The sequence below is a fragment of the Salmo trutta genome, chromosome 36 (assembly GCF_901001165.1).
Source record: "Salmo trutta chromosome 36, fSalTru1.1, whole genome shotgun sequence".
In the NCBI taxonomy this organism is placed as follows: Eukaryota; Metazoa; Chordata; class Actinopteri; order Salmoniformes; family Salmonidae; genus Salmo; species Salmo trutta.
Genome location: NC_042992.1, coordinates 34838930 through 34899877, shown reverse-complemented (window position 1 = coordinate 34899877; position 60948 = coordinate 34838930). Strand labels below are relative to the sequence as shown.

The 60948-nt window shown below is 43.8% G+C and overlaps 4 protein-coding genes across 11 annotated transcripts in view; 2 read left to right on the top strand and 2 right to left on the bottom strand.

Annotated features, from left to right (window-relative positions):
- Nucleotides 1-1132: 1132 nt before the first annotated feature.
- Nucleotides 1133-28889, top strand: LOC115176157 (zinc finger MYM-type protein 4). 2 transcript variants are annotated; one of them, XM_029735988.1, is made up of 29 exons: nucleotides 1133-1707; nucleotides 2025-3777; nucleotides 4013-4159; nucleotides 4384-4445; nucleotides 4693-4854; nucleotides 5022-5073; nucleotides 7769-8039; nucleotides 8307-8493; nucleotides 8732-8935; nucleotides 9034-9184; nucleotides 9270-9385; nucleotides 9617-9784; nucleotides 9963-10113; nucleotides 10222-10394; nucleotides 13268-13418; nucleotides 16964-17095; nucleotides 17382-17419; nucleotides 18184-18319; nucleotides 19524-19636; nucleotides 19874-20072; nucleotides 20437-20496; nucleotides 22971-23180; nucleotides 24352-24476; nucleotides 24710-24887; nucleotides 25072-25223; nucleotides 25318-25432; nucleotides 25685-25942; nucleotides 27304-27436; nucleotides 27619-28889. In XM_029735988.1, the coding sequence occupies exons 1-29, from the start codon at nucleotides 1675-1677 to the stop codon at nucleotides 27851-27853; spliced, it is 5865 nt and encodes a 1954-aa protein (XP_029591848.1). In that variant the 5' UTR covers nucleotides 1133-1674; the 3' UTR covers nucleotides 27854-28889. The 2 variants fall into 2 exon arrangements, with proteins under 2 accessions (XP_029591848.1, XP_029591849.1); XM_029735989.1 differs by lacking the exon at nucleotides 20437-20496.
- Nucleotides 28890-43434: 14545 nt separating this feature from the next.
- LOC115176172 (bone morphogenetic protein 8B) lies at nucleotides 43435-55481 on the bottom strand. 2 transcript variants are annotated; one of them, XM_029736024.1, is made up of 7 exons: nucleotides 53775-55481; nucleotides 50123-50315; nucleotides 49556-49704; nucleotides 49101-49295; nucleotides 48838-48917; nucleotides 48519-48629; nucleotides 43435-43767 (listed from the first exon to the last, which is right to left on the bottom strand). In XM_029736024.1, exons 1-7 carry the CDS (start codon nucleotides 54343-54345, stop codon nucleotides 43618-43620), a joined length of 1449 nt encoding a protein of 482 aa, XP_029591884.1. In that variant the 5' UTR covers nucleotides 54346-55481; the 3' UTR covers nucleotides 43435-43617. The 2 variants fall into 2 exon arrangements, with proteins under 2 accessions (XP_029591884.1, XP_029591885.1); XM_029736025.1 differs by having other exon boundaries at nucleotides 49116-49295.
- LOC115176171 (uncharacterized) lies at nucleotides 44213-47893 on the top strand. 3 transcript variants are annotated; one of them, XM_029736021.1, is made up of 14 exons: nucleotides 44213-44573; nucleotides 44785-44870; nucleotides 44954-45025; nucleotides 45115-45198; nucleotides 45310-45456; nucleotides 45546-45626; nucleotides 45752-45901; nucleotides 46022-46071; nucleotides 46192-46261; nucleotides 46361-46447; nucleotides 46546-46644; nucleotides 46767-46847; nucleotides 46938-47042; nucleotides 47676-47893. In XM_029736021.1, the coding sequence occupies exons 1-14, from the start codon at nucleotides 44414-44416 to the stop codon at nucleotides 47859-47861; spliced, it is 1458 nt and encodes a 485-aa protein (XP_029591881.1). In that variant the 5' UTR covers nucleotides 44213-44413; the 3' UTR covers nucleotides 47862-47893. The 3 variants fall into 3 exon arrangements, with proteins under 3 accessions (XP_029591881.1, XP_029591882.1, XP_029591883.1); XM_029736022.1 differs by lacking the exon at nucleotides 47676-47893 and adding an exon at nucleotides 47200-47409; XM_029736023.1 differs by lacking the exon at nucleotides 46361-46447.
- A 4139-nt stretch (nucleotides 55482-59620) lies between the features above and the next one.
- Nucleotides 59621-60948, bottom strand: part of LOC115176156 (microtubule-actin cross-linking factor 1) — a 144662-nt gene continuing 143334 nt past the window's right edge. For all 4 annotated transcript variants that reach the window (XM_029735983.1, XM_029735984.1, XM_029735985.1 and 1 more), the window contains one exon: nucleotides 59621-60948. This exon is cut by the window's right edge and continues 1047 nt beyond it. The gene's annotated coding sequence lies outside the window, so the exon portion shown is untranslated.

Here is a 60948-nt window from a genome sequence, read left to right as displayed (position 1 = left end):
CTAGAAAAAAATAACACGATAAATAAGAAGAAATATGAAGAACACAATAAGTAAAAAAGCATACTATATACAGGGTCAGTTCCAATACCATATTTATAATCTGCAGTTATACTGGAGTAATGGAGGTAGATATGTATAAGGGTAAGTGACTAGGCATCAGGATAACAGAGTAGCAGCAGCTTGTATGTGAGTGGGTGTGCGTGTGTGTAGAGTCAGTATACATGCATGCATGTTATGTGTGAGTGAGCAGATGATGGAGTCGGTGTGTGTAGGACCCTGTGAGTGTGTATAGAGACGTAAATGAGGATACAAGGTTAACTCACTTTTTGCCGGATATCTAGCCCGCATTTTCCAAACTTGATGCACATCTGCTTCACAAGGCTGCAGAACGGTTTGCAGCCTGGTTCGACCAAAGCTAATAATTAGACTAGATTCAAGTTATTCTCCTATGACCTGCTCGTTTCATAGGCTGCACACAAGGGCGCTTTACAACAATTAATCTAGTTTGTTTATATTCTTCTGTCACATTCATCTCTAGCAACATGTTCCCATTTAGCAAGGATCACAACTAGATTCAGCCGCTGGCCAATTTTTTCTTGAGCAGATGGTCGGCTGGAACGTAATTACAAATAATTTGTAGGTTGCAAATTGACCGCAAGAAGCCTTTTAATTATTCTTTGTATGATAATTAGTATAGAATATCGATAATTGGGCCAAAAATTTGCAAAGTATACAGGATTGGACTTTTATTCTGAAGAATTCAGAAAAAATCCGTGACCCAGAAGTAGTTAGTTATTCTTGACAAATTAGGACATCTGTGAAGCAGGCAAGAATAACTAAGTACTTCTGGGTCACGGATTTTGGAATCCTTCAGAATAAAAGTCACGTTCAGACATTGGATTGACCATGTACAGCCTTTTAAAGGTTATAAATTGTTAATCCGATAAATACAGCCTTTACTGTGATATGGCCTCTGCAGAAGTCAGGTATTTCATACTTCTTGAGCTTCACATAGCGAAGCTGTTGTCAAGGAAGTAAGTTTGTGTTTATATGACCTCCCGCCCCCACCTACCATCAGCCAATCATGTCAATGCGGAGCTTTACAGGCATGTATAGAGCCCTTTACATTGTTACAACATTTAGGAGGCGCACAGAGATGTGGTGTGGAGCCACATCCTCTATACAGAGCCTCCGGAATCGCATTGCCAGATCAAGCATAAATTGGCTTTTATTATTCTCGTTGGCGGAACTGAGGTGTAGAAATGTAGACGTGAATCAGGAAATGACATAGCCAGGTCTTTCATGTTTACGCAGATGTATGCTTCGCTAGTTTCTTCGAGGAGCTGTGCAGAGTGAAAATGCAAAGGACTTGACTTCTGTAAAGTTATAACTCGCCGACATTGATATATCCGAAGTTAACGTCATATGCATGGAAAAGCTTAAGAACCTTATTCGGAAAATTCAAATTAAGACTCGTTTTAGCTGGCTACATATCGTTGCTACTAGCTGGCTAACGTTACCTAGCTAGCTTTCACCACAACAAGGAGGCGGCAGAAGTAGCTAATGCATGTTGGCTAGGCAAGCCTCTGTTCCGTTTTTAGTATATTTTGGTGGACCTATATTGTGAGTGAGTGACAATAAGAGCTAGTCGTCTTTTGCCGCTGGAAGCAAGTCATGGCTGAATCCCAGAAAGCGGACCAGTCAGAGGTAATTGGACGTTTTTGAATTAATGCTAGCTAGTTAGGTCTTCTGCAAGCGAGGTAGTTAGTTATATCGACCCTCCCCTTCATTTCCCGCGCAAGAAAATCAACAAACTTAAACACTGCACTCAAACTTGGTTCTATTTGGTTCTCACTAAGTTGGTATTTGATTGTAAGCATGAGTTCGACATTACCCTCAGTAGCCATAACACTTGATCTGTCTGTTAACTGTTCTTGACTTTGACCTGGTCAGGTCATGTGGTAATGAAAAACTCAGGACACTACTTATAGGACCATTATTAATAGAATATTGTCTTAACTCAGCATACAGGCGAGCCAAACGAGGAGATGGAGAAGCCATCTCAGGCTGGAGCATCAGTGGATTCTGTGGACCCAGGAGCATCACGCAGCAATGCACCACCAGCCTCGGCAGATGGAAACAGTGGGGATGATGCTACCAATGCAGTCAGTGCAAGTACCTCAACTATAGACGGGGCAGGGGATGCTGGTAATTCAGAAACTGTGAAGGAATCCTATGCAGAGAATTCAAAGACAGTGGAAGAAATGATAACAGATGCCTTGCTGACTGTGGGAGAAATGGCCAGTGAAGAGGATTCACAGAGAGAAAGAGAAACAGCCAGTGTCGATGGTTCACAGACGGAAAGAGAAACGGCCAGTGTGGATGCTTCACAGACGGAAGGAGAAACGGCCAGTGTGGATGCTTCACAGACGGAAGGAGAAACGGCCAGTGTGGATGCTTCACAGACGGAAGGAGAAACGGCCAGTGTGGATGCTTCACAGACGGAAGGAGAAACGGCCAGTGTGGATGCTTCACAGACGGAAGGAGAAACGGCCAGTGTGGATGCTTCACAGACGGAAGGAGAAACGGCCAGTGTGGATGCTTCACAGACGGAAGGAGAAACGGCCAGTGTGGATGCTTCACAGACGGAAGGAGAAACGGCCAGAGTGGATGCTTCACAGACGGAAGGAGAAACGGCCAGCGTGGATGCTTCACAGACGGAAGGAGAAACGGCCAGCGTGGATGCTTCACAGACGGAAGGAGAAACGGCCAGCGTGGATGCTTCACAGACGGAAGGAGAAACGGCCAGCGTGGATGCTTCACAGACGGAAGGAGAAACGGCCAGCGTGGCTGCTTCACAGACGGAAGGAGAAACGGCCAGCGTGGCTGCTTCACAGAAGGAAGGAGAAACGGCCAGCGTGGCTGCTTCACAGAAGGAAGGAGAAACGGCCAGCGTGGCTGCTTCACAGAAGGAAGGAGAAACGGCCAGCGTGGCTGCTTCACAGGCGGAAAGAGAAACGGCCAGCGTGGCTGCTTCACAGGCGGAAAGAGAAACGGCCAGCGTGGCTGCTTCACAGGCGGAAAGAGAAACGGCCAGCGTGGCTGCTTCACAGGCGGAAAGAGAAACGGCCAGCGTGGCTGCTTCACAGGCGGAAAGAGAAACGGCCAGCGTGGCTCCTTTACAGAAGGAAAGAGAAACGGCCACCGTGGATGCTTCAGAAACAGCCAGTGCAGACGGTTCACTGACGGAAAGAGAAACGGCCAGTGCAGACGCTTCACAGACGGAAAGAGAAACGGCCAGTGCAGACGCTTCACAGACGGAAAGAGAAACGGCCAGTGCAGACGCTTCACAGACGGAAAGAGAAACGGCCAGTCCTGATGCTTCACAGACAGTCGGAGAAACAGTTGGTACAGATGCACCCCAGACTGTGGAAGAAACAGGCAATACAAATGCTTCACAGACTAATGGTGAAACAGACAGCACAGACATACCTCTGGACATGGGAGTAGTGGATGCTGATGAGATGGAGGTCAGTGCTATCAAAGTGGAGGATGAACAGATGCAGGAGGAACACAACTTGGAGGGGATGCCTGTGATAACTGCTGTGGAGGAGGGAAGCGACATGGACGCGTTTAGCAGCAACTCCCTGGATCATGGGGATGAAGTGGAGAAGATGGACACCGGGACGGATGCACTGACAGAGAAGCAAATAGAGCAGCCCAGTAAGACCGGGCAAGTGGACAACACTGATTCCATGCCTTCTATTGTGGATACAGGTAATACAACTTGGCTATACAAGTTTAGGATCAGGATTATCAATTGTTTCCGTAGTTTGCTTAATTCATTTCTTCAGGTTGTTTGTTTTTATGGGTGGGATGCTACCTTAAACACTTCGCTATCTTGCTTGACTCTTCATTGCTGCTGGAATGCCCCAGTGTCGAAAGTCCTCAGACTTCAAACACGTCACCTTACTCACACTATCCCATCTCTCAAACATTGTCTCCACGACAGAGGACACAGAGCAACCTGCTGAGCAGACCAACTTTGAGGAGGCTAGCGGCTCGTCTCCACCTATGGAGGAGGACCATTCTGAAGATGTCAAGCCATTTCACCCCAGTCCCACCTCTAGCGAAGCTCTTCTCCCACAGAACAGTAAAGGTGAGAGGCCACAAGAGTCAGTCTTTGGAATATACAGTCTTAGGCTGCATGATGTTCAGACATGACCCGAATACTTGAATGTTAGTGTGGTCCCTCACAATATTCAGATGCTAATGAGTACCCTTCTGTTTCTCAGTAATGGCTTTACTGTTAAAAAAAATGAATAATAATAATAATAATAATACATTCTCAAGCTGAATGACCGGTTGCTTGTTTTTCTGCAGGCTCTGACAGTCCTGCAGGGCTGGAGAATGGAGTGACAGGACAGCCGGTCAAAGTTGTGGATGTGAGTATCCTCTCTCCATCACAACCGATAGAATAGGGTGAAGGAATTTCCGCCCGAGTGACTACACAAGCTTAAGTTTGGCAGAAATGTGGCCACTGCTTATGTGTATTGAAGATTTGGAGGTGTTGCGAAGGCTTTGTCAGAATACCCGTGTAATAGATGGCCTGTAACCATTCACATTAACTTGCATGATTCCATCTAAAATTCCTACTGAATGTTACATGCTGCTGTTGAATGTTCTCTGCAGTCAACCCAGTGTGCCCAGGTGACAGCAGAGCCGGTGTCCACCAGCGTTGACACCCTCTCCATGGTGAATGTGAAGGATGAGCCAGTAGATGAGGAGTATGATCAGGCCCTGGCTCCAGTTGTCCTCACAGAGGGCGTCAAGGATGAACCAGACGCAGCAGAGGTACGACATCTCTAAACTCACTGGCCTAGTTCAAACTGGGCATTTCTGTTGTCTGAGTTACATGAAGGTTGTCTATTGACATCAATGCATATAGTTCAAGCCGTGTGAGCATTTAATCCCAAATCCTGTGTGCGTGTTAAATGTATGTCACCTTTTGTTATTTACAGGAGTTGAAAATCAGTAACGTCTTCTCTGTGGGCGGCGCCCCTACCCCAATCGGTGAGCAGGGCATTTTGATATTTGTACACATCAGGACGGTCAAAGTGTTTCCTAATCATGGTCCTGGGGACCCAAATGGGTGCATATTTTTGGGGTTGTTGCCCTAGCACTACACACCTGATTCCACTAATTAAATCATCAGCAAACCTGATTAGTCGAATCAGTGTAGTGCTAAGGGCTAAGGCAAAAAAAAAATGTGTCCCCAGGATTAAGAGAAACTGCCTTAATGTCTAAACCTGCCTGCAGGTTTTTTTCTGGATCAAAAAGGGCCTTAGGGGGTGGCAGGGTGGCAGTTGAATTTTACAGAGAACTTTAACGGTCCTTATTTTGGCAGGGTAGAGAGAGTGTTAAATTTGTAAGCCAATTTCCTGCAATTCTAAAATGTTCTAGATAGAGCGGAGATACATTTGTGCTGTTTTAATGCAAGTTTCCTTTGATTATACATATTCTGCCATGGAGCTGAGAGAAACATTTGCGGTTTTAAAGCTAATTTCCTGTAATTCTATGCATTTTGCCATGGCTTATGCTGGGTTCTTTTGCTCAAACATACTAACAAAATGAATACTGCTAAATGAATTGTTTTGGAAATTTTCAATTCTCACTGAATGTCTAGCTTTTTTTGGGGGGTGATTGATAGTTCTCAAAGATTGTGTTATTTAAAAAAAAATATACAGTGCCATCGGAAGTATTCAGACCCCTTACCTTTTTCCACATTTTGTTACGTTACAGCCTTATTCTAAAATGTATTAAATAGTTTTTTTCTCCATCATCAATCTACACACAATACCCCATAATGCCAAAAAAACTGGTTTTTAGACTTTTGCTAATATATATATTTTTTGAAATCACATTTACATAAGTTTTCAGATGCTTTACTCAATGCTTTGAAGCACCTTTGGCAGCATTCTTCTCTGTAGATCCTCTCAAGCTCTGTCAGGTTGGATGGGGAGCGTTGCTGCACAGCTATTTTCAGGTCTCTCCAAAGATGTTCGATCAGGTTCTAATCTGGGCTCTGGCTGGGCCACTCAAGGACATTCAGAGACTTGTCCCAAAGCCACTCTGCGTTGTCTTGGCTGTGTGTTTAGGGTCATTGTCCTGTTGGAAGGTGAACCTTCGTCCCCATCTGAGGTCTTGAGCGCTTTGGAGCAGGTTTTCAACAAGAATCTCTCTGTACTTTGCTCTGTTCATCTTTCCCTCGATTCTGACTAGTCTCCAAGTCCCAGCCGCTGGAAAAACATCCCCACAGCATGATGCTGCCACCACCATGCTTCACCGTAGGGATAGTGCCAGGTTTCCTCCAGACGTGAAGCTTAGTATACATGCCAAAGAGTTCAATCTTGGTTTCATCAGATCAGAGAATCTTGTTTCTCGTGGTCAGAGTCCTTTAGGTGCCTTTTGGCAAACTCCAAGCAGGCTGCCATGTGCCTTTTACTGAGTGGTTTCCGTCTGGCCACTCTACCATAAAGGCCTGATAGGTGGAGTGCTGCAGAGATGATTGTCTGTCTGGAAGGTTTGCCCATCTCCACAGAGGAGCTCTGTCAGAGTGACCATCAGGTTCTTGGTCACCTGACCAAGGCTCTTCACCCCCGATTGCTCAGTTTGGCCGGGCGGCCAGCTCTAACGAGTCTTGGTGGTTCCAAACTCCTTCCGTTTAAAAATGGCGGAGGCCACTGTGTTCTTGGTGACCTTCAATGAGGCAGATGTTTTTTGGTACGCTCCTCAGATCGGTGCCTTTTTGCTCTGACATGCACTGTCAACTGTGGGACCTTATATAGGTAGGTGTGCCTTTCCAAATCATGTCCAATCAATTGAATTTACTACAGGTCGACTCCAATCAAGTTGTAGAAACATCTCCAGGATGATCAATGGAAACAGGATGGGGTTCTGAATACTTATGTAAACAAGGTATTTTCTGTTTAGTATGTTTAATAAATTTGCAACAATTTCAAAAAACCTATTTTCACTTTGTCATTACGGGGTATTGTGTTTATGTTGCTGAGTATTTAAAAAAAAATCATTTTTAGGGCTGCTGTAACGTAACAAAATGTGGAAAAGGTCAAGGGGTCTGAATGCTTTCCGAAGGCACTGTAGGTACATTATCTTTTCTACGTACTTTATATCTGGTTTTAGGTGTTAGTTCACACGGAAAGCGTTGTTTTTATTTTTGTGTACTTTTTCTCCCCAATTTCGTAATATCATATTGGTAGTTAGTTTTGTCCCGTACGGACTCGGGAGAGTCAAAGGTCGAGAGCCATGCGTCCTCCAAAACACGACCCCGCCAAGCTGCACTGCTTTTTGACACACTGCTCGCTTAACCCGGAAGCTAGTTGCACCAATGTGTCGGAGGAAACAAACCCTCCCCTAACACGAACGACGTTGGGCCAATTGTGCGCTGCCTCATGGCTCTCCCGGTCGCGGCAGCCTGCGACACAGCCCGGGATCGAACACGGATCTGTAGTGACGCCTCTATCACTGCGGTGCAGTGCCTTAGACCGCTGCGCCACTCGGGAGGCCGTAAAGAGTTTTTTAACATCTCAAAAATTTGATTGACATCCCAAAATGAGTGGTTCTTTATAGTCTACCGCAGGCTCTGTAGGAGCAAAATGTGACTGATTACCACCTTACAGGTTATATATTTCTCTCTTTCCTCAACCTCCACCTGTCCTCTCCATCCCTCTCTCTCTATTATTCACAGCCACATCCACTCCAGTGACCGCCCTCTCCAAGACTGCAATGCCTCCCTTGACCCCGGCCGCCTCCTCCATCCCTCCGCTTATGCCCATGGCTATGCGGGTGGCCTGCTCGGCCTGTAACAAGGTGTTGCTGAAGGGCCAAACAGCCTACCAGAGGAAGGGCTCCTCGGACCTCTTCTGCTCCACGTCCTGCCTCACCACCTACAGCCCCCCGTCCGTCGTCAAGACGACTGCCCCCTGCCCGGCCAAGAAACCCTGCCACTACTGCCTCAAGTGAGTCCTGCTGTTGTCATACAAATGGAGTAGCTATGTAGATAATTATTTAAGGAAGATAAAGGAATGGACCAAACTCCCAAGGTGACGACCAGTAAAAATCATTTGATTTACCTTTTGTACTTATTAGCCTTACACTATGATTCACATTTTACTTCCACTGTGCTACATCTTTCCACATGCATTTTAATGTAAGGCACTGTGAGCTACCTGAACGTAAACAAAAATACGTTCATAGATCAATGATGAACTTATCACCCCCCTCAGGGAGGTTGCTAACCCCAAGGACGTGATCACAGCTCCTGTGGACACCATGGGCACGGTGAAGGACTTCTGCAGCCAGACCTGCCTCTCCTCCTTCAACTTCAAGAGGAACTCTGCTGTCTCCACCCTCTCCTCCCTCACCACTATGACTGTGGCCGTCAAGTGCAGCATGTGCAAAAAGGCCTGCATTGTAAGGGACTTATCGTCTCTGAGCGTGTCAGTGTGGTCGTTGCTAGGAGTAACAAAATTGGCAATATGAAAGTGGTAATGTCAGAGTTGACAGGGAAGTGAACAATTTTGGATTGACAGACTTTTTTTATAGTAGGTTTTAGTGGGTTAAAGTATAAAACTGGACTCCTTTTGAAATATTTATTCCTGCCCCTCCATTGTCTCATCTCAACATCAGCTCCTTGTTCTCTCCCACACAGAGTAAACACGAGGTGATCTTCCAGGGCAGCATGCACAGGCTGTGCAGCGAGGTGTGCTTCACGCGCTTCCGCTCCACCAACAAGCTGTCCATGAACAGCTGCCAGAGCTGCAACAACTACTGCTACGGCAAGGTCACCGTGCTGGTCGTGCAGGGGGTCAATAAGACCTTCTGCAGCGCCGGCTGTGTCACCACCTTCAAACAGGTAAGAATCTGATCCCTGAGATGCAGGTCACGCAGTCAGAAGAAGCTGGTGCAAAAGCACTCACTCTCTCTCCTTTTGTGGTCGGTCTGGTTTTTCAGAAAGCTAAGAAGTCTGTGGCATGTACTATGTGCCGCAACTTCCGCGCGCCGGCGGAGATGGTCGACAGCGCCGACTCTGACGGCAAGCTGGAGATGTTCTGCTCTACTGGCTGTGTTACAGCCCACAAAGTACAGACTGTCAGCTCCTCAGGTATAGCTAGGCTAACCCCCTCAGCAACTCACTCGTATGCATTTACATTCATAACACTCCCTCTCCTCCTTTCGTGTCATCCTAGGTGCTCAGGTAGAGTGCAACACCTGTGGTCAGAAGACGGTGCCCTCCTTCCACCTGGCCATGTCGGACGGCTCCATCCGGAACTTCTGCACCATGAACTGTGTCGTCACCTTTCAGGTAACACCACCTCTGGGTTAATCAATTAGCTCAGTTGAAACGTTAATTAGAGTAGAAATATTTAAAGGACGGCAACTTAATGACCTTCAATGATGTTAATTGAGGCTCTAATAACGCTTACTTTTGATATTTTACGCTTTGTTTATAAAACATAGCCATGTACGCTGTACAAAGTACTGTTTGCTGTCCTGCACTGACACTACAATGTTATAATATTTCTGTGGCCTGTAGGATCAGTTCAATAAGAGCAACTCCCAGAGCCAGATGAACGTGGCCCCGAGCACAGGGACCACAGCGGCCCCAGGCCAGAACAGGGACAGGGGATCCCAAGGGACCAGGCTGCCCTGCTTCCAGTGCCACCGCCTCTTCTCCTCCAAGCCCGAGCTCATTCAGTTCAAGGTATTGTATTTCATTTCTCTCTCTATCCCCCTCATTTCTCTTCTCTTTGCTTTTCCATTTTCCTCCATTTTGTTGAACTCTCTCGCCCTCTCACAAACACACCACCCCTCTATTTATGTTGACAGCCTCTATTAATGCTGCTATAGAGTTGATTGAATGTATGTCTGCAACCCTACAGGATAAGATGGTATTCCTCTGTTCAGTAAATTGCTCCGAGGAGTACAGAAAGATCAACTATGAGATGGCGCGCTGCGAGTACTGCAAGATTGAGAAGCCAGCCAAGGAGGTCAAGAGAATCAACAATAGGGACTACACCTTCTGCAGTGAAGGTGAGGATGGAGATCATGCGTGTTTTAATAGGCCTGCTACTTCCAGGAGTTCGCACCTTGCTGTATAAAGACACATTTCCCTGTCTCTCTTCTCTCCTCCATATCCAGGCTGTAAGCTGCTCTACAAGCACGACCTGACCAAGCGCTGGGGGAAACACTGCAGAAACTGTGCCTACTGCGCCTCTACCGCGCAGGAGGCCATCACAGGCCAGTACGGAGGCAAGATGGAGGAGTTCTGCTCGGATGAGTGCAAGTCCCACTACACCCTGCTCTTCTGTCAGGTATAGAAAGGAACCACGCTAAAGAACTGAACAAAACACCTAGGGTTCAATGAGGCTCAATACTTAGAAAGCAGTCTTCTGTTGGCATATATCTCCTTTTTCTTTCAGTTTAAATGGATCTGAAATGACTCAAATACAAACTTTTGTACACTTGTCTGAAAACTTGAAGACTTGTTCTCTCATATTAGTTCAGGTGGAAGGAAGAAGTTGGGGATAAGAAACCCCATGTGAATTAATTGAACTTTCCAAATGGATGGAAAGAGGATGGAAAGAGAGGAAGGCTCCACACCACTCTCTCACTTAAATATCTTACCTAGTTATTTTCAGATCTCATTTTGCTCTTTGGCGTGTGTGTGTGTGTGTGTGTGTGTGTGTGTGTGTGTGTGTTTTCTGTACCCATTTGCTCCTCTCGCTGTAGGCTTTAAAGACGCTCCCCACCCATTGGCTGCAACCCTTCTAGTTTAGTTTACAGTGCGTGCACAACCTATGTGGAATTCCTGGTCTCTGGCAGTGTTTGGACCAATGCAGAGTTCATCTCAGCCTATGCTACCCTTAAGTCCTTTGACTTTTTGGCTCTGACGGAGACATGGATCACCCCAGAGAACACTGCTACTCCAGCTGCTCTCTGTTCATCTTAACTACATTTCCCCTCACAGCCCGAGAGCATCTGTTCGTTGCGGTGATGGCACAGGGCAGCTAATGTCTCCTGAGGGGAGATGTTCTCTTTTCTCCCTCACCTTTCCTCCCGGCCGGCACGGGCCTCCGTGGCTGAGTGACTCATTGCAATCTTACGGAACTGGGCTGCGGGCAGCTGAGTGAAAATGGAGGAAAACTACACTTGTGGACGGCCTATCATCCTTTCACTCCCTCCTCTTTACCTTCTCTTTCTCTGTATCCTCTGCTTAAGCCACTTTCTGTCACTTTAAATGTCAAGTTTCTGTCTCTAACCCTTAGGAAACTATTTTCCACCTTCTCCTCCCTCCTTAATCCTCCACCCCCTCCCTCGTCCCTCTCTGCGGACGACTTTGTCAACCACTTTGAAACGAAAGCTGAAGACATCTGCTCTTCATTCACTCAGCCTATAAATCCTGCAACTATTGAGGTCCAGCCACCCGACAACCTGCCCGCTCGACCACATACCATCTCTGGAGACCTCCCGTTCCTCACTTCCCATATGTACTCATTCCTGATCATTGGCTGCGTCCCATCAGTCATCAAAATGGCCCGATTCACTCCCTCAAAAAGCAAACGCTCGTCAACTCTGACGTCAACAAATGCAGACCGTTATCCCTCCTTTTCTTTCCAAAACACTTGAGCGTGCTCTCTCTGACCAACTATCTCATTATCTCTCTCAGAATGATCTTCTGGACCCTATCCAGTCAGGCTTCAAGACTGGTCACTCAACCGAGACTGCTCTTCTCTGTGTCACGGAGGCTCTCCGCACTGCCAAAGCTGACTCTCTCTCCTCTGTTCTCATCCTCCTAGATCTATCTGCTGCCTTGGACACTGTGAATCATCAGATGTTTCTTCCACCCTCTCAGGGCTGGGTGTCTCAGGCTCTGCACACTCTTGGATTGCATCCTACCTGGCAGACCGCTCCTGCCAGGTGACATGGAGAGGATCTGTGTCTGCACCACGTACTCTCACTACTGGTGTGCATTATTACGATTCACATATAGCTAGCAGATAATTCTGAAGTAAAACAGTTGCTTTGTGTTTCTTGTTTAGTTTCTGCTGCCATTGTTGTCCTGGCTGAGAGATAGTTCAGTGAATGGGTAAGTCGATAGGGCTAGCTAGCTAACTAGCCATGAAGAATTGGTAGCTACCCACGAAAAAGGTACATCTACCTCGCATAACATTCATTTTAGGTCATTTTTGCATGTTTAACTAGCTGGCTAGCTTGATTATTACGATTCACATATCTAGCTGATAATTAAGTAAAACATTTGTTTTGTGTATATCTTGGAAGAAGGTTCAGTGAATGGGGAGGTGAAGAGTGAGGTAATACAGTAGGAGTGAGAGTGATCCTCAATGTATTGTTTTATGCTTTCTCCACACTCTCGTCCTCCCGAACGTACTCAAGAGAATTCACTCGGAGCACGAGTGTGGATCACAGCGGTATGCATATTGAGGAAAACACCTCGTGTCTTTACCTGCAAACATCAAAGCAGTGACTCGTTCATGCTCTACAACATCCGTAGAATACGACCCTACCTCACACAGGAAGTAGCGCAGGTCCTAGTCCATCTCCCGTCTGGACTACTGCAACTCGCTGTTGGCTGGGCTCCCCGCTTGTGCCGTCAAACTCCTGCAATTGATTCAGAACACTGCAGCCCACCTGGTGATCAACCTTCCCATGTTCTTCTATGCCACCCTGCTCCTCTGCACACCATACTGGCTTCTTGTTTACGGAGCAGCAAGAGGAACTGCCCCTCTTTACCTTCAGGCTATGCTCAAACCCTTCACCCCAACCCGGGCACTGCATTCTGCCACCTCTGGTGTCTTGGCCCTCCCACCCCCTACGGGAGGGCAGCTCCCACTCAGCCCATTCCAAGCACTCCTCTGTCCTGGCATCCAAATGGTGGAACCAGCTTCCCTGTGAAGCTAGGACAGCGGAGTCCCTGCCCATCTTCTGAAAACATCTGAAACCCTACCTCTTCAGATTATCTTAAATAATCCCAAATCACCCCCCCCCCCCCCCTCCAATGACTAGCTCTGACTTTGCTGATAGCTACTTTATTGAGGAAACATTTACTTACTGTGATATGTGGATGTCCCACCTGGCTATCTTAAATGAACGGACTAACTCTTAAGAAATTCTTACTCTGAGGTACTCTCTAACTGCTATTTCTACATCTTGATTTTTACCTCAGGTGGCCAAGTGTGACGCGTGCGAGCGCCAGGGGAAGCTGATTGAGACCCTGCCGATGCTGGGCGAGGTGAAGCACTTCTGCAACCTCCAGTGTCTGCTCGACTTCTGCAGCCTGCAGACCCAGAACCAGGGCAAGCCCCAGGGCCAAAAGGGTAGGACTTACATTATAGCAAATTGTAATGTTTCATTATAGGGCATTACATGTCATTGTGTTGCCTGTCACAGCTCATGATTTGAAAAGAGAGGAACACATAAAATCATACAAACTTGGAGTCCCCCAGTGTAGATGAAGGGGAAGAGATGGGTTAAAGAATGTTTAAGCATTGCAACAATTCAGACCTTGTGTATGTGTGCCATTCAGAGGGTGAATGTGCAAGCCAAAATATGTAAGTGCCTTTGAACGGGGTATGGTAGGTGCCAAGAACTGCAACGCTGCTGGGTTTTCACGCTCAACAGTTTCCCATGTGTATCAAGAATGGTCCACCACACAAAGGACATCCAGCCAACTTGACACAACTGTGGGAAGCATTGGAGTCAACATGGGCCAGCATCCCTGTGGAAAGCTTTCGATACCTTGTATGCCCCGGCGAATTGAGTCTGTTCTGAGGACAATATTAGGAAGGTGTTCTGAATGTTTGGTATACTCCTTGCCTATAGAAAGTCTACACGTCCTTGAATCTTTTTCACATTTTGTTTCTTTACAAAGTGCGATTGAAATAGTTGTAATTTTTTGTCATTGATCTACACAAAATAGTCCATAATGTCAAAGTGGAAAATAAAATGAGAGATTCTTTTACAAATTAATAAAAATGTAATAACTAAAATTGTCATTGCATAAGTATTCACCGCCTTTGTTTATGCAAGTGTAAAATTAGACGTGAAGTAACATTTGGCTTAACAAATCACTTAAATGATATGGATTCACTCAGTGTGAAATAATAGGGGTTGACATGATTTTTGAATGTGACTACCACTCCCTCTGTCCCCCATACATACATCTGTAAGGTCCCTCAGTGAAGTATTGAATTTCAAGCACAACTACAAAGACCATGGAGCTTTCCGAAAGCCTCATAAAGAAGGGCAGTGATTGGTAGATGGGTAACAATAACAAATCAGACATTGAATATATCTTTAAGCATGGTCAAGTTAATACTTATGCCGTTTGATGACAAGATGCAGTCGTCCTTCTGAGCTGCTGGACAGGAAATACAACTCCTTAGAGATGTTGCCGTGAGGCCATTGGCTATTTTAAAACCGCTACAGAGTTCAATGGCTGTGATGGGAGAGAACTGAGGATGAATCAACAACATTGTAGTGGCTCCACAATAATGACCTAAATTACAGTGAAAAGAACAATTTAAAATATCCCAAAACATACATACAGTGCATTCGGAAAGTATTCAGACCCCTAGACTTTTTCCACATTTTGTTAAGTTACAGCCTTATTCTAAAATTGATGAGAGGAAAAATAATAATTTAATCAATCTACACAATACCCCATAATGACAACGCAAAAACATTCTTAAATGGAAGAATTTTGGAACCATTAAGACTCTTCCTAGAGCTGGCCGCCCAGCCAAACTGAACAATCGGGGGAGAAGGGCCTTGGTCAGGGAGGTGACCAGGAACCCGATGGTCACTGACAAAGCTCCTCTGTGGAGATGAGAGAACCTTCCAAAAGGACAACCATCTCTGCAGCCCTCCACCAATCAGGCCTTTATGGTAGAGTGGCCAGATGGAAGCCGCTTCTTAGTAAAAGGCACATGACAGCCCATTTGGAGTTTGCCAAAAGGCACCTAAAGGACTCAGACCATGAGAAACAAGATTCTCTGGTCTGATGAAAACAAGATTTAACTCTTTGGCCTGAATGCCAAGCGTCACGTCTGGAGGAAACCTGTCACCATCCCTAAGGTGAAGCATGGTGGTGGCAGCATCATGCTGTGGGGATGTTTTTCAGCGGAAGGGACTGGGAAACTAGTCAGGATCGAGGGAAAGATGAACGGAGCAAAAAGTAGAGAGAGATCCTTGATGAAAACCTACTCCAGAGCGCTTAAGACCTCAGACGGGGGCGAAGGTTCACCTTCCAACAGGACAACGACCCTAAGCACACAGCCAAGACAACGCAGGAGTGGCTTAGGGACAAGTCTATGAATGTCCTTGAGTGGCCCAGCCAGAGCCCGGACTTGAACATCTCTGGAGAGACCAGAAAAAAGCTGTGCAGCGACGCTCCCCATCCAACCTGACAGAACTTGAGGATCTGCAGAGAAGAATGGTAGAAACTCCCCAAATACAGGTGTGCAAAGCGTAGCGTCAACCCAAGAAGACTCGAGGCTGTAATTGCTGCCAAAAGGTTCTTCAACAAAATACTGAGTAAAGGGTCTGAATACTTACATAAATGTGATATTTCATTTTTGTGGTCATTACATTTGTGGTCTTGGGGACCTTTTTTTTTTGGTACCCTGCCCCAGATCTGTCCCTCGACACAATCCTGTCTCTGAGCTCTACTGACAATTTCTTCAAGTTCATGGCTTGGTTTTTACTCTGACATGGGCTGTCAACTGTGGGAACTTTATATAGACAGGTGTGTGCCTTTCCAAATCATGTCCAATCAATTTGAATTTACCACAGGTGAACTCCAGTCAAGTTGTAGAAACATCTCGAGGATGATCAATGGAAACAGGATACACCCGAGCTCAATTTCTAGACTCATAGCAAAGGGTCTGAATACTTATGTAAACAAGGTATTTCTGTTATTTTTAAATGTTCTAAAAACCTGATTTTGCTTTGTCATTATGGGGTATTGTGTGTAGATTGCTGAGGATTTTTTTTCATCAATTTTAGAATAATGTGGAAAAAGTCAAGGGGTCTGAATACTTTCCGAATGCACTGTATCTATGCAACAAGGCACTAAAGTAATACTGTAGAAGAAAAAATAAGACTACAAAGGAATACACTTTTTGGCCTAAATGCAAAGCATCTTTTGGGGCAAATCGAACACATCCCTGAGTAGCTGCCTCATTTTCAAGGATGGTGGTGGCTGCATCATGTTATGGGTATGCTTGACAGGATGAAAAGAAACGGGGTGGAGCTAAACACAGGCAAAATCCTAGAGGATATTCTGCTTTACACCAGACACTGGGAGAGGAATTAACCTTTCAGCAGGACAACAACCTACAACACAAAGCCAAATATATATACTGGAGTTGCTTACTTACTAAGAAGACAGTGAATGTTCCTGAGTGGCCAAGTTAAAGTTTTGACTTAAATCTGCTTGAAAATGTATGGAAAGACATGACAATTGCCGTATAGCCATGATCCCCAACACCTTGATAGAGCTTGAAGAATTTTGAAAAGAATAATGGTCAAATATTGCACAAATATTGGTCAAAGAATAATGGTCAAATATTGCAAGGCTCTTATGAGACTTACCCATGAAGAATCACAGCTGTAATCGCTGCCAAAGGTGTTTCTACCATGTATTGACTCAGGGAGGTGAATACTTTTCTATCAAGGTATATTAGTGTTCTTTTTCTTTTTTCAATCATGAAAAATAAGTGTTTTTCTTCCCATTTTGAAATGAGTATTTTTGTGTAGATCGTTGCCAAAAAAAGACCAATCCATTTAAATCACACGTTCCATAAGCACTGCAACATTTTATCTCACGCTCTCATTCTTTCTCTTCCACCCATCCTTCCAGTGGCCATCTCAATCGCTCAATCCCCCTCCAATACTACCACTGCTACGAGCGCGTCTGATCCAGTCATCGCCAACGTAGTCTCACTAGCCAGCTCCCCCATTGGCCAGCCCAACTACACCACTGCTCTGCAAGGTATACACACACACCGACTCAGTTAGTCGGTTACCAGTTAAATACAATTTACTGTATACACACAAGGTGTTGTACACTATTAAGTGTAACTGGAGAGTGTTCACCCAGTGTGTTCATTCATCAGTAAATGTCTTTGAATAGGGTTGAGTTGTTGCTAATAGCGTAGCCTTTTGACACCCATTAAGGTGCAGGTTTAATTACAGATGAAATTAGGTTGATAAATGATCTCATTAGCAGGCCTGACTGGTGTTTTAATACTAACTCATGTTCTGTTGTGTCATTACAGGGACTGTTCCAAGAAGACATGTGAAGTATGTTGGAAATGTAAGTTGTGCATAGGTGTTCTTTTTACGTCAAGAATTGCAACACTGCTGGGGTTTTCACGCTCAACAGTTTCCTGTGTGTTTCAATAATTTTTATTAGAATTTGTATTTATTTGACCTTTTATTTAACTAGGCAAGTCAGTTAAGAACAAATTCTTATTTACAATGACGGCCTAGGAACAGTGGGTTAACTGCCTTGTTCAGGGGCAGAACGACAGATTTTTTTTTTTACCATGTCAGCTCGGGGATTCGATCTTGCAACTTTTCGGTTACTAGTCCAACACTCTAACCTCTAGGCTACCTGCCCACCACCAAAAGGACATCCAGCAAACTTGACACATTCTTGGGAAGCATTGGACTCGACATGGGCCAGTATCCCTGTCCCTGCCCCGACGAATTGAGGCTGTTCAGAGGGCAAAAGTGTGGGGGGGGTGCAACTCAATATTAGGAAGGTGTTCCTAATGTTTGGTATACCCAGTGTATGTTTGTGTTATGCACATGGGGGCGAATTGGAACTTGCACTTAAGTTGATTTTTCACTTAGACTGCGTTTACACAGGCAGCCTAATTCATATATATTTTTTCACTAATTGGGCTTTCGACCAATCAGGTCAGATATTTTGCAAATAATTGGGCAAAAGATCAGAATTTGGCTTACTGTGTAAACTCAGCCTAAGTCCTGCATTCATGTCAATTGGAAACTAAGTGAAATTCAAGTGGAATTAGGTTTGTCCCATGGTTACTAACTCTATTCATTGTGTGGCAGGCCAGCACGCAGACGCAGGCCCCTCGGGCCCCTCCACCCAAGGTTCAGAAGAACAAGGCACTACTCTGTAAACCCATGGTCCAGAACAAGGGCATCATGTGTAAACCCAACTTCACCACCTCAGGGTGCCAGACAGGTACAACACCACACACAGCATATATACCACATGCACTATTTGTACTCAAGGAAATACAAAACAATATGAAGGTTTAAAAGCTAACATGCGCAGGAGAGGTAAAAAACAAAAAATGAGGCTTTTAAGGCCCCTCCCCCTTTAAAATGAAAACATGGTGAATTAGGGGGTAAAACACATAATTCAAGTAAATGCATAAACAAAAAATAAATGCCTATGATAGGCCATTGAATACACACTATACATACAAAAGTATATGTGGACACCCCTTCAAATGAGCAATTTCAGCTAAACCCATTGCTGACAGGTGTATAACAGCCATGTAATCTCCATAGACAAACATTGGCAGTAAAATGGCCTTACTGAAGAGCTCAGTGACTTTCAACGTGGCACCATTCCAATGAGTCAGTTCGTAAAATGTCTGCCCTGCTGCCCCGGTCAACTGTAAGTGCTGTTGTGAAATTGAAACATCTAAGAGGGTCAACGGCTCAGCCGCGAAGTGGTAGGCCTCAAGCTCACAGAACGGGAGTGCTGAAGCGCGTAAAAATTGTCTGTCCTCGCTTGCAACACTCGCTACCGAGTTCCAAACTGCCTCTGGATGCGACGTTAGCACAAGAACTGTTCGTCGGGAGCTTCATGAAATGGGTTTCCATGGCCGAGGAGATGACCATGTGCAATGCCGAGCATCGGCTAGAGGGGTGTAAAGCTCGCCGCCAACGGACTCTGGAGCAGTGGAAACGCTTTCTCTGGAGTGATGAATCACGTTTCACCATCTAGCAGTCCGACGGACGAAATCTGGGTTTGGCGGATGCCAGGAGAACACTACCTGCCTGAATGCATATTGCCAACTGTAAGGTATGGTGCAGGAGGAATAATGGTCTGGGGTTGTTTTTCATGGTTTCTGGCTAGGCCCCTTAGTTCCAGTGAAGGAACTAATGAGAGCCAGGACTAATCGCCCAACAGTACCCGACTTCCACTAATGCGAGTCCCCGCAGCAATGTTCCATCTAGTGGAAAGCCTTCCCAGAGGAGTGGAGGCTGTTATAGCAGCTAAGGGGGGACCAACTCCATGTTAATGCCCATGATTTAGGAATGAGATGTTCGACGAGCAGGTGTCCACATACCTTTTGGTCATGTAGTGTACATATTCAAAGGCGAACACGTCTACATTTTGTATTTCTATTTACCTTGACATTGTTGGTCCACAGATGATAATTTCCCCAAGGTGATCGTAGTGCCTGTCCCAGTACCGGTGTATGTCCCAGTCCCCATGAACCTGTACACCCAGTACGCCCCCCAGCCTGTTGGACTCCCCATACCGGTATGTTAACACCAAACACGACCTAGACTTCACCTCAGTCTGTCACACAGGCACACAATTTCTCCTCAAATTCTCTGTAAGAGCTGTGTGCTCTGGACTCATTTGAAACCAACTAACATTGAATAGCAGTTGGAGGTTGGCTGATACATGCTCTTGCAGAACAGAAGTGCTACATGAACAAAGAATTGCAGCCCTCGTAGCCTCCACATCTAACCTTTTTATCCGCCCCATTTCCAGCTGCCCGTGCCCATGTTCCTGCCGGTGACTCTGGACAACGCTGAGCGCATCGTGGAGACCATCCAGGACATCAAGGAGAAGATCCCCTCTGACCCGTTCGAGGCAGACCTCATCCTCATGGCCGAGATGGTAGCCGAGGAGGGGAGGGAGAAGTCCCCGCCGCGACCCCCTGAAAGGCCAGCCCCAGCAGTACAAGATGGTAACCAGGGGAGGGAGTCAGGGATTGGGATGAGACCTGGGTCATGTTCATTATGCACCAAATGGAAGAAAACGGACTGCAACATGGAGAGATTACATGGACTTGCACAACATTTTCTGTTGCGTGGCCTAATGAACATGAGCCAGTTGAAACTTGTGAGACCCTCTCCTCTCTATGGCTTCATAGGCCAAGCTACAGCTGTGAATGTGTGTTATACCTGGGGTTTCTTGGCGCTTCCACCAAGTCTCTCTCTTAAAAGCAATTCACAGTTGAATGGGAGTCTAAAAAGCTATTGGTAATTTGAAATCCGCGTTATTTTTCAGGTAATGTATTGGTTCATTGAGCTTATTTTCCCCCTTTTCAGATATGAGAAGTTTGCCTCGCCTCTCTACTATAGATTCCTCTTTTTTAACCCTTATTGTAGGTAAGTTCACTGAGGATATATTCTCCTTTGCAGCAACCACCTAGGGGAGAGGTGAGGGGATGAATGAGCCAATTGGACGGCTAGGGGTGGTATGTGGTCCAGGCTGGGACTTTAAGGACTGTCTAGAACAACCAAACTCTGAGGGACGTGGGAGATGATAGGGAACGCTTTATTTTACGGCCCAGTTTAAGATCAGACTTACCTTGTGTTTACAGTGCATTCGGAAAGTATTCAGACCCCTTCACTTTTTCCACATTTTGTTACGTTACAGCCTTATAATATATAATTGCCCCCTCCCCTCAATCTACACACACTACCCCATAATGACAAAGCAAAAACAGGTGTTTTAGAGTTTTTTTGCTAATTTATAAAAAATAAAAACTGATATCACATTTAAGTATTCAGACCCTTTACTCAGTACTTTGAAACACCTTTGGTAGCTATTACAGCCTCGAGTCTTCTTGGGTATGGCGCTACAATCTTGGCACACCTGTATTTGGGGAGTTTCTCTCATTCTTCTCTGCAGATCCTCTCAAGCTCTGAGGTTGGATGGGGAGTATCACTGCACAGCTATATTCAGGTCTCACTCGAATCTGACTAGTCTCCCAGTCCCTGCTGCTGAAAATCATCCCCACAGCGTGATGCTGCCACCACCATGCTTCATCGTAGGGATGGTATTGGCCAGGTTATGAGCGGTGCCTGTTTTTCCTCCAGACGTGACGCTTGCCATTCAGGCCAAATAGTTAAATCTTGGTTTCATCAGACCAGAGAATCTAGTTTCTCATGGTGTGAGAGTCCTTTAGGTGCCTTTTGGCAAATTCCAAGCAGACTGTAATTCCTTTTACTGAGGAGTGGCTTCCACCTGGCCACTCTAACAGAAAGGCTTGATTGGTGCTGCAGAGATAGTTGTCCTTCTGGAAGGTTCTCCCATCTCCACAGAGGAACTCTGGATCTCTGTCAGTGACCATCGGGTTCCTGGTCACCTCCCTGACCAAGGGAGGCTGGGCGGCCAGCTCTAGGAAGAGTCTTGGTGTTTCCAAACTTCTTCCATTTAAGGATGGAGGCCACTTGTGTTCTTGGGGACTTTCAATGCTGCAGAAACGTTTTGGTACCCTTCCCCAGATCTGTGCCAGATATGTGCCTTTTTGCTCTGACGTGCACTGTCAACTGTGGGAACTTGTATAGACAGGTGTGTGCCTTTCCAAATCATGTCCAATCAATTGAATTTACCACAGGTGAACTCCAAGTTGTGGAAACATCTCAATGATGATCATTGGAAACCTGAGCTCAATTTCGAGTCTCATAGCAAAGGGTCTGAATACTTAGGTAAACAAGGTTTTTTTCATACACTGGCACATTTTTGCATTGTTGTTATGGTGTATTGTGTGTAGATTGATGAAGGAAAAAATGTTTAATCAATTTTAGAATAAGACTGTAACATAACAATGTGGGATAAGTGAAGGGTCTGAATACTTTCCAAATGCGCTGTGTGCTTTTCGATTTTTTTTAAACAAATTAATTAAATGAAAAGCTGAAATGTCTTGAGTTAATATGTATTCAACCCCTTTTGTTATGGTAAGCCTAAATAACTTCAGGAGTAAATATCTGCGTAACAAGTCACATAATAAGTTGCAAGGACTCACTCTGTGCAATAACAGTGTTTAACATGATTTTTGAATCACTACTTCATCTCTGTACACATACAATTATCTTTAAGGTCCCTTAGTCGAGCAGTGAATTTGAAACACACATTCAACCACAAAGACCAGGAAGGTTTTTCCAATGCCCAGCAAAGATGGGCACCTATTGGTACAAAAAAACCATTGAATATCCCTTTGAGCATGGTGAAGTTATTAATTACACTTTGCATGGTGTAGCAATACACCCAGTCACTATAACAGAGTTTAATGTCTGTGATAGGAGAAACCTGAGGATTGATCAACAACATTGTAGTTCTCAATACAACCAATTTGACTGAGCTTGAAGAATTTTGAAAATAACAATGGTCATTGAATTACCCAGAAAGACTCAGCTGTAATCGCTGCCAAAGGTGTTTCTAACATGTATTGGCTCAAGGGGTTGAATACATACAGTATCTAATCAAGATAGTGTTTTTTCTAGTGTTAATTTGTCTTCCACTTTGACATTAGAGTATTTATGTGTAGATCGTTCAACATTTTTTATTTTTTTAATCCATTTTAATCACACTTTGTAACAACAATGTGGAAAAAGTCAAGGGGTGTGAATACCTAATATATTAACAATAGTTTGTTACTTACCTCAAATAATTCAATACTAGTAACTACGTGGTACATGGTGATATAAATGAATGTCAAAGAAACTGTGTAATTGAGATGACCATTTTAACAAGTAGTTCCTACTTAACTGTTAAGTAAATAACAGGGGTTACCAATGAATATGTTGAAAGCTGTCCCATAACTTGAACGCTTTTGTGTTTTCTCTTCGGGGACCAGACCAGGGAAGCACCTACAGTGGAGACCTGGACACAGAAGAATTGAGTAACTTCCTGACCTCTTGGCATGACGAGCCACCTCCCACCCCCGGCGTCTCCTCGCACCACAGTCGACCCTACGCCCACGAGACGCTCCGACCCATCATGGACATTCACACCCCCACCACACCCCCACCCCCCATCATGGACATAGAGGCTGACTTCCCTGTCCGTGAGTAATGCTGGACTTTTCCCACCTTCTTTTCCCACCTTCTGAGCGTTGTTTACGTGGACTCAGTCTGAGACTTTTTTTTGTTTCTGATGTTTCCCAGTATAACTTGTATAGTACTTCAAATCAAACTTTATTTGTCACATGCACCGAATACAACAGGTGTAGACCTTACCGTGAAATGCTTACTTACAAGCCCTTAACCAACAGTGCAGGTCAAGAAGAGTTAAGAAAATATTTACCTAATAAACTAAAGTAACACAATAAAATAACAATAACGAGGCTATATACAGGGGGTACCGGTACAGAGTCAATGTGGAGGCTATATACAGGGGGTACCGGTACCAAGTCAGTGTGCGGGGTTACAGGTTAGTTGTGTTAATTTGTACATGTAGGTAGGGGTGAAGTGACTGCATAGATAATAAGCAGTGAGTAGCAGCAGTGTACAAAACAAAGGGAGGGAGGTGTCAATGTAAATAGTCCAGGTGGCCATTTGATTAACTGCTCAGCAGTCTTATGGCTTGGGGGTAGAAGCTGTTAAGGAGCCTTTTGGTCCTTGACCTGGCGTTCCTGTACCGCTTGCCGTGCGGTAGCAGAGAAAACATTCTGTGACTGGAGTCTGACAATTTTATGGGCTTTTCTCTGACACCGCCTATTATATAGGTCCTGGATAGCAGGAAGTTGGCCCCAGTAATGTACTAGGTCGTACGCACTACCCTCTGTAGCACCTTACGGTCAGATGCAGAGCAGTTGCCATACCAGGCGGGATGCAACCGGTTAGAATGCTCTCAATGGTGCAGCAGTAGAACTTTTTGAGGATCTGGGGACCCATGCCAAATCTCCGGGGGGGGCGGTTGTCGTGCCCTCTTCATGACTGTCTTGGTGTGTTTGGACCATGATAGTTCGTTGGTGATGTGGACACCAAGGAACTTGAAACTACTTATACTTTGGTTGAAGACTTTGATGAGGGTAATTTATATGGTCAAAACATATTGACTTTATAGTGAATGGCTTCTAGCTCTATATATCTCCATCTTTCAACTGCCCTGTTATATTTTAACCATGTAACAAGCATCAGTTAGTCAAACCCTTCTTTAATACTACCCACTGCAATTCTTCTGGCCTCATTCTCATTGTAGTCTGTTGTAGTCAAATATCTCTATCGTTTTGTCAGAAACCCTGGAGCTGATGGCCCATTGGAGGGATCAGGAGAGGGATAGAAGTCCCAGTCCTCCACCTTCTCCTCCACGACGAAGAGCCAGAAGGAAAGCTCGGGATGGCTTGCCACAGAAGAAAAAGGTACAAGCCCCAAAAATGTCTAAATGAGACCCCTTTCAAAGAGTGCCTTCTGCGATTTCTTTTTTTTAATTTCCATATTTCGACTCCCAGCAGTGCGCCTTTTTTAATTTATTTTCATTTTCCTCATTCTTTCCAATTCTGGCTAACACTTTACTTGACACTGGGCTTCAAGTTAAGTGTTACCTAATTCGGTGTGTGTGTGTGTGTGTGTGACTACCCCGTTGACCCCACAGAGGCGTAAGTCGAAAGCAGCAGAGACTGCGTCAGTGGTGGCGTCACTGGGTGAGGCACAGAGTGACGTGGTGCCCGGCGAGCCCCCTAAGCTGCAGCACATGTACGGCGTGGACGCCTGGAAGAGATGGGTCCAGTGGAGCAAGACCCAGCCTGACCTGGAGAAGCCTCGATTTGGCTGTGGGTCTGCTCACTGATACACTTGACTATTATGAAAATCCTGATATCACACATTTTGTTGATTTGCTTCTTCCTCATTTACTGCCTCCTTAAAGAATTAAACCTACCTCTCAATTGCCTATGGGAATCATTTAACTTAGTAGACTGAATAAGTTAACCTTGACGTTCTGTTCCCCCGTTACAGCGCGACCAATGGAGATCAAGGAGGATGTTTTAAAGTGCACTACAGCAGAGCTGGGCTACGGTCTCTGTCGGTTTATCTGTGAAGTCAAACGACCCAACGGAGAGTCCTACAGCCAGGACAGTCTGTTCTATCTCTGTCTCGGCATCCAGCAGGTAGGACACATTTAACACAGATATACATACAAAAACTCGCTTCTGATGATGTCATTCTGTTAAATGTAATGTATAATGGCCCCTCTTTCTGCAGTACTTATTTCAGAATGGGCGCATGGAGAACATATTCACTGATCTCTTCTATGGCAAGTTCACCCTGGAGATCACCAAGCTGCTGAAAGGCTTCAAACCTACCATAACGGCCAGTGGTAAGACAGCACATACACACACTCGTACACCCAGTGGGGAAAATAAAGTTTATAACCAAAAAATTGTATTAAGGCCTTTGCTTTGACCTCTTATTCCATATCTCGCTCCTCCATCTTAACTCCCGCTCTCTCTCCCCTTCTCTTCCTTTCCGTTCAGGTATAGTAGGTAGGTTGATGGCGTTGGGGTTGTGTTATTAGTATGCTTATTGAACGGTCTTTAATGTTGGAATCTCTCCCCTCCCTCCCTCCCAGGCTACCTGCACTCGCGGGTGGAGGAGGAGTACCTGTGGGACTGTAAACAGCTGGGGGCCTACTCTCCCATCGTGCTGCTCAACACGCTGCTCTTCTTCTGCACCAAGTTCTTCCAGTTCAAGACAGTGGCCCAGCACCGCCAGCTCTCCTTCGCCCACGTTATGCGCTGTACCAAGTCCATCCACGACAACACCAAGTACAACTTCCTGCGCTTCTACCCGCCCATCCCCAAGAAGGACCTGGCTACCGAGACAGCAGGTGCTTTTAGTCTTTTTGTTGTCTCCTTCACTCGCCTCTCTACCCTTCGCTCTTGTCTTGATCATGTCTTTTTGTGCTTTCTGATACTGTGTTTTGCATATGTTTCTGCTTCGATAAAACATTGCAGGTTTTTACTTATTTTTCCATGAGACTGGAAAATAATGGACTAGCTTCTTCGGCGGGGCGCCGAGCTGCTTGGGAGTTCTACCGGAGAGTAGGAAGCAAAGACGCCGACGGAGAGGCAGACGTGACGTGGTGAGATTAAGACGCTGGGCGACCAGTCCTCCATTACCGAGCTTACTACTCATCAATGTTCAATCATTAATGAACAAACTTGGCCAACTCAGAGCGAGGATCTCCTTCCAGAGGGACATCATCAGATTCTGCAACATACTTTTGAGACTTGGCTTTCCTCCGACAACCAAATGGATTATATGCAACCAGCGGGTTTTACAGTTTTTTGAGCGGATAGGAAGCAGCCTCTCTCTGGCAAGCGCAAAGGTGGTGGGTTCTGCTTTATGACTAACACCCTATGGTGCGACGGAGGAAATGTACAGGAACTTGCAAGCCTCTGATGTCCATTATCCTCCCTGTGCCCAAGAAAGGGAAAGGAACTGAATGACTACCGACCAGTTGCACTCACTTCCGTCATCATCACTTCTGTCATCCCTAAGTTTGTTTTACTCACTGCTTTAGCACACACTGCCAACCCGGATGTCTTAGCCGTGTCTGAATCCTGGCTTAGGAAAACCACCAAAATCCCTGAAATCTCCATCGCTAACTATAACATTTTCCGCCAAGATAGAACTGCCAAAGGGGGCGGTGTTGCAATCTACTGCAAAGATAGCCTGCAGAGTTCTGTATTACTATCCAAGTCTGTACCCAAACAATTCGAGCTTCGACTTCTTCTAAAAATGCACCTTTCCAGAAACAAGTCTCTCACTGTTCCCACTTGCTATAGACCTCCCTCTGCCCCCAGCTGCGCCCTCGATACCATATGTGAATTGATTGCCCCCCATCCATCTTCTGAGCTCGTGCTATTAGGTGACCTTAACTGGGACATGCTTAACACCCTGGCCATCCTACAATCTAAGCTTGATGCCCTCAATCTCACACAAATTATCAATGAACCTACCAGGTACAATCACACCTGCAACCCTGTACATGACTATTAAACACTATCTCTGAGTGTTGCCTTCAAGGTTTCTTCCTACTTAGGGAGTTCTTCCCTTGCCACTGTTGCCTTGGCTAACTCTTTAGGGGATTTGTGTGTGGGTTGCTGTTTTTACTCATGAATTTGTAAAAAGTATGACCGATCAAATTTGATTCATATGTAATCGTGGATCTGTGTGTGTGTGTAGCCGATGTAGATGGTGTGGCAGCGAAGAGGAAGAGGGATGACGAGGAGAAAGAGGAGGTGCTGGAGATGATGGAGAACAGTGAGAATCCCCTCCGCTGTCCTGTCCGATTGTACGAGTTCTACCTTTCCAAGTGGTGAGTGACACACACCATCTCCCCATGCTGCATGCCAATCTAACATTTAGTAGTGTAACCTGAAATTCTTCTTCTTGACATTGCTTTTCAAAACTCCGCTTTTCTGAGCTCTTTCCTCATATCAGTGAAAACGAGCCCTCTCTAACACAGAGCTCTCCTCCTCACCCTCTTCTCTCCTCCAGCTCGGACTCGGTAAAGCAGCGCACCAATGTGTTCTTCCTGCTCCCAGAGCGCTCGTGTGTCCCCAACAGCCCCATGTGGTTCTCCTCCCAGGGCCTGGACGACCACACCCTGGACACCATGCTGACACGCATCCTCACCGTCAGGGAGATCCATCTGGGAGACCCCCAGAGGAACAAGCCCCAGTCCAAGGACCCTGAGTGGGTCCCCGACCAACACGACGACAACTCGGATTGACCATGAGGACTAGTACACACACACACACACACGTACAGTTAAGCTTTTGTTTACACACAAACACTACGTGTTGATCCGTAAGGACTCCTAGGATCCACCTTCAGCCGTGTGTGAAGAGGAGTGGGTTCACACAGTTCTAGACTGGGACGGTGTCATGTACACACATTGTGTAGGAGATGTGTGTACATGCAAATTATAAACAGATGCTCAACTGCTCAATGGAGACACTGTTCATGCTGTCTGGTCACTACAAGGCAAATGGAGGGAAGAAGTAGGAGGAATCACTAAGAACTGCCATACTGCCTTTGTCAGCATTATTGTGGTCGTAGAGAAAAACAAGTCCGGTTAACAAGATATTTTCAAGTTTTTTTTAAACTTCACAATAGGAGAGAGACGATGCTCTCCAGCCCTTCAACATGGACTCCGGTTGGGGAAAATGGTCAAAAGCTTTTAAGAATTTGGGCGCCCATATCTGACCAGGTCCTTTCTACTGCTGAATTCAATATTCCTTGTCTTTCTTTCTTTATTGGGTCACTGCAGAAATTACAATGAATTGAAAAGAATGCCAGTGATTACGATATCATTCAGCCATGTCAGCAAAGTTGTTTGATAGTTTGTGTGTTAAAGGGGATTAACCTTGTTGTTTTGGGAATGAGATAATCTTGTACGAACACCGAGTGATATAACTTGCTGTTAGTGGTGTTGTCCATTGCCTACTAAAATTGATTGCTGGCAGACATTCCTTGAATTGACTACGAGTTATATTGAGTCATTTCAACTTGTCAAAATGCTTGATGTCACGTCAGTGCTCCTACATGCATGTATAATGTTGAAGGGAAAAAATGTCATTGTTTCCTGATGTAGAACACTTGTGATGTCAGGAAAGAGGACGTTGAATCGTTTGTTCATTTGGAAAGACACTTGCACTTTACCTTGCAAGTGCTCCCCATACTAGTTCAAAATTGCGTTGATTTTGTTCTGAGAAACGTTTTTTTTTAATCAAATATTTTTAAATAAATGCTGAAAAACAAATGTTTAACTTTGGAAGCTTTATTAATGCAGAGAATTACAGATATGATTTAAAAATATATATGTATTATTATTTAGGCCTGAACTCAATCTAAGAAGCATGCTCAAAGTGTAGATCTCCAATACATTTTGTCAGTCAGTTTTAGAAAGCAATTAGTTACAACATAGCAAAGCAGTATTACAGTAGAACTTCAGTCATCAGCTCACAAACCCCTTTACTACTCATTCATCAATGCTAGCAAATGTGATACTTAAAATGTACTATTTGAAATAAACTAATATTCTGACCTTTTATTTGGACCTAGAGGTGTTGTCCACCCATAATTCTATACTATTAGTTAAACACAGTAAAATACCCTTAAATTATTAAAGAAAATGCATAATTTTGCTTACGACTTAGGAATTTAATAGCAATGGAATTGCTCTAGATGCAATTCATTACATTGTCAGTTAAGCATCAAAGCTATCTGCTACTCTGGGCTGTCTAATGATCAGGTCCCCCCCCCCATGGAGACGCCAGTCATCCCGACTCTGTCCAGGTCAGTGTATTACTAGATAAACAATACTTTCCCCCATAATACAGTGCCTTCAGAAGGTATTCACACCCCTTTTTACTTTTTTTTCACAATTTGTGTTACAGCCTGAATTTCAAATGTATTAAATGTAGATTGTGCCACTGATCTACACGCAATACCCCATAACGTCAAAGTGGGATTTTGTTTGTAGAACGATATAAAATGTCAAGCTGAAATGTCTTTAGTCAAGTATTCAACCCCTTTGTTATGGCAGGCCTAAAAATGTGCTTAACAAATCACATTAAGTTGCATGGACTAATCCCGTGTTCAATAATAGTGCTTAACAAGTTCTTGGAATAATTACCTCCTCTCTGTACCCCACACACAACTATCTGTAAGGCCCCTCAATTCAGCAGTGAATTTCAAGCACAGATTCAACCACAAAGACCAGGGAGGTCTTTCAATGCCTCGCAAAGAAGGGCACCGATTGGTAGATGCGTAAAAAAAAAATGTAAAAAGCAGATCCTGAATATCCCTTTGAGCATGGTGAAGTTATTAATTAGGCTGTGTATCACCCAGTCACTACAAAGATACAGGCGTCATTCCTAACAGTAGACGGAGAGGAAGGAAACTGCTCAGGGATTTCACCACGAGGCCAATGGTGATTTTAAAAACGATTACAAAGTTGAATGGTTAAGAGAACTGAGAATGGATCAACATCAGAAAAGCCAATTAATCTCCATTGTTCATTGAAGTTGATGGGTCATTTATAACAAACATTTAGATTTTTGCCATTTCAATAACTATTTCGCTGGTAAAGTGGACAAACAGAAGGGAATTTAAAACAGTGAACCATTTATTTGTGTATTGAAGATCTAATAATGAAAGAAGTATTGCTGTTTTTGAATTTGGTCAAGTTTGTGTGGAAGAGGTGGCAAAACTATTGTTATCCATCAATAATGATAACCCACCAGGTATAGACAACCTAGATAGAAGACTATTGAGAAAGGTAGCAGACTGTATTAACCACCCCTATTTGGATGTCTTTACCCAAAGCCTAAAGTAGCTGAAGTAATTCCAGTACCTAAAAATATTAAAGCACCTGTTACAGATCCCAGGTTTGGGGCTGGTGTAGCATATAATAGTTCCTGTAACGCAGGATAAATGATGAAACGGGAGAACGTGGCTTCTCTTTCAAAGGTTCTTTCAATTATGAGAACACACAGGTGCAGGATCGCATATAGTCCCATTACGAAGCGAACACGTCTCACTGCTCCCTACTGGCCAACAGTAGTATAAATGCATTGCCATGGCTAACCCTTGGAGGACTGATATTTCAGTAAAAGCGTTCTTCCCCAATACATGACCATACATTTTGTGTCCATCACACACCCTTTCCTGGCTCAAACAGCCAACAAATCTGTTTGCTGCCTGTTCTTAGTAAACTGATGGAGAAAATTGTGTTTGAACAAATACAATGCTATTTTTTCAAAGAACATGCTAACTGCTGACTTTCAGCGTGTATTTAGGGAAGGAAACTCAACTTCTACTGCGCTGACTCAGATGGTTGGCTAAAAATAAATGGATAATAAGATGATAGTTGGAGCTTTGTTAGGTTTCAGTGCAGCCTTGATGTTATTAATCATAATTTCTTATTGAAAAAAACTCACTTATGGCTTTACATCACTTGCCATCACATGGTTGGAGAATTACTTATCTAATAGAACTCAGAGTATTCTTCAATGGAAGCTTTCCTAACATCAGATATGTACAGTGCAGTATTCCATAGGGCTGTTGCCTTGGGCCGTTACTCTTTATTTTTCCAAATAATTTGCCAATTGTCTTACAAGAAGCTAAAATGACAATGTATGCTGATGATTGCTCACTCTACAAATCAGCACCTACAGCCAGTAAGCTCACTGAGACTCTTAGCAAGGAGTTAGTCCGTGTCAGAATGGGTAATTAACAAAACTGTTTTTAAATACATCAAACACTTAAATCATTGTATTTGGTTCAAAGCATTCTCTTAGACCTAAACCTTAACTTCATAAAGGGTGTGACCATTGAAGAAGTTGAACTCCTAGGAGTAACATTGGATAGTCAGATCATGGTCAAGTCATATTGACAAAGTTATGAAGATGGGGAAAGGTATACATGGCCAAAATTATGTGGACACCTGCTCGTCAAACATCTCATTTCAAAATCATGGGCATTAATATGGAATTGGTCCCCCTTTGCTGCTATAACAGCCTCCACTCTTCTGGGAAGGCTTTCCCCTAGCTGTTGGAACATTGCTGCTATAACAGCCTCCACTCTTCTGGGAAGGCTTTCCCCTAGCTGTTGGAACATTGCTGCTATAACAACCTCCACTCTTCTGGGAAGGCTTTCCCCTAGCTGTTGGAACATTGCTGCTATAACAGCCTCCACTCTTCTGGGAAGGCTTTCCCCTAGCTGTTGGAACATTGCTGCGGGACTTGCTTCCATTCAGCCACCAGAGCATTAGTGAGGTCAGGCACTGATGTTGGGCGATTATCCAATTCATCCCAAAGGTGTTCAATGAGGTTGAGGTCAGTGCTCTGTACAGGCCAGTCAAGCTCTTCCACACCGACAAACCATTTCTGCATGGACCTTGCTTTGTGCATGGAGGCATTGTCATGCTGAAACAGGAGAAGGCCTTCCCCAAACTGTTGCAACAAAGTTGGAAGCACAGAATCGTCTAGAATGTTATTGTATGCTGTAGCATTGATTTTCCCTTCACTGGAACTAAGGGGCCTAGCCTGAACCATGAAAAACACTTCATATTTTCAAGCATGGTGATGGCTTTCAAGTCATGAGTATGCTTGTTATCAGCAAGGACTGCTTGTCAAACACAAAGCCAAATTTACGCTGGAGTTGCTTACCAAGATGACATTGAATGTTCCTGAATGGCCTAGTTACGATTTTGACTTAAATCGGCTTAATCTATGGCAAGACATGAACATGGCTGTCTAGCAATGATCAGCAATCAACTTGACCAGCTTGAAGAATAACAAAAAAAAGGCAAATATTGTACAATCCAGGTGTGCAATGCTCTTAGTAACTTACCCCAAAAGACTCACAGCTGTAATCGCCTTCAAAAGGTTATTCTACAAAGTATTGACTCAGGGGTGTGAATACTTAGTTCCAGTCAAAAGTTTGGACACAGCTAATCATTCAAGGGTTTTACTTTATTTTTATTGTTTTCTACATTGTAGAATAATAGCGAAGACCTCAAAACTATGAAATAACACATGGAATCATGTAGTTACAAAAAAGTGTTAAAATATATATTTTAGATACTTCAAAGCAGCCACCCTTTGCCTTGATGACAGCTTTGCATACTCTTGGCATTCTCAACCAGCTTCATGAGGTAGTCACCTGGAATGCTTTTCCAACAGTCTTGAAGGAGTTCCCACATATGCTGTGCACTTGTTGGCTGCTTTTCCATCACTCTCTGGTCCAACTCCTCTCAATTGGGTTGAGTTTGGGTGATTGTGGAGACCAGGTCATTTGATGCAGCACTCCATCACTCTCCTTCTTGGTCAAATAGCCCTTACACAGTCTGGAGGTGTTTTGGGTCATTGTCCTGTGGAAAAACAAATGATAGTCCCACTAAGTGCAAACCGGATGGGATGGCGTATCGCTGCAGAATACTGTGGTAGCCATGCTGGTTAAGTGTGCCTTGAGTTCTAAATAAATCACTGACAGTGTCACCAGCAAAGCACTATCACACCTCCATGCTTCATGGTGGGAACCACACATGTGGAGATCATCCATTGTCTAGCAATGATCAACTTGACAGAGTTAAAAGAATGTGCAAATATTGTGCAATCCCGGTGTGCAAAGATCTTAGACTTACCCAGAAAGACTCACAGCTGTAATCGCGGCCATAGGTGAATGTATGTATAGACTCAGGATTGTGAATACTTATGTAAATGAGATATTTCTGTATTGAATTTTCTATAAATATGCTAAGATTTCTAAAAACATGTTTTCACTTTGTCATTATGGGGTGGGTGTTGGGTGAGAATACATTTTTTTTAATCAATTTTGAATTCAGGCTGTAGTACAAAATGTGTAACAAGTCAAGGGGTAAGAATAGCTTCTGAAGGCACCATAGGTGCAGAAAAGAGTGGTTCTTCAAGATGTTAGGAGTAAGTGTGAATGAGGCTCCATCTTACCAATCTAACAAGGAATAGTGTGACCACTCAGTCTACTGCAAAGCTGCATGTATTACACATGTAGTAGGTAAGGTGACACTAATCAAACTTTAATACATTGTAACTTTTAGGCTGTGAGTCAACTCTCAACATATAGAATTTCCTACCTTTTCAATATTCTTCATACATCACCAGAAGTGTACTGGCTAGGTATTCAGTCATCTCTAGTTTGTTGTCCCTGAACTAATGTAGGTAATATTTTAAAAAATAAAGCTGAACATACTTTATTAATAAAAATGGATTCCAGATGTTTAGATATTGAATGCACACAACATTCTTGTTTTCAAACCTTAGGTCTAGAAACACTGAAAAGCAGAAATGCATGTGTACAAAACACAATCAACATGGGGTGCTATAAAGAGACATTGCGTGAACCGAAGATATCCGACATGTTTTTTTTGCCAGGCTGAGTTATAGATTTGGTTTGAGTTACACCATAATATTTAAAATATATATGAAAGTTGTATTATATGTAGAAAATGAGCAGGAATCTCCTGTACTCCACTCACCAATACAGTTTCTACTCATCAACGCTAGCTAAAAATATTTTTAAATACTTGTGTTCAGAGCAAAATTCAAGATACTGTTTCATGCACTTAAGATTGTCTCATATTATTCTCTGAGGCGTATCACAGTTGACAACAAAACAAAACTTGGTCTTTACTACCCAATTCTAGCAGTCTTCAGCATTGAGATTTTCTACATTTTCTCCTGGCCAGTTATCAGGCTCATTGCCATACCAGCAGCTAGGGTAGAAAGATGGTAACATAAATAAATAAAAATTTGGGGTAAATAACCCTCATGATTTCCCCAGTATTTGTGTGTCGTGTCAGTCATGGAAAACACATCACAATATACACTACCGTTCAAAAGCTTGGGGTCACTTAGAAATGTCCTTTTGTTTTTGAAAGAAAAGTAAAAAATGTTGTCCATTTAAAATAACAAATTGATCAGAAATACAGTGTAGACATTGTTAATGTTGTAAATGACTATTGTAGCTGGAAACGGCTGATTTTTATTTTATTTTTATGGAATATCTACATAGGTGTACAGAGGCCCATTATCATCAACCATCACTCCTGTGTTCCAATGGCACGTTGTGTTAGCTAATCCAAGTTTATCATTTTAAAAGGCTAATTGATCATTAGAAAACCCTTTTGCAATTATGTTAGCACAGCTAAGAACTGTTGTCCTGATTTAAAGAAGCAATAAAACTGGCCTTTAGACTAGTTGAGTATCTGGAGCATCAGCATTTGTGGTTTCGATTACAGGCTCAGAATGGCCAGAAACAAAGTACTTTCTTCTAAAACTCGTCAGTCTATTCTTGTTCTGAGAAATTAAGGCTATTCCATGCGAGAAATTGCCAAGATACTGAAGATCTCGTACAACGCTGTGTACTACTCCCTTCACAGAACAGCGCAAACTGTCTCTAACCAGAATAGAAAGAGGAGTGGGAGGCCCCGGTGCACAACTGAGCAAGAGGACAAGTACATTAGTGTCTAGTTTGAGAAACAGACGCCTCACAAGTCCTCAACTGGCAGCTTCATTAAATAGTACCTGCAAAACACCAGTCTCAATGTCAACAGTGAAGAGGCGACTCCGGGATGCTGGCCTTCTAGGCAGAGTTGCAAAGAAAAAGCCATTTCTCAGACTGGCCAATAAAAAGAAAAGATTAAGATGGGCAAAATAACACGGACACTGGACAGAGAAAGATTGGAAACAAGTGTTATGGATAGACAAATCTAAGTTTGAGGTGTTCGGATCATAAAGAAGGACATTCGTGAGACGCAGAAAAAATGAAAACATGCTGGAGGAGTGCTTGACGCCGTCTGTCAAGCATGGTGGAGGCAATGTGATGGTCTGGGGGTGCTTTGGTGGTGGTAAAGTGGGAGATTTGTACAGGATAAAAGGGATCTTGAAGAAGGAAGGCTATCACTCCATTTTGCAACGCCATGCCATACTCTGTGGACGGCGCTTAACTGGAGCCAATTTCCTCCTACAACAGGACAATGACCCAAAGCACAGCTCCAAACTATGCAATAACTATTTAGGGAAGAAGCAGTCAGCTGGTATTCTGTCTATAATGGAGTGGCCAGCACAGTCACCGGATCTTAACCCTATTGAGTTGTTGTGGGAGCAGCTTGACCCTATAGTACGTAAAAAGTGCCCATCAAGCCAATCCAACTTGTGGGAGGTGCTTCAGGAAGCATGGGGTGAAATCTCTTCAGATCACCTCAACAAATGGACAACTAGAATGCCAAAGGGCTGCAAGGCTGTAGTTGCTGCAAATGGATGATTCTTTGACAAAAGCAAAGTTTGAAGGACACAATTATTATTTCAATTAAAAATCATTATTTATAACCTTGTCAACATCTTGACTATATTTCCTGCTCATTTTGCAACTCATTTCATGTATGTTTTCATGGAAAACAAGGACATTTCTAAGTGACCCCAAACTTTTGAACGGTAGTGTACATGGCAGCAATGCTTAACTGAATGATCATGCTTTATGTATAGTGAGTTGTTATTTGAAGTAAATGCATTACTATTTCAATCCAAAATATCTGATATTTTCATCTAGAGGTGGGTTGTCCACCCACAACCACGTTTTCTCTTGTTGTGCATCCGATCCAGAACTTGATGTCATTGGGTCTTCACCAGAAACTTTAACTGAAGATGAATATTAGAGTACTGCTCTGGGTTAACACAGACATCTAAGGCCTTAGTAAAAGATGATTTAGGTGTACTTTATCATAATGTCATTGAATAGTAATACTGGCTCCTGTTGGCTGTCTGTGATGACCAGGAGTCCCCCCATGGAAATACACATATCCCGACTGATTCCAGGTCAGTTAATCAGTGGAGAAGTAATAGCACATTCCCCCCTATGTTGCTCCCAGCCTTTGGCACATAGACTGGTATTCCCTGTGGAATGGGAACAGAAATAACCCTAATGCCATTCAGTGTCCCACATCAATTATATGTCTACAGTCCCATTCCAAAAACAGAGTATTTATGTAATAATATACCATACTATATGAACAGGTCAAAGGCATTAGTCTTTCATGTTACTGACAGCATAGATTCATATATTGACCTGAGACAACATTTTCACAACTGCCATTATGAATATAAACATGTTGTTTTACTATCCATATATATTTCATCTGCCTATATAGGAATAAGGAGTGACTAAAGCTTAAACCTAACATTTCACCTATAAAACCATTGATTTCTGTGTATTTCTTATTCTATTTTGTATCCTGGAAATGTACATTTGTTATATTAATTCCAATTTAGTAAATTCTATAAATGTAAAACACATGCCTATTTAACATTTTAAAGCTTTTAGGTAATACTTTTAGGTAGTACTGAATAGTGTGTCACCATTTGGGACATTCCTGCATAGTAGAATCTACTACCATGTGGTTGTGGGGCAAGTGGGTGAAATTCTCTGTCATAGTAGAATCTACTACCATGTGGTTGTGGGGCAAGTGGGTGAAATTCTCTGCTCAATCAATTCTTGATTTAGCTGTTTTTTTTAAACTAAGAATAAATAAAAAACCTATTCACATGACTCCCACTTCTCTCTTCTTGTTGAATCATAATTAAACATTTTACATCATGAAATCCATAATTTACTCATAAATGTAATGGTAAAGCCCATAACATAAAAGCACACTTTTCTTAAATACTTTTTATAGGGATGAAAATGTTTATAAACTAAGCACGCTGGTGCACCCGATTAGCCACCAATCACCCCATGGCTAATTGGGTGTTAAGTGATAGTTTGAGTGTCAAATCCATGTATTCATGTGTGGCCATCGACTTTTATAGAGAGACCGTGTTTAATTTTCTGTGCCATTTCATGAATTTATGTGGCATTTCTAAGTCCTGCATAACCCAGCGCGTGTGACTAAATCATCAGTTCAAAACCAAAGATATTGATCTGTTTTAAGCAATCAATCACATGTCATCATTGAAAACTAAACTTTTATACCAGCATCAACAATCTGAGGTAAAATGGATGTGTAATTCCACAACATTTTCTGGGGTGAAAATGCAGGCTTGTATAAGTTATTAAAACAAACTGTCCACATTAGGGAAATTAACAGAATATACAATTTACTATGGAAAATATTTCAACATGTCCATTTAAGACGATAGTATACACTATATATGCAAAAGTATGTGGACACCCTGTCAAATGAGTGGATTCGGCTATTTCAGCCACACCCGTTGCTGACAGGTGTATAAAATCGAGCACAGGGCCATGTAATCTCCATAGACAGACATTGGCTGTAGAATGGCCTTACTGAAGAGCTCAGTGACTTTCAACTTGGCACCACCTTTCCAACGTCAACTATAAGTGCTGTTATTGTGAATTGGAAACGTCTAGGAGCAACAACGGCTCAGCCGTGAAGTGGTAGGCCCAAGCTCACAGAACGGGAGCTTGTGTCTTCGGTTGCAACACTCACTACCGAGTTCCAAGCTGCCTCTGGAAGCAACGTCACAAGAACTGTTTATCGGGTGCTTTATGAAATGGGTTTGCATGGCCGAGTCGCCGCACACAAGCCTAAGATCACCATTCACAATGCCAAGTGACGGCTGGAGTGGTGTAAAGCTCACCTCCATTGGACTCTGGAGCAGTGGAAATGCGTTCTCTGGAGTGATGAATCACGCTTCAAAATCTGGCAGTCTGACGGACAAATCTGGTTTTGGCCGATGCCAGGAGAACGCTGCCTGCCCCAATGCATAGAGCAAACTGTGAAGTTTGGTGGAGGAGGAATAATAGTCTGGGGCTGTTTCATGGTTCGGGCTAGGCCCCTTAGTTTCAGTGAAGGGAAATCTTAACGCTACAGCATACAATGTGCGTCCAACTTTGTGGCAACAGTTTGAAGGCTTTTTCCTGTTTCAGCATGCACCCATGCGCAAAGCGAGGTCCATATAGAAATGGTTTGTTGAGATCGGTGTGGAAGAACTTGACTGGCCTGCACAGAGCTCTGACCTCAACTACGTCGAACACCTTTGGGATGAATTGGAACGCCGACTGCGAGCCAGGCCTAATTGCCGAAATTCAGTGCCCAACCTCACTAATGCTCTTGTGGCTGAATTGAAGCAAGTCCCCGCAGCAAGCCTTCCCAATAGAGTGGAGGCTATTATAGCAGCAAAGGGGGAACCAACGCCATATGCCCATCATTTTGGAATGAGATGTTCGACGAGCAGCTGTCCACATACTTTTGGTCATGTAGTTTGTTGCCCACTTGCAAACTATTGCAACAATGACATCTCTTTCTCGCTCATTTAACCATTTAGAGAGTAAAATAATGCTCTCAACCACAATTTAACCAGGCGCTCAAGACAAGAGTCTCCATAGTCTGTACAGCAGCCTGAACGTTTGACATCCCTACCTTTTAGGTTTCTCTTTGTGTCTAGTCCATTGTACTGGCCTGTGTGATCTGTAGTACTTTGATGCATTTTATTGCTTTATCATTTGTCACCTGAAAATTCGGTCTCAGCCAACAGTTGTTGATATCCTCCGTCCCTTACCTGACCCTTACAGACGCAGATGCCGGACCCGAAGACGTTCAAGCAGCACTTTGAGAGCAAGCATCCCAAGTCGCCAATGCCCCCAGAGCTGGATGATGTTGAGGCTTAAAAGACCAACACACACAATGGACCTACAGCTGGGTTAAGATTCTCTCATCATTCAGACTCCCAGTATACATGTTAGAAGCAAACTCTTTCCCTATGCTAAAGTTGTATTTTGTATGACTCAATATGTGGATATGTCGTCACTCATCGCCTTTCATGTTGTGATTCACAGACACACGATGCCCACGATTAGAGCGCTGCAACTGGAACGTAATGGCTTCAAGAGACAAAACACTGAGACCCCTGGACATGGGTGGGGGAATATTTGTGTGACAATGACCTAAAAGGGGGGCAGAAGCACACCAGCACCCCATCTTATATGTCTAACCATCCCTCAACTTCAGACTCTGTTGAAGCATCCATCTTAATTATATGAGCCCACTCTACCTACATCCCTTTGCCCTATGCTGCTTCCTTCATTAATACCTGATTCAATAACATCTAGACTGTTACACGTCTAAAAGTGTCATGGTGTTACTGTTTTTGCAACTTTTTCCTCAGTTGTGTACCGCTGTCTTACTTTTGCCCCCAACTCTTTTCTATACCTCCTCCTATACACTCTTGTGCAAATCATTTCTGCTTTCTTTGAGAATGGTGTCATAGTGGAAAGGATTTGTTAATTGCCCAAGACTGAGCCTTGTTCTTCCTGTAAAAGGCCCTGGTCGAAACAGTGCCAAAATCACTTTTGATAGTCGCCGGGTCCACGTTGTAACAATTGTATTTTGCGTTTGACCATTTCCAAGAAATGTATAAATATATATGAAAGCATTCCTCTGCCTATTTGATCCATTCTGAAGGAAAGCAGTGAATACGTTTTCTCTGTGTGTGAGAGAATATGTATGCCTTGTAATGCTGGCAGAAAATGTGTTACTTCCAAATGCAAGTTAAACGCCATTCCGTCTATACTGATACCAGACAAAGGAATATTTATAAGTATTTAATGTATTTCCAATATACTGCAATGCTATGTAGCTGAAGAGGGGTGACACTGTCTAGGATAGGAATATCAATCAGTTTCTGGAGGTCTGTGTTCACTGGCATTTACTCTCACTTCTGCAATAAATATTCTAGTTTATTTTATTACAAATATAGCAGTACACAGTCCTCCATAAATATATTGACAATGACACATTCCTGTGTATTGGATCCTCTGTACATAGAAAAACGACAAAATAATTGAATTTGACATTTTCCATTGCTACTAACGTGTACAGGTTACAGGTAGAATTAAAGAAATGCACAAACTCATGGTCCATATATTTAGTGTTTTAATTGAACCATGTGTTGTACATCTAAAAGAGACAATGAGAAATTCATGGTTCAACAAGACAACATAGACATCAAAAGGGTAGAAATGTAGCATTGCACTTATGTCACAGTACTTTACAGCTTTGATTGGATACATAGAATATATGACAAAGGGTGATGTAATTATCTGAATTACTGTAGATTTGAATAGTTTAAGAGTGAAGTATACCAAGTATACCAAAAAATATCTTAAATGTTGTCCATTAAGTAATGGTTTTAAAACAATGATGATCATATTTAAAAAACTATGGCACTTATATACCAAGTCCTAGACTGTTTTCTAATGAGAATAAGTCGAATGTGAAGATCCTTCTTTATGAAAGAGGCAATGGGTGTTATTCATATACCATTCTCATACTCAAAATCAATATATTATACTGAACAAAAATATAAACGCCACATATAAAGTGTTGGTCCCATGTTTCATGAGCTGAAATAAAAGTTCCCAGACATGTTCCATGTGTACAAAAAGCGTATTTCTTTCAAATGTTGTGCACCAATTTGTTTACATCCCTGTTAGTGAGCATTTCTCCTTTTCCAAGATAATCCATCCACCCTGCTGACTGCAGGAATGGCCACCAGAGCTGTTGCAAAACAATTTAATATTAATTTCTCTACCATGTCGTTTTAGAGAATTTGGCTGAATATCTAACCGGCCTCACAACCGCAGACCATGTGTAACCATGTGTAACCACGCCAGCCCAGGACCTCCACATCCGGCTTCTTCACCTGCGGATCGTCTGAGACCAGCCACCTGGATAGCTGATGCAACTGTGGGATTGAACAGCTGAAGAATTTCTGCAAAAACTGTAAGACACCGTCACAGGGAAGGCCATCTGCGTGCTCGTCGTACTCACCAGGGTCTTGATCTTACTGCAGTTCGGCATCATAACTGACTTCAGTGGGCAAATGCTCACCTTCGATGGCCACCGGCACGCTGAAGAAGTGTGCTCTTCAAGGATGAATCCCGCGTCGCGTGGGCGAGCGGTTTGTTGATTTCAATGTTGTGAACAGAGTGCCGCATGGTGGCAGTAGGTTTACGGTATAGGCAGGCATAAGCTACGGACGACGAACACAATTGCATTTTATCGATGGCAATTTGAATGCACAGAGATACCGCTATGAGATCCTGAGGCCCATTGCTGTGCCAGTAATCTGCCGCCACCACCTCATATTTCAGCATGTTAATGCGAGGTCCCATTTCGCAAGGATCTGTACACAATTCCTAGGAACTGAAAATGTCCCAATTCTTCCATGTCCTTCATACTCACAAGCACGTTTAGAATGCTCTGGATCGATGTGCACGACAGCGTGTTCCAGTTCCCGCAACTTTAAAAAACCAACGAAGACTAGTGGGACAACATTCCACAGGCCTCAATCAACAGCCTGATCAACTCTATGCTAAGGAGATGTGGGCTCCCGAATGGCGCAGCAGTCTAAGTTACTGCATCTCAGTGCAAGAGGCGTCACTGCAGTCCCTGGTTGGGATCCAGGCTGCATGACATCCAGTCATGATTGGGAGTCCCATAGGGCAGCGCACAATTGGCCCAGCGTCGTTGGGTTTGGCCGGGGTAGCCCGGCACAGCCCAAGGCGGAGATCTTTGTGGGCTATACTCGGCCTTGTCCCGGGATGGTATGTTGGTGGTTGGAGATATCCCTCCAGTGGTGTGGAGGCTGTGCTTTGGCAAAGTGGGTGGGGTTTTATCCTACCTGTTTGGCCCTGTCCGGGGGTTTCATCGGATGGGGCCACAGTGTCTCCTGACCCCTCCTGTCTTAGCCTCCAGTATTTATGCTGCAGTAGTTCATGTGTCTGGGGGCTAGGGTCAGTCTGTCACATCTGGAATATTTCTCATCTTTTCCGGTGTCCTGTGTGAATTTAAATATGCTCTCTCTAATTCTCTCTTTCTCTCTTTCTTTCTTTCTCTCTCTCGGAGGACCTGAGCCCTAGAACCATGCCTCAGGACTACCTGGCTTGATGACTCCTTGCTGTCCCCAGTTCACCTGGCCGTGCTGCTGCTCCAGTTCCAACTGTTCTGCCTGCAGCTATGGAACCCTGACCTGTTCACCGGACGTGCTACCTGTCCCAGACCTGCTGTCCCAGACCTGCTGGAACCCTGACCTATTCACCTGACGTGCTACCTGTCCCAGAACTGCTGTTTTCAACTCTCTAGAGACAGCAGGAGTGGTAGAGATACTCTCAAAGATCGGCTATGAAAAAGCCAACTGACACTTACTCTTGTGTTACTGACTTGTTGCACCCTCGACAACTACTATGATTATTATTATTTGACCATGCTGGTCATTTATGAACATTTGAACATCTAGGCCATGTGCTGTTATAATCTCCACCCGGCACAGCCAGAAGAGGACTGGCCACCCCTCATAGCCTGGTTCCTCTCTAGGTTTCTTCCTAGGTTTTGGCCTTTCTAGGGAGTTTTTCCTAGCCACCGTGCTTCCACACCTGCATTCCTTGCTGTTTGGGGTTTTAGGCTGGGTTTCTGTACAGCACTTTGAGATATCAGCTGATGTAAGAAGGGCTATATAAATAAATTTGATTTGATTTGAAATAAGAATTTGTTCTTAACTGACTTGCCTAGTTAAATAAAAAAGAACAAAAATGTGTTAAATTAAATGTGTCCTGCTGCATGAGGCAAATGGTGGTCACACCAGATACTGACTGGTTTTCTGATCCACGCCCCTATCTTCAATTAAAATGGTATCTGTTACCAACAGATGCACATCTGGATTCCCAGTCATGTGAAATCCATAGATTAGGGCCTAAAGTACACATTTTAATTACTGATTTCCTTATATGAACTATAACTCAGTAAAATCGTTGAAATTGTTGCATGTAAAGTTTATATTTTTGTTCAGTGTAGATACATACTATTTATCCTCATATTTCCAGATTATTGATATCAACTGCTGGCTGTAAGGTATATTACCCTGTTTGTATCTTTTGGAACAATGGTAGTGAGGTTTATTAAAATGATGTAGAATAGATGGGCCACCACAGATGTCACAGGCATCCACAGGTCTTGACCACCATGTTGCGATGCTTCTTTAGGATCACATTGTTGTTGTCGTCGTAGAAGAGTACAGAGATGGGACTGAGCTTGGTGGGTGCGCAGCACGCTTTGGGAACCTCATCTGGCTTCAAAAGGTGAACCTGCCACGAAAAAAGGTCAATCAGACTTATTCATACATACACTTTGATATAATCAATGATAATATCCTGTTTATAAAAGAGATATTGATTATTATTATGCAGATGCTTCAGTGCTCTCCTACTTCAGTGGGCTGTGGCTTCGCCCCCCTTGTCTGAATTTGGTCAATATGTTTTAACCCGGGTTGTCTGTACTCCACAAGACTTTATAGCCCACTGAGCCAAAGCCTAGACTTTCAGAAGTTCAACAACAACTTCCATGAAACAAACTAAAACATTTCAATGGGCCATTGACCAAGCTGGTGACTTAAAAAAAAATGTTATTTTTATTTTACATTATACACACACAACATAGGAAAGCCTCTGGTGACAAAATAGGGTCAATATAATTAGAATGATGACCAGGAACTGTATAGGATTCTAACGGTAACCATAGAGTTCCAAACTCATTTCTATGGCAACACAGCTGTCAATTTTGTAAACAACACTTTTCAAATATATGTGTTGCCATGAGACATCTAACCGTTAGAACATATCGGTGTTCTATTGAACGTTTTCTGTTCGAAAACAAGAACAACTTGAATTTGCTGTTCAACAACAACAAACTTGACTGATTTTTGAGACCTGAGATTGAAACATCGACTGGAAAATGCCTGGCTGCTTTTCAACATTGACGGAGAGAGTGCGAGGACGTCGGCGGCCTACTGCGTCGACAGGTTGTTCAAATTCATTTGTGGTTTGTTTTTCTTCTCTTTTTCCGTTTTGCAGGGTTCGTGATCGTCGGGAGGTGGACAGCGACTTCGAAGTTGGTATATGGAATTTTAAACTTCTTATTTTACTACATTCAACATTGACAATGTCATTTGTGAAATGTTGTGTATTTCTGTAATCCAGGCTTGCAAGCTAACGTTAACTTTAGTAATTGTTGCTAAACGATGCACTTTTGCTAGTAGTATTAGCTAGCGTGCTACATTTTACGTCCTAATAATTGTTTGTTTGTATTCCTTTTCCTAATTTTAGAAACAACTGTACTGGATGAGGTCCAGTTGGATGTGCCACTGCTGCCAGTTATCCTTCATGTCCAGGATGCTGCTATCATCCTTGAGGTACACTTTTCAGAAAGTTTTTGGTTTTATGTTTGAAAAGTATCCCACATATTCATTGTGAAAATCTTTGTTGTCTGCTTTAGGAGGCCACTGGTAATTGGCAGCTGATAGCGATTAGGTTCAGCCCCCTGTACTGTGGACCTGTTGTGATCAGGGTAAGAGAACCACACACAGTCACATCACCATTACAATGTTTGCTGTTTCTAACCTGAATGTATTGTAATGTCACCCCCCTCTTGTGCAGAACGATGCCGGTCCGGTGGCTAAAGCCTGGAGGACTTTCCAGTTCATCAGCCCCATTATCACCTACATGCGCGGGGGATCCCAGGTATGTGTCTTTGTAACTATCTAGTCCTAATCTACATTGTCAGAGTCATGTGATCTTGATGGAAATATGTTACAGCGATGGCTGATGTTGTTTTGTTGTTTCTCTCCACAGCAGGTGGTGGTGAGGATGCACCATGTGAGTAGGGTTCGAGGCCTGGAGACTCAACTGGTGTGGGCCATCTCCAAGGAGACAGCCAGGCTTAGTCCAGAGGGCATCCCCTACTGTGTCACCAAGGTGCAGTCTGTCACTTGGATCCAGGTAAGATGTAAATACTACTGAAATAGTATTAGATTAGGCTTTTCTTCACTTATTCCCTTTGGCCTTAACATGTCGTCTCTCTCTGTCAGTATGTGGCTGGCAGGGTGACCCAGTATGCATCTCACCTCCGCCACGAGACGTCTGTGGACGTGACGCTTGGCTGCTACCAGGTAAATAAACGTTTTCCTATGTATATAGAATACAAATTACTGGGCATTTTTCCATTAGATATGCTCTGTTTTCTAATAATGTGTGTGTGTGGTAAACAGGTGTGTTGTGTGTGTTTTTGGAGCAGCAGACTGATGTCTCGGTGGTGTACGCCACTCTCCACATGGGGCTGGATGGGCTGCTCTCCTCCTCGGCGTGGTCGGAAGCTGCCTCCGTCTCTACGCCCACCAATCAGCAGTTCACTGAGCCAGAGCCTGAGGGCCACAACTGCTATGAGGTCAGATGTTAGACACACAGCTACACATTCTATTGACTAGTAGCATTAAGATCCTTCCATTGACCCATTGTTTGTCATGTCATTGGTCACTGATGTTGAATGTTTGTTCTGTTGTTGTAGGGCTGGGAGGAGGACCTGCTGCCTGAGGAGAGGGAGGTTCCTCTGCTAAAGTGAGTTCCTGTAAATGTCTGTGTAGTCTGGGCTTGTCAGATGCTGAAGGATAGTGGTCACCATGCTGTTATCCCCATTGACTCTAATGGTTGACATGCTCCATTCCCTCCCTCCCACAGCCTCTACCTTACCACCAAGAGAGTGGAGGACATCGCCCTGAGGCTCGTCTCCCTGCGCCAGGCCTTCACTGTGAGTGGACCCACTTATTTTTTCTCTCTGTATCTTCTTGTTCTGTCTGTCTCCTAGAGGAAGATGGGTGTCTCACCCTAACTCTTCCCTCTTCTCTAGACACTGCTTGGTTCCACCCTGAGCAGGAACCATCTGTTTGTGGCAGGAAAGGTCCTAATGGGCGCACTGGTTCAGGCCCACCACATGGTAGCTCACTAACTCATTATTCATTCAAGGGAAAGAGAGCGTCCTCAGTGGGAAATGTCTTCTGTTCACTAACATCAATGCTCTTTGCTTTGTGATAGGACGAGGCCGAATTCATCCGTGCCTATAACGACTTTGTTGACTACCTGAGTGACCCCTCCAAGAAGATTGACATTGAGAGGGAGCTGGCTGAGGCAAAGGTGAGTTCATTAACTCTTTCATGTCTCACTGAGTTCTTCCACATGCATGTCTTTTATACATCACAGTATCTGATCTATTTGAAATCATTCCTATTTTCTCCAAATGTGTTTTCTTGTCCTAGATCCATCATGTTAACCTGATAGATGTCCTCTTTGAACTGGTGGTGTTTGGGATGATGACAGCTCAGAAGTCCCTGATGGTGGTAAATAGCATCTCACTGGTACATGTTTCCATGTCTCTCTCTTGGCAATTTCACTTCAATTTCTCTTCTCTCCTCCTTTGTTTCGTTTAGCACCCTGGTGGGTTCATGGAGCGTCTGTACGCTCTCCTGTACTCCTTCCTGCCCGCTGCTGCCAGCATTGAGCCAAAGGCTGAGAGATACCTGCTGCTGCTCAATGTAAGAGTCGAGTTTACTTCCTTATTCCTAGTTTCCTTTTTCCTGATTAACATGGTTTCAATGACGTTTTACAGGGAGTAACTCTCATTGTCTCTTTCCTCTTGGTAAGCTAGTAACTCTGAGCCATTATCTATGTGTTGTGTGGTGTTCTCTTCAGGGCGGGCTGATGGCTCTGCTAGATGACATGTTTGGGCAGCAGCTGGCCTGGTACTTTAACCCAGAATCTCTGGTCACTGAGCTCTCCAGCCTCCTGGAGTACCACCTGGAGAACCTCATGGCCAGCATGTAGTCCTGCTGCAGAGATCTGAAAGGCCACTCTCTCTCTCTCTCTCTGTGTCCATCTCTCTCTTTCTCCATCATCTCTCTCTCTCCGTCCAGCTCTCTCTTTCTCCATCTCTCTTTCTCCATCATCTCTCTCTTTCTCCATCATCTCTCTCTCTCTCCGTCCATCTCTCTCTCTCTCCGTCCATCTCTCTCTCTCCGTCCATCTCTCTCTCTCCGTCCATCTCTCTCTCTCTCTGTCCATCTCTCTTTCTCTCTCTCTCAGGATTTGAGGACTGGAAGTGCTTCGTTGAGCCGTGATTAGTTAACACCCATTAAATTAATGTATTCTCTTGTTTTCTCTCCCCACAGGATTCTTATGACACTTTGCCACCTAACAGGGATCTAGACACTAATGCACTACATTACTTTGCACTGAATTTGACATTTTTAAATAAAATAACTAGTAGTTCAAAGCATTTGTCTCTGTCTTTTCATTTACTTGATCATTTCATCACTATTTCCTCTTCCTGGAGTTATGAGGCTAATATTACATGAACAATTATGCTTTATTCTTAACATATGGAAATAAACAACAACGTTTAGTTGATTTACAGGTACTACAGGCACACACTTTATGGCATTGTATTGTGATGTGTGATACTGTACTGACTCTACAAGCTGTCGAAAGTGTTCCACAGGGATGCTGGCCCATGTTGACTCTAATGCTTCCCACAGTTGTGTCAAATTCGTTCAATGTTCTTTTGGTGGTGGACCATTCTTGATACACCTACTACCATACCCTGTTCAAAGGCACTTAAATCTTTTGTCTTGCCCATTCACCCTCTGAATGGCACACATACACAATCCATGTCTCAATGCTTAAACATCATTCTTTAACCTGTCTCCTCCCCTTCATCTACACTAATTGAAGTGGGTTTAATAAGTGACATCAATAAGGGATCATAGTTTTACCTGGTCAGTCTGTCATTTAAAGAGCAGGCATATAGTATACAGTCGACCACTTCAGTCTTGAGCGTAACTTCTCACTATATGTACTCTACATTAAGAGTCTGCCATTGTAGACTCAGTTAACATGGGGATTTTACTTTCAATCTGCCATATTTCCCATTAATGTCTGAGCCATTTACCATCTTTCCCACTGAAACCAATGTTAGTGTTCATGTGAGAGAGGGTGTAGTAGTGCATACTGACCACTAGTTGGATCATAGCGTGGTTGGTGGCGTTCATGCAGGAACCCAGAGGGTATAGGCATTCTCCATCACAGTAGAAGGCAGAGTAACCCGTAGGAGCCAGGACCCAGTCCTAATAGAGAGAAATACCATAGAAATAGAATGACAAGATTAGATAAATGACTAGAACAGAAATACATACACTCCAATGCACGTACTACACAAATGCCTTGCTTCCTTAAAAAGACTAATTGTGTGTTACAGCAAATAAGGTGATACAATGTTAGCTCATGATATTATCTATTCAGTAGAATGAGTAGTTAAGGGAGACAGAAGCTTACCTTCCAGCCTAGGTCACTAAAGCTCACATATAATTCATGTCTCTTACAAGCCTGACGCCCACTGTTGACGTGGCTGTGATCTGAAAGGGACCAAACAATATGTTATGAGACAGGACACACTGTAAAGCACACTTTGGATGCATTGGATTTACAATAAAGACACAATTAAATGTAAACACAACTTAAGTAATTTTGTAATTTGGATTAACTATGCCATTAAACAAGCTTCACAGCAAGATATAAAACCAGTGTTGTCCCCTAACCTTGTAGGACCTCACCATGTATACTGGGCAGGGGCAGGTCATATTTGGGCTTCCTCTTGCGGGGGTTGGGTTTCAGGGCACGTGGGGGGCGACAGGGGGCCTGGCTGGCCCTGAAGAAGGTCACCATGAAGGGCTGTTTGGAGCGGGGGCCCCTTCGACCCACCAAGCCTACCCACCCAGCTGACAAGGACCGGTCTGATGGAGAGAAAACAATGTGTGTGTGAGATATAATCATGAGGTAAACCAAAACATATCTCCATTTCTATGTATTTACTAAACAATTACAAATACTATGACATTACAGTGTTACTGCGCAGGTACTGGTGTCGTATTCTGAGTTATCTTGCCTCTAGTCAAAGGCATAATAATCAAGAAATCCATATTGTGGGTAATAACCGCCCCATCGGCAGAGCATTTCCTGACCCTGACCATAGTATTAACTCTATGAGGCTCACCCTCCTCTGTCTCCACATAAAGCCGGATTCCCAGGTTGCTGCGGGGGTGCAGGAGCCAACGGTTGCTGGCAGAGGTCACGTCAAAAGCCAGCCAGCCCTCCTGCCCCGCGGGCACTGACTGGATGTCCAGCAGCACCAGCTCTGGCTCTCTGAGGAAAGCAGAGGAGTGGCATGAGATAACCTCTGGAGAGATACACAAAGCATGTTGTATGGCCATGCAGCAGAGACAAACAAACAGAGAGACAGCCACTTAGCTTCAGCCCTCTCGAGAACCAAGTTTGTACAAGACGTCCTCGCAAGACCACAACGTGGCCAAATGAGTTCTATTGCCAGGAGCTGTTTGAGGTCAAGTTGAATTGCAATTCTTTTTAAACATTGCATTTTGCCGCAGCAACAAACCATGGTGTATAGAGAGAAGACAGAGTATTCAACGAGAGTGAGGGGAATATAAAAGGGATTATCTGATATCCTTAATCCTTTTTTCATGCAAAAACCAAACCCGATCCTATTAACATGCCAGGGAGAGAGCGTTAAATAGACATATTATGTCGATCTAGTGGCAGGAACCTGTGTTTGTTCTCCCGTTGGATCTCGTAGACGGAGATGTGCAGGGTGCGGTTGGCCCTCTGGCCCATGGTCAGGGTCTTATAAATGCGGAACTCTGCAGCCGTGACTGTCTCCCCCTGGGGGAGGGGCGTCAGGTCAAAACGGAACTCCTTCCAGTACGGCCGTGGCTGCAGCAGGTCCCGCTCCTGCTCCACTGAGGGAGAGGAGGAGAGAGGAAGGTCAATGTAAGGCCACTGACATTTTCACATGTAAACAGCACAACACCTCATATTCACACCTACACTACTTCCACTCCCCTCAACAAGCCCTGAAAAGACTAATACAAACACAGAGATATTCTCATCGTATGATGCAGACATTCCCACATGACACAAGAAGGACAGGAGAGGACAAGGGCAGGGGGGAGGCGAAAGAGCAATACATCTAATACGTAAGTGTGTGAATGAGAAGACCGAGGGAAAGAGAAGAGCACCAGAAGTGGGGAGGCGTGGAGGGAGATGGGAGGATCGGAAGGTGAGGGACTGGAAATAGGGGGAACGAGAGGAGCGGAGCAGACGTGTGGCGCGAGGTGAGCAGGCGAGGCCAAGTGAAGGAGGACTGGATAGCGATAACGTAGAGAGGGGAGAGAAAGAGGCAGCGGGGAAAGACTGAGAAATATAGGGATGGACGCGCAAGCGCTGGTCACTCACCACAGCCGCAGTGTCTCAAGCGAGACTACGTACATGAACACACACATACTTGAAGACACGCTATGCTCTCACACGCACTCTCTATCTCTATCTCTCTCTCTCTCTCTCTCTCTCTCACACACACACACACACACACATCCTCCACAGGGAGCCCAGCAGAGAAACAACCCTGGTCGGTCTCTGTAGTGTACAGTAATTAGAGACACTAAGGGCCTTCAACCGCAGCAGCTGCTCAACAGACACACCACTAACTACAGGTTGGGCAGTATTTTTAGAGCGGTCTTCTGCAGTATTCTGAGCCTTTTCTCCATTTCTCTGTGTGTGTGTCAGTGGGGCCTGTAATTCCTTACAGCTGTGTCCCCTACGCACGTTCTTGAGCGGGTTGCATGGCCTTGACTGGTTCAGATTGATAGGGTGTGTGTGTGTGATGGGTGATTCCAATTGACAGGGTCTATAATTGAGAAACTGTCTAGATTAGTTAGATGGCCTTAAAATGGTGGTTCAAGGCATCACACCAGACATTGTCAAAATAAGATCAAGTGAAACATTAACTGAAAGCCATATACAGTGCCTTGCAAAAGTATTCATCTCCCTTGGCATTTTCCTATTTTGTTGCATTACAACCTGTAATTTAAATGGATTTTTATTTGGATTACATGTAATGGACATACACAAAATAGTCCACATTGGTGAAGTGAAATGAAAAAAATGACTTGTTTAAAAAAATAACGGAAAAGTGGTGCGTGCATATGTATTCACCCTCTTCGCTATGAAGCTCCTAAATAAGATCTGGGGCAACCAATTACCTTCAGAAGTCACATAATTTGTTAAATAAAGTCCCCCTGTGTGCAATCTAAGTGTCACATGACCTGTCACATGATCTCAGTATATATAAACCTGTTCTGAAAGGCCCCAAAGTCTGCAACACCACTGAGCAAGGGGCACCACCAAGCAAGCGGCACCATGAAGACCAAGGAGCTCTCCAAACAGGTCAGGGACAAAGTTGTGGAGAAGTACAAATCAGGGTTGGGTTATAAAAAGAGTGAAACTTTGAACATCCCACGGAGCACCATTAAATCCTTTATTAAAAAATGGAAAGAATATGGCACCACAACAAACCTGCCAAGAGAGGGCCGCCCACCAAAACTCACAGACCAGGCAAGGAGGGCATTCATCAGAGCAAAGATAACCCTGAAGGAGTTGCAAAACTCCACAGCGGAGATTGGAGTATCTGTTCATAGGACCACTTTAAGCCGTACACTCCACAGAGCTGGGATTTATGGAAGAATGGTCAGAAAAAGACATTGCTTAAAGAAAAAAATAAGCACACATGTTTGGTGTTTGCCAAAAGGCATGTGGGAGTCTCCCCAAACATATGGAAGAAGGTACTCTGGTCAGATGAGACTAAAATTGAGCTTTTTGGTCATCAAGGAAAACGCTATGTCTGGTGCAAACCCAGCACCTCTCATCACCTCGAGAACACCATCCGCACAGTGAAGCATGGTGGTGGCAGCATCATGCTGTTGGGATGTTTTTCATCGGCAGGGACTGGGAAACTGGTCAGAATTGAAGGAATGATGGATGGCGCTAAATACAGGGAAATTCTTGAGGGAAACCTGTTTCAGTCTTCCAGAGATTTGAGACTGGGACGGAGGTTCACCTTACATTTACATTTTAGTCATTTAGCAGACGCTCTTATCCAGAGCGACTTACAGTAGTGAATGCATACATTTCATACAATTTCATACATTTTTTTTTTTTCTGTGCTGGCCCCCCGTGGGAATCGAACCCACAACCCTGGTGTTGCAAACACCATGCTCTACCAACTGAGCTAAAGCCTACTGCTAAAGCAACACTTGAGTGGTTTAAGGGGAAACATTTAAATGTCTTGGAATAGCCTAGTCAAAGCCCAGACCTCAATCCAATTGAGAATCTGTGGTTTGACTTAAAGATTACTACACAAGTGGAACCCATCCACTTGACGGAGCTGGAACAGTTTTGCCTTGAAGAATGGGCAAAAAGCCCAGTGGCTAGATGTGCCATGCGTATAGAAACATAACCCATGAGACTTGCAGCTGTAATTGCTGCAAAAGGTGGCTCTACAAAGTATTGACTTTTGGGGGGGGGGTGAATAGTCATGCACCCTTAAGTTTTTCATTTTTTTTTGTCTTATTTCTTGTTTGTTTCACAAGAAACAATATTTTGCATCTTTAAAGTGGTAGGCATGTTGTGTAAATCAAATGATACAAACCCCCCAAAAATCAATTTTAATTCTAGGTTGTAAGGCAACAAAATAGGAAAAATGCCAAGGGGGGTGAATACCTTCACAAGCCACTGTAATTACACAAATATATAACAAAAACAGTCATATATGGTACAGTAAAACAATATGTACGTCCAAATACTGTAGAAATACGAAGAGAAACTAGCATATTAAGTGTTGAAGCAATAAGCAAAATGTCTATAAAAGTAGTGAAGAGAAATAACATGAAATCACGTTTCCCCACGGTAACAAGGTTTCTGATCTCATTCCAGGAGAGATAGAGGAAGGAAACAATTGGGAAAAGGATGTTTAATTTTTATGCCATTTCAGATAAGCATCAGTAGGTCTACTGTCTGGGCTGGTGCAGCACAGGAAAAGTCTCTCATGTGATAACAAGTCTGTCCCTGAGAGGTGAACTGGTTCAACTCTGCATAAGGTTGCCAGGTTGGCGTAGTTTCTCATTGAAAATTCTAGCTATATGACCTTTTTCAGTTACATCAGCTCTTTGCAAGACATGTAAAAGATCACAGGAGAAGTTTTGGACCAGATCAGGCCCTGGGGCCTCTATTTTGAAAACACTACTGGGAGACCATTGGCTGAACAAACAACTCCCAACTAATTGGATAACGAGACAGAAAGTAATGGCCAATTAAAATACAGGAATTTAAAAGTACAGGTGTATCAACGGTCAGTAGCTCACCCAGGTTAACGAAGCTCATGACCGTATCGGCCTCACTGACCACCGTCCCCAGCGGCGGCGTGTGTGTGCTGAGAGTGGGCAGTGCAGCATGGCTGACGTGGCCCGTCAACCCGTCCAGACCGCCGAACCCCAGTCCCCCTACCTCATTCCCTATTCCGTTTCCCTCATCCCCCTCGGCCGACACAGCGTGGTACAGGTCCAGCATGAAGAGGGGGGCTGAGGAGGGCGGTCGGAGGGGAGGATGGGGTCTGGGCCGACCTGGTAGACCCAGGATGGACAGGATCTCCCTCTGCATCTCTTTCTTCTCTCGGCTGCTGAGGCGGCGGAAGCTGGAGTGGACGACTCCTTGGGCCTGGTGGCCCCAGAGACAGAGCAGCAAGGGGACGAGGATGAGAGCCACAGGGAAGAGCGGGAGTTGGAGAGGGTGTCTGTAGGTACTGTTGTTGTTGCCACGGATGCGTCTTTTTCCTGTGCATGGGCAGGCGTGGGTGTAGATGTACATTCTGGAGGTATCTGGTCTGTCCAAGCTCTCTGTGGTTTGAGAGAGATCTTTCAAGGTGTCCGCTGACATAGTGGAAGAAGCTCTACCCAGGTGCTTTAATATTTTCTTTATTTCTAACTTACAAGTCTTCGGTTGGTCTATGTTCTTTTGGCCTTCAATCCACAAAAGAGCAGATAGTACTCTGCAACGCACACCAAAGTGCACATATACAGTAACAGTCCCTCTGTGGTGTGTGTGTCTCAGACAATTCGCATGTCCCGTCTGTCTGTGTATGCCAAACTGTCTTACAAGTATCACAGATCGGTCACTAACAAAATGCACTTCTGTGATTTGTGATGGGAGATGTTTAGATCAACGGTAGACACAGAGATGTTTACTTTCTTTAATTCCCTCTGTTTATCTCCCCTCTTCGCCCTTTCTATTACTTTAATCTCCCAACCACTGCTCGTCTTTTCTCTTCAACCATAACACGACTCTACTCATGCGACACACACAGAAAACTAAAATGATAGCAAAGGTATAATTACAACTTTTTTTATGATCTGATGAAAAACAAACAACGTTGGTCTTAGAAATGTCTCCCTTTAAAAAAGTACATTTGAAGGAGGTTGAAAGTAGTTAAGTGAAAGGGCAGGATTGGTAGTCATTGAAATTTGAGAAGAGAACCAAATAATCAGACCTGTTTTCAGTCTAATCTGTCTTCAGAAGGATGAGGGGAAAAACACCCCACACCTGCCGTTCCTCAAAGTCGGCTGGCAAACAACAACCTGATCCAACGCAAGGAACAAGATCCTCAGTGGAAAAATGATCTGCAGTCCACCTCTCAATCTTTCATTCTTTAATCCACAATTCTGGGGTACTTTTTATCCATCAAACATTCTTTGTTTGTTTGTTTGGCCCACTTGTGTCTAACTCCAGATGTTTCCAGATGTCTTCCTCAAACTTTGTGTAGCTCCTACTTAAAATCCTTGGCACGTTGAGTAATTTGTCTTTTATTCCTTGCTTTTGTATTATCCTTTTGTATTCCCCCAAAAAATCCCCTAAACCACCTGTTTCAAGTGGAGAACAATGCCAGTATGTTTGTCAGCGTACTGTAATGTGCCCTTTGAGAGTTTAGCTCATGTAAGGGCGCTTCAACACTGCTTGAGTTGTCCATCACCAAGAGGGAGTGTCCCATACAGCCTCCTCCCTTCTCTCTCCCCCCACATCCTCTCCCAACTCTCTTCCTTATTCCTCCCTTTGGGCTTTTTAAAATCTCCCTCCCGTTTATTTTCTCATGATCCCTTACTTTCATGGGAAAATATCATGGAATCCCTTCAGTGTGATGAAAAATACATACACTGAATATATTTTATGAGATTAAGAAGAAAAAAAAAATTCTCTAAACTTGGTTTACTGGACACGCTATCCCAACACTAACATTCAAGCATCGGGCGAACCTCTGACATCACAGCGGAGTGTTTTAGCTGTGGTTTGGAATCCTGGGGAACCACAAGGAGTGAATGACCTGCCAAAACCTGCCAGAAGAACACATAGATTAACAATCGTACCGTCTCTTTAAACCGAATACTAAAAACATAAAAAGGTAGACTGCTGTAGCTTAAGGTCCACTGTCAAAACATGTACCCCATGAAATGTTGTTTAAGGTATTTTATACGTTTTCATTTCCTGTTAAACAGATTGCGAGTTGTCTTCACCTCATTCCAGTTTGACTGCAATACTGTGTGTGGTGTGCTAGCAAGGCATTTGAGGGAAGAAATTACAACACATTCAAATATAGTAGTGAGGGTCAGCTCCATGCCAGCGTGTGTATGTTGGACTTCAAAGCACCCTGGGACTTGCGGCCACTTTGAACGGCACGAATGCTAACTGACCAAACCAAACCGACCAACATTTTTTTCTTAAGCCAGGGAGTCAGAAGTGCCATGAATGAGTATTTTCTGTGGTATTTCTGTTTTTCTTTCTCCAGTGTTGAGGGATTTTAGGGCCGGAGAGAGGGATGAAGGGATGGCGAAGGTGAGAGAATGATAAGAGGGAGTCCGTCAGTTTGTCGTCAGAGTGAGGATAGGTAGTGAGGACAGACGGGAGGATAGATGGGGATGGTGGGAGAGGATGTGAGTGGGTTTGGAAAGTTCCATGTAAACACACACAGCTGCCCAGGGAAGACTAAAGACCAAATCCCATCCGCCTTCAGTGGAACCACCAAATAAACCACGGTGATTCTCCCACTCACTCACGCACGCAGAAACCAAGCAACTCAATTCTTACACTTAGCTACTGCGGAAGCAGAGAATGAGATTAGACCTGAGTTACGTCTCTCACAATATAGAATAAGCAGTAGAGAAACGCGCCCATCCATGACCACAGAGACCACCCTCCCTCTCTTGAAGATCCTACTACAGGGTGTGTCCTTATCTCTGGGGAGGATAATTGTACCCTAACCTAATTACCAAGCCATTTCCGGTGTGCAGAGAGACCTTGTGGTCTATACTCTCTTCCAGACACACACGTAGGCATGGAGACACGGCCGCAAGCACACGCATGGAAACATGCATGTGGACATTGCATGTACACAGTGCCTTCAGAAAGTATTCACAACCCTAGACTTTTTCCACATTTTGTGTTACAAAGTGGGATTCAAATGGATTTAATTGTCATTTTTAAACAAAATACTCTGATGTGAAAGTGGAAACACTAATGTATCTTGATTACATAAGGATTCAACCCCGAGTCAATACATGTTATAATCACCTTTGCAGAGTGATTACAGCTGTGAGTCTTTCTGGGTAAGTCTAAGAGCTTTTCACACCTGGATTGTACAATTAGTCTTTTAAAAATTCTTTAAGCTCTGTCAAGTTGGTTGTTGATCCTTGCTAGACCTCCATTTTCAAGTCTTGCCATAGATGTTCCAACCGATTTAAGTCAAAGCTGCAACTAGGCCACTCAGGAACATTCAATGTCGTCTTGGTAAGTAACTGCAGTGTACATTTGGCCTTGTGTTTGAGGTTATTGTCCTGCTGAAAGGTGAATTTGTCTCCCAGTGTCTGGTGGAAAGCAGACAACCAGGTTTTCCTCTATTCCGTTTCTTTTTATCCTAAAAAACATCCTAGTCCTTGCCGATGACAAGCATACCCATAATATGATGCAGCCACCACCACACTTTAAAATATGTAGAGTGGTACTCAGTGATGTGTTGGATTTATCCCAAACATAACGCCTTTGTATTCCGGACTTACACTGAGTCTACAAAACATGAAGGACACCTGCTCTTTCCATGATATAAGACTGACCAGGTGACCAGCCTTGTTCACATTGCAGACCTTAATGCTCCAATCAGTTAGGTTTTTCAAATTCGTTTTGGAATACTGACTGTCCAAACAGCAAGTTACAAGTGCCCAAATCGGGTGTGTGTGTGTTCAGACAGCAGTAATTTGCTGACATGGCCATGCTTGTTGTCAAAGTAACGACGGGTGTGTGCACAGTGGTGTAGGCTGATTGCTGTTGGTGCTCGTGGTTCCTATCACTCAGAAGTTATGTAGCAAGCTAAGGTCCTGTCATGGACATTTTCCAGTTGCTTTGAATGTTCAAAATCATAGTGTAAGAACACCTTTAAAGCCTCAAAGGATAAGATGATCCAACTTTCAAAACAAGTCCTTTTTGGCAAGCCACTGCAGTCAACTAGCTAGCCACTGCAGTCAACTAGCTAGCCACTGCAGTCAACTAGCTAGCTGTTTAGCTTTCTAGCACATTCACTCATTTGTTTGTAAACAATTAACAGTCGGGGCAAATAAATCAGATGACCAATCAAGTCGCATTGCCAGGAATCTGATTTGTTTCTGACTTCAAACCACCTAGGAAGGTGGTTTTTAAATGTGGCTTGAAATATCCGATTCCATGTGCTTTTTGGCTGTTCAAACTGCAGGAAAAAGAACAGATTCCAATCGGATATGCAACAAAAATTGGATTTGAGCCACTTCAAACTGCCAATATGAACAAGGCTTTTTTAAATGTAAATTGTTAAATCCACTCCAATCAGTGTAGAGCATGGTTCTCCAACCACTTTCCTTTAGAGCTACAGTCCTGTAGGTTTTTGTTCCAACCCTAATCTTGCACACCTGATTCTAATAATTACCTGGTTGATAAACTAATTCATGTAAGTTACAACTGGGGTTGGTGCGAAAACCTACAGGAGGGAAGCACTCCAGGAATAGGGTTAGAGAGCCCTGGTGTAGATGAAGGGGAGGAGACAGGTTAAATACAGACTTTTAAGCCTTGAGACAATTGAGTGTGCCATTCAGAGGGTGAATGGACAAGACAAAATATTTAAGTGCCTTTGAACGGGGTATGGTAGTAGGCGCCAGGCACAGCGGTTTGTGTCAAGAACTGCAACACTCCTGGGTTTTTCACGCTCAACAGTTTCCAGCGTGTATCAAGAATAGTCCACCACCCAAAGGACATCCAGCCAACGTGACAAGTGTGGGAAGCATTGGAGTCAACATCCTTGTGGTGGGGGGTGCAACTCAATATTAGGACAGTGTTCTTAAATGTTTTGTACACTCAGTGTAAAGTTAAACAGGATGCATGTTTTGAAATATTCTGTACAGGCTTCCTTCTTTTCACTCTGTAATTTAGGTTAGTATTATGGAGTAACTACAATGTTGTTGCTCCATCCTCAGTTTTCTTCTATCACAGCCATTAAACTATGTTTTAAATTCACCATTGGTGAAATCCCTGAGCGGTTTCCTTTCTCTTCGGCAACTGAGTTAGGAAGGACGCCTGTATCTTTGTAGTGACTGGGTTTATTGATACACCATCCAAAGTGTAGTTAATAACTTCACCATGCTCAAAGGGATATTAAAAAGTATGCTTTTCTTATTTTTACCCTACAAATAGATGCCCTTCTTTGTTGGCATTGGAAAACCTCCCTGGTCTTTGTGTTTGAAATTCACTACTCAACTGAGGGACATTAAAGATAATTGTATGTGTGGGGTACAGAGACGAGTCATTCAAAAATCACGATGAACACGATTATTGCACACAGAGTGAATCCATGCAACTTATGTGACTTAAGTACATTTTTACTCCTGAACTTATTTAGGCTTGCTATAAGAAAGGGGTTGAATACTTATTGACAAGACAATTCAGCTTTTCATTTCAGTAAACATTTCTAAGAACATAATTCCACTTTGACATTATGGGTATTGTGTGTAGGCCAGTGACACAAAATCTAAATCAACATTTAGAAAAAAGTCAAGGGGTGTGAATACTTGCTGAAGGCACTGTATGTAAACACACTTCTGCCTCCGAATGAAATAAAAAAATCAATACACAATGACAACTTACATTTTTTTACTGCAAGCATATTTTTAATACAAAAAGAGAACAAAAAAGGTTTATAATCTTAGCTTTTTTATTTTACACAATTGACTTCTAACCCCGCCTCCCACCAACATATTTTCTCTTCATCACAGAGAATAACACCGCATCAAAAGGTGGGTTCCTCTTCGGCGTCCCCGGATCCCCGCCCCCAAAGAGACAATAAATAAATAAAATCACCTCCAGATGACATTTGCGCTCATTAAGTTTTCATATACGTCAGCTCTCACATTAAGAAACAGGGGAGCACATTTGCAGCCATCAAAGACATGACAATTCAAACGCCTGTAAGGAGGGACACTGGGGGTTCAGTTCCCCGTCATCCATATTTGTAGTTTTTTTGTCAACACAATAAGGGCAACCCCCTTTGGTCATGTTCAGGGAGTTGTAGTCATTAGCAAAAAAGGCTGCCATGGAAATCAAGTCAGCTTCCTAGTTGAGTAAAGTTATGTTAAGAAGTAATAACATACAACGTTGAAGAGAGGAGCAGACATTTTCCTTGGTACAAAATATCATGATTTCATTATATTAATACTAATCATTCTCCAAGGTGATGATACAGAACTGAAAAATAAATAGAAATGTTTTCTTAAACTACAAATGCAAAACTAAAACAAATACAACAGGATTATAAATTAACCAGAATGAAAGACATTCACAAATGAAATCTTTGCATACAGTGACGCAAGTCGATGACCTTTGATTCCTGTAACACGTGACGACGACACACGTATACAAAAATGTGTGTTTGCGGCTATGGGGTTTCCAGCGGCAACGTAGGGGGAGGGGCAATGTGGAATTACAGCGATACACCGTCAGCGTGTGCTGGTCTTCAATCTCTAACCGTAGAATTATAGTCGCTTAAATTGTGTGTCCTTACAATCCACTACATTGTTTCACACGGTCATGTTTTTGCTGTTAGTGGGGGTCCCACCAAGAAATAGTGCTTTTCTTCTCAGAAACAGGTTTCATATTATAGGACATGAGAAACCCTCCATTCCATCAAACACACACTCACATACACACCTTTAAAACACACTTCCAATGTTGCAGTGGTTTGTGAGGACATTGCAGTGTGTTTCCCGCCACTTCCACGGTCTCCTGGGCTTGAGGTTTAGGCAGTTAGCTCAGTGCAGGAAGTGGTCAGAGTGGCGCCGCCCAGACACTGAACAGTAGATTCACGCTAGTCTGGATGTTCCCGACCCACAGACATGCTGAAGTGTCATTCCTCTTCACTTCCCAGTCCAGGGCAGGAAAAAAACAAGACGGCAATCATTGCATATTTTCAGTTGAACT

Bases quoted from the DNA above. Each gene is read 5' to 3' on its own strand.
- LOC115176172 (XM_029736024.1), bottom strand. From the start codon at position 54,345: ATGTCAGCGGACACCTTGAAAGATCTCTCTCAAACCACAGAGAGCTTG. The intron at 48,918-49,100 runs GTTAGGGGACAA...GGTCCCTTTCAG, and splicing joins ACATGGTGAGGTCCTACAAG to ATCACAGCCACGTCAACAGT. The intron at 43,768-48,518 runs GTCAGTATGCAC...TTTTCGTGGCAG, and splicing joins ACGCTATGATCCAACTAGTG to GTTCACCTTTTGAAGCCAGA.
- LOC115176157 (XM_029735988.1), top strand. From the start codon at position 1,675: ATGGCTGAATCCCAGAAAGCGGACCAGTCAGAG. The intron at 9,785-9,962 runs GTATTGTATTTC...GCAACCCTACAG, and splicing joins CCGAGCTCATTCAGTTCAAG to GATAAGATGGTATTCCTCTG. The intron at 13,419-16,963 runs GTAGGACTTACA...CCATCCTTCCAG, and splicing joins CAAGCCCCAGGGCCAAAAGG to TGGCCATCTCAATCGCTCAA.
- LOC115176171 (XM_029736021.1), top strand. From the start codon at position 44,414: ATGCCTGGCTGCTTTTCAACATTGACGGAGAGAGTGCGAGGACGTCGG. The intron at 45,457-45,545 runs GTAAGATGTAAA...TCTCTCTGTCAG, and splicing joins AGTCTGTCACTTGGATCCAG to TATGTGGCTGGCAGGGTGAC. The intron at 47,043-47,675 runs GTAAGAGTCGAG...CTCTCCCCACAG, and splicing joins GATACCTGCTGCTGCTCAAT to GATTCTTATGACACTTTGCC.